The sequence below is a fragment of the Perca fluviatilis genome, chromosome 14, assembly GCF_010015445.1.
Source record: "Perca fluviatilis chromosome 14, GENO_Pfluv_1.0, whole genome shotgun sequence".
Taxonomy (NCBI): Eukaryota; Metazoa; Chordata; class Actinopteri; order Perciformes; family Percidae; genus Perca; species Perca fluviatilis.
The window spans coordinates 15228654-15289601 of NC_053125.1; the positions used below are offsets into that span (position 1 = coordinate 15228654).

A 60948-nucleotide genomic window follows, 5' to 3' on the forward strand; every position below is an offset into this window, starting at 1 on the left:
AGACTCTAGCCTATGCTAACCATTAAATAGAATTACCTAATTGGGAGTTTACCAGTTCAACCTTATAATATTTACTACATTATATAGCTCTTTCCAAAAACTTCTAGGAAGTCATTAGGTAATTAGGGACATCTCAAATAAATTGAGACACACACACACACACACACAGCAGTGGGTGTAAAAAAAAACAAGACAGTGGCGCTAAGGTGAACAATCTAAGTTTTAATCTTCAATGCACATCCAGTTAATCATCACAGAGATAAAAAACAAAAAACAAACATGCAATTAAGAAATCCACCATACCAACAAGTCTGGAAGTCACAGCTCATTCCCTCAACGAGTCTATACTGCGTTAGGCATTGAACACTACAGTGAAGTTGTTGTGGTGCAGTGTTTGATACTTTTGGCTACAGACAGTACAATCCTACCGTAAACTATTAGTCTAAAACAGTAGTTCTCAAACATGTTTTTACCTTCTAAATAAGGGCATGACAGAAAAGATTTGAGAACCACTAGTCATATATATATATATATATATATATATATATATATATATATATATATATATATATATATATATATATATATTTATAGTGTAGCAGCATATTCAAGTATAACATCAGGAGAGAACTTGGTGGCCAGAGCAGCAAAGATGACAATTGATCATCACCATAAACCATAAACAATACAAGCATTCGGTCTACAGTATACACGACGACATGACATTTAATATGGAAATATCTTGATAAGATATGTTAGTAAGGTGAGATATTAAAAGCTAAGTGACCTATTAAAAAAGCAAATGTCTACAGATTCAGCTGTACATCAGTCACAGTTTATCAGTCATGTATTTTTGGCTACATTCTAGCAGTGAGTAGAGTGTTATTAACAACAGAAAAAAGTAGTCATCAAAAGCTAAATCCACTTAAATAAATTAAATTACACAATTTATAAAAAGAAATACATTTTCAAACAGTCCAAGTCTGCCACTTCACTAAACAAACCAATCGTTATACAGTCAAAAGTCTGCACTCAATTATTTGTCAAAGGAAATAGCAACTGTAGCAAACTAGAGGTCATTTAGCACTTGCTGTAGAAATACCAACGTCTGGGAAAAGCTGTCTACAGGGCTTTGTTAAAGGAGCTTAGGTGTGATTTTAGTTAAGCAGCACATTTTTAACCTCTAGCATTCACAGAGTATATTCCACACAGCTTAATATTCTATTTGAAATACATAAAATGGAAAGCTGGCTGTTAGTGTTGAGTGAGTTCATTCATAGATATTGTTGGATTGAAAAAAAAAAAAAAAAAATCAGATCTCTTCTGTTTCTTCCCTCTCTGTGTGTAAGACATGGAGGGTCTGCGCAGCATGGTCAGCCCAATGGACTAGCTCCAACAGCACTCGATAGGTCCACATCTTGAGCCCGAAAACTCCCCCAGCGCCATCGGTTTCCTACACAGAAGAGAGCAAGTTAACATCCACTGCCTTTCATTATACCTAGATACAGTACAATAGAACAAGACAAGCTGCTGTTTAGTAGATGGGTAGGCTGAAGTAATACACTGTTTATGTTGTGGTCACGCTTAAATTTTCACAGTAAATGTCAGGTTTCATTGTTAAAAGTCTGAGCGGTGGAGGAAGGAAATATGAAATCAAGAGACTATTTGGCCATTTCTAGATAAATATGTTCACAAAAGCAAATAACTGACTTTTGAGCAACATTATTATTAATTTGTAGTTGTATTTATGTTAACCTGTTCATGAAACACAATATTATTAACGTTCCTTTTAGCTCCAATTTGGTCTCCTCCAACTCCTGAGTGAAATATATCTCTTTAGCTGCTAAATTCTCCACAATGTAAACCAGGTAGTTGCTAACTTTGTCTGCTGTTTGTTGCTCAGCAGGTAGTGTACAATGGCTTTTTCACTAAAAGCAGCTGGCTGCTGTGGCTAAAAACAACACTATGAGAGAGAACAGAATAGTAAAGTTGCTGGTCTAAAAACCAAAACAATGCTGAGGGGAACTGCAGAGTTGGATGATAATTAATTGTATGTCCATGTAAATATAAAAATATTGATTGGTGCAGCTTTAAACTCAATCAAAATATTATCATGGATATGTAAGCAATTAAGTTAATGATTGAAATCTTTGTTCCCAGCATTAGTCATATTCACATAAAGGTATTATTCATATAATACAGGGTTTACTCACACCCTTGATAAAGCTTTAAAAGGTCCCATGACATGGTGCTCTTTGGATGCTTTTATATAGGCCTTAGTGGTCCCCTAATACTGTATCTGAAGTCTTTTTCCCGAAATTCAGCCTTGGTGCAGGATTACAGCCACTAGAGCCAGTCCCACAATGAGCTTTCCTTAGTATGTGCCATTTCTGTGTCTGTAGCTATTGAGGAGAAAAGAGGGTGGGGGCAAAGTGGAGGGTGGGGGTGTGGCCTTGACCAACTGCCACTTTGCTCGTTTGAAAGCCATGATGTCTCTCTCATGGGTGGGCCAAATTCTCTGGGCGGGCAAAGCAGAGAAAGGTGAGGTAACCTTGCTCCTTATGACCCCATAATGAGCAAGATTCCAGATCGGTCCATCTGAGCCTTCTTTTTCTCAAAGGCAGAGCAGGATCACCATTTCTAGCCATTGGAGGACCATAGGCAGGCTGGGGGAATGCATATTAATGTTAAAAAAACTCATAAAGTGAAATTTTCATGCCATGGGACCTTTAAGTTTTCCATTTAATTGTTGTGTTATTAAGACATAATAGAGGGCATAAAAGAGGGTTGGAAATACCCTACTTTGTGGATCCCTTTTGTGCTGAATGTCTCTAACAGATTCGATGTAGATGAGCTAATTCTACAGGATATTATAATAAATGCATATACGTAACTCATGTGGGAGACAAAACTGAATTTCATGGAGGGGCATTTTTGCTAATAAAATAAAAGAATATAAAAAAATGTAAACATGTATAATGCACAAAGTCTGAGTTGGCTGTTCAAATACGAAACGTTTACATCAGATTTAGATCCTTGGAGAAAGCCTAGGAGTTGAAGAAAAATGCCCTTTGTCAGATAAACTTTGGATTTGTAGCAATGTTTTTCCTTTCTGTAACAAATACTGCACCTCATTACACTGGTGGTCTGGGGTAACTTCTAGAGTCGTGTTCTCAGTCTCCACCAGACCTTTGGTACTATGGAGCAAGTGCTCCAGCCGGAGTTGGACGTTCTTCCTCATGGTCTCATAGTCGCCCTCCAGCTCACCCCATTCCTCCTCTTCCTTCAGGATGACACAGTGGATCAGCCCCAGGCACTGCCGCAGAGCTGAATGCAGCAACTGCACCTGCCGCTCCGTGCTAGGCTCCTCCGAGTCTGGGGACAGGGACACGATACGTCCTCCGTCAGGGGTGTGGTCCGCCAAGAATGTCTCCTTCTCTTTCTAAAAAGGGCAAGGAAAAGAGATTTGTATCCACTTGATGCCGAGTGCAAAGCAGATACAAGGTGCTTCTTGGCCTTGCACTTGTGCCTTTCATTTTATTTTAGCTCAATTACAAATTTAACACTAAGTGACAGCCACATTGATCAATTAAAAGGTGTCTCAAAGGAAGATGAGGCACAGAAGCATGACAGCAGGGAAAACAATCCAATACACTCTATCCATTAGGCACCCCAGGGAAAATGGAGGTGGGTGAGGGGGGGTGGGGTCTTTTAGTATGATTACACTGCAACACAATCTCTTTCAAAAACACACAAGTGCATACTGGCGAATGTTAACGTGTATACTGTACAGTAAAAGTAAAACATACAACTCAAATGCGACAGGTAGCTAGCTGCCTGCGTACAATAACAAAACATGCTCACATTAAAGCAAGCCACAAGTAACGGTAAGGGGAGTGTTTCACACCGACTGACACATATGAGGTAAGTATAACGACTGTGTAAAGTGATAACTCACGTATAGCTGGAGCAGACGAGTACATTCGTAGTGCAGTAGGCGGGCAAGAGCCACCGCTCTCTCCGTCTGCGACGGGTCGGGCACCGGCGTGTCCAGCGCCGTTATCTGCTGCTGCTGCTCCTCCTGCTCTGCCATTTGCACTCCAGCCCTGTTTAACGTTTGGTGGGTTAGCAGCGAGCTGGATGAGGACCGAGCAGAGAACCAAGCCCCCCACCAACGTCGTCAATGTTGGCACCGAAACAACGTTTAACACGCGGAATGCTTTTTGGATACTTTAGCGGTTTGTACAGGGACCGGAGATCGTCAACGCGAGTGCCAATGAAGAAGTGTGTTTATGTCGGTGTTCATGTTGGCATGCACGCAACTAGAGGGGATTTAATTGGTTCCGCAAGACACGGGCGTTTTTAGGGGGACGCACAGGAGCGCCTTTTTTTCCATTGACATATGCTTTTTTCCTTTTTCTTCCAAAAAAACCGTCACCATGTGGCCCACCCATCCTTCCACAAATAATGTAAACTCTCTTTCAGTCACTGTAAGCTAATGTGGAAAATCACCATACACAATATTTTCTGAATAATAAAATACTGAGTTTCATAAAAAAAAAAAAAAATGTACACGCATCTGTATAGAGATCAGAAACTCTTATACACGTTTGCATTGTCCTTATACTTTTTCCTTTTTACTAGATTCATATAACTGATAGTCTCTGACTCTAAAACTTGTTTAGAAAATGTGTCACTTGGTTTATAACATTACAAGGCATTGTTTATTTTTTATCATGTTGATAAAAATGACCAAACATGTACTTAATCAATGTAATAGCAAAATACAATTTCCACAAAACTAAATATACTGTAACTGTGGATGTTTTGTTTTGTAATGGCACTGGATTTACCATGCAGAGATCTGAGGAGCAGTTATCCATAGTCCTCATAAATCGACCAGAGTTTGAAATTCCAACACAAAGAAAGCGGAAGGTACTGGACATCCGGCCGAAAAGACTGAAATCCAGCGAAATTTCATGCAGCAACGGAGCAATCCCAGAAGCGAAACCATTTTCTCTTAGACTTCAGCGTAGATATACTGTACTGACATACTGTATATCTATGAGACTTCTGTACTATCTGACTTCTTTCTGCAACCAGTGGAGTCGCCCCCTGCTGGCCATCGCTGTTTGTCTTGTTCGTGTTGTTGACATCAACTTGTCCACGGATTGCTGATAAAATGTTGTCCTATGGCTAAATCTGGAAAATTGACATCATATTGATGTTAAGTGTGTTACGTCCCTGATACATAAATCAACTAGAATTGTATCACCTTGTTTAAAGGATGTGTCGAGAACAGTAAACAAAAACCTTAAAACACAATCTGTTTATTCTAGTTATTCTGAACACATTTTCTGATAAATTAGGATCATAAGATTCGGAGTGCTCAGTAATAGTGGCAGTGTATAATATCCAATATTGATTCAAAAGAAAATTGCTGACAAAAACTATTTCCATCATATTACTGCTGCCTGCATAGTCCTGTCTGTAACAAATTAAATCAGATGGTTCAGTACAATTCGGAGGGGAAGTGACACTACTCAGGTCCTGGAAAGTGAATACAATCAAACACGGAAGGCAATTTAAATCTTTTCTTTAGAAAATTAATGAGGTAATGTGCTTTTTTTCACAATACATTTTAACATGTTGCATAGCATGCAGGCTTACTGTCACACTTTCATGACCTACCGGGACACTTGAATAGAACAGAGCCATTGTTAATATAGTAACTTATATGCTTTTCCTACTATGACAATTCAAAATGTCTACTGTGAAACACAAGATCTCGCATTTCTCAAAGGATTTCAAAAACGTCCTAATATAGATTTAGTCTTCTTTTTATTCTTCAAAATAGAATAGTCTAAAAGGTCCAGACTAAAAATGAAATTACATTTTTTAATATGTATTTTATTGTAATCTCACAACAAATATTTTACACCAATAACCTCATTTGGTTGTAGTTGTTGCTCACAGTTAATTTGTTTTGTAACTTTAAAGTAACTGAAACTACTAGAGTTGACCCAATTATGTCAATGTCACCATACATTCACGTGTGGAAATGAGGGATATAATTGTGACTTTCTTGTACAATATGTGCAATCTTCTTGCAGTCTTTTAACATACACACATACATTCAAACACAAGGGTGACAAAACCAAAAGGTTACAAAATATTCAATAATTGGAAAAAGAAGTGTATGTGATCTATAATATTATAAATCATACTCCCTGATATAAGTTGCTCTCTGTAGCTATGTACTTGATATGACTACTGTGTTACACCCCATGGAGATAAAGTCTTTAATTTTTGAAATGTCAGCTTTTAAAATTTTGACAGGTCCTTCAAGTCTTTTGTTCCTTTCTTAAATAAAAAAACATTACTGTGCATAACGTTTCTGTTCAGATCATTTTATGGCCTTCTAGCTAGATTAAACTATCTTCATGAACTTCGGCACACTGTAAAATAATCTGTCTTCCTCCTTCTCTTTCCCATACAATTCCCTCATCTTCCTTCCTCCTCTCCTCGTTTCCCTCCCACATCATTTCCTCTACATCCTGATGATCGCCACCCACCACCACCCTGTCCCACAGCTCCCCCTCCCCAGGTAGCTGTGTATCCTCATGAGTCTCCCTGCCCCACTGTAGAGCCTGCTGGGAAGACAGGGAGGCTGTGGAGGCCAGTGTGCTGACGGAGCTTAGGGTGAGGAGGGTGCTCTGTGGGTCCGCAAGGGTCATGGATGCAACAGTGCTGGTAGGAACGGTGGAGAGGTGGATGAGCTGAGGATGGCTGATGCTGGAGAGGTGAGCAGGAGAAGCAGTGGTGAGGTGCAGCAAGGTGGGGACTTGCTGCTGAGGTGCCACCTGCACCACATGTTGCGTGGGCAGCTGGAGGAACTGGCCCTGAGATACATCTAACGGAGTCTGTGGAGCGAGCGGAAGCACCACCTGCTGCAGTGGAGTGAGTGTACTATTCACCACTTCATGGTTCCCCTGGCTGACAGAGGGTCGGTCGGACTGGGTGAGCAGTGGGACAGTCTCCGGGGTCGGGGTGAGCATTGGGACAGTCTCTGGGGTCGGGGTGAGTACTGGGACAGTTTCTGGGATTGGGATGGGACTGCTTATTACTGAGCCCCCATTAGCTGCTAGGGCTTCAGCTATGAGCACCTCAGGGTGGCTCTTGGCCTTGTGGGCAACGACGGAGTCCTTTTTCTCAAACTTTTTGCTACAAATGGAGCAAGAGAACTGGTAGGATGCTTCTGCATCGTGCTTCTTCATGTGCCAGTTTAAGGAGGCCTTCTGACGGCAGGTAAAGCCACAGATCTCACACCTGCCACAGGGCGGAGACAAAGACCAGGTTATACTCTAGTATGAACTGACTTGACGTTTGAGTTTCATCTGTGACGCTTTACTTTCACTTTTACTACAATTTACTCAGGAGCAGTGGTAGAAGTTAAGAAGTTAAAAAAATAGGTTAAAAGTATAACAAACACTCAAGGGAAGTACAAGTACTTCAACAATATTGCATCACATACTGAAATGACAAAAACTGCTATCAAAATAGTAGTGTAATAAAAAAATAAAATAATGAACATACTAATCATTTCACTCAGAATGATGCAGACTCAAAGGGTACAATTAAGATGGTTGTTTATAAACATGGTTTATAATCCATTTCTTAATTCAAACCCAGATTTATTTAGTCTTTTACAAAAAACAAAGATAAAAACTGAATTTCGTCATGTAAGCAACACTAAGAATGTTTGTAGTTAACATTAAAGGAAGAATTAAAGAGAATATGTCTTATGGGGTTATTTTAAATGGATACTTTCTACATAAATAAGACTGAACCTTGTAATAATGGACACAAGTCAGCCCTATTACATAATAAGTTCTTCCTTGTCTATAATATTCCAAGAAAACATTTCTTTAAATATTTACAGATAAGGAGCTTTGACGTTATTTGACGTTAAGTCATTAAACTTGCCAGAACTTTCTGCTTTGGAGGAATTAATTACCAAGAAATGCAATAATAAATGATTAATATCAGTTTTTTACAACTGGCTTGCATCAGGGTCTACTGAATCAACAACCTTGAAACTTGAATTATGGAAGGTGGGATTGAGTGAGGATATATCCGAGGATGAATGGAGACAAGTCTGTAAAAACGCTCAGAAACAGCTAGGTAACGTTAGCTTAAAACTACTTCAATATAACTGGTTGATGCAGACTTATATAACTCCTGTCAAACTAAATAGGTTTAACGAAAATATCCCTGATACATACTTTAAATGCAGAGAGGCTCAAGGATCATTTGTGCATTGTGTTTGGGAATGCTCAAGGATCATTTGTGCATTGTGTTTGGGAATGCAACATCATTAGAGACTTCTGGGTGGAAGTGATTAATATTACAAAGATAATTTTATCGTTGAATATTCCTCTAGATGCAAAAATGATTTTGCTGCATTTATATCCAAAGAATCTTAGACTAAACTCTCAGCAACGTAAATTTATAGATTTTGCTATATTACAAGCTAAAAGAATGATAGCTCTTAGCTGGAAAAGGTCTGATCCACCAGTTATTGGAGCTTAGATTAATGCCATGGCACAGTGTATGGCACTGGAAAAAAGAACATATTTTATTAAAAACAAATTGGATGTATATGAAGAAATATGGAAGCCGTTTAATTACTACATTAACAACAATAATATTGGTCATTTATTACAGGAGGTATAACTATGTATTAGTGCTTGTTTGTTTTCTCTTTGTTTTTTTGTTTGTTGAGTGTCTTGCTGGAAAATGTAACTTTTATGTGTAAAGTATAGTAATGTATATTTGGTTTTTGGGCACCTTGCAATATCTGTTTTGTATTAAGATTGATTTTCTTCTGAGACTTTTGAGTATTTCTATATGGAGAAGAGAATGATGTGTTCTCTTGTTGGGGTGGGAAATAACTGACGAAATGGAAAAGTATTTTACTGTTACTTGTCTTATATAATCAAAACAATAAACACATTGTTAAAAAAAAAAAAAAGTTCTTCCTTGTCCACAGCACACATTGTGACATGATACGGCAAAGTGTTGTGGCTACTCACTGTATTGGCTTCTCTCCTGTGTGAATCATCCTGTGCACAGCCAGGTTATGAGAGCTCTTGAAGGCACGAGCACAAAACTCACAGATGTAGTCTCTTTGATCTGAAAGACAAATGACAAGCCGAGTAAACAAACACAGGATAGGCAAAGAAAATGAAAGGTTTTGATTTTTTTTGTCTTGGCCTTTCAAGCATCTCAGAAATGATAGAATTAGCTTCATAATCAAACATTAGGTATGGTGCCAGTCTTAACACGGTGTCACCTGTATGATGTTTAGCATGGCGCAACAGCTGCTTCTGCAGACGAAACAAGCGCCCACAGGAGGGGTGATCACACACATACTTCTTTTTAAGCAAGTGCTGGTATTTGATATGGTGCTGAAATAAAGAGAGGAGAGAACATAAGTAAATATTACAGTAAACACACCCAACCTCTGATGTTTTGCACCTTAAGGTAACTTCACAGATCTAAAACAGTATGTAAAAATGCAGTGTACCAATTTATTTTCTAAGGCGAAGCTAATATTGTTGCTATTGTACAGTGCCAAATTTAAGACAGTGCCTTTTAAAATATTTGGGGCTGTCATGGTTACAGCTGACAGGATGGCAAACCTGTAGGTAGCGTGGGTGGGCCAATACAGTACCACAGCCCTCGATTTCACAGCGGACGTACTGCACTGGGGGCTTTTTCCTATGAAGACAGAAAAAGGGAAACTGTATAATAATCATACTTTATGCAAAAAGTACTAGTCATCTACAGTGCATAATACAACTAAGACTGTTACCTTTGTTTTGGCAGCCGAGGGACTTTGTCATCTTTTTGTTGTCTACCTCTCCTAAAATGAAAACAGATTGCAAAACTAGATTTGAAATGTCGACAAATACTTTAATCCTTCTTCCCAAACTTTTAATTGGCTGTTACAGGCGGGAATCTTCATGCCTTGGTACGCACAATTGGATTTTAATTGAATTAGGATTGCTATGGTTCACAAAAAAAAAATAAAAAATATCACAAAAACAGAAAAAGTTATGCAAGATGCAGATGAGTCAGTCTGGGGTTACGTCCATGAGCAGTCAGACGTGTATAAAGTACTAGAGACCCATACTTGAGTAAAAGTACAAGTGCTCTATCAAAAAAGTGACTTGAGTAGAAGTAGAAGTGCTCTTTAAGCACCACACTTAAGTAGAAGTACTAAAGTATTCAACATTTTTTGTACTTAAGTATTGCAAGTAGTTTATTTTAAAATGTACTACTCAAGTACTGAAAGTAAAAGTACAAGTATTGTGTTATTTAGTTATTAAAGAAAGCAGTCAAAAGTTTGAATATCATATTGTTTATATTATGTCAAATGTTTAGCCTAAGGCTGTAGCCAAAGGAATTAACAAATAAATATATTATATTAAAAATAACAAATATTAACAAATACTGAATTAAAATGTACAGTTATCACACTGTGCAAGTAAAATGAACATCCTCTCCAGCACAGTAACGATTAAATCCCCCAAAAAATGTATCACACACTAGCTAGTAACATGTGATGAACAGGAAAGTTAGCAAGCTAGCAACATACAGATAAACTAGGAGCTTCACATCACAGGGTGGATATAGAGTGGGTAATGAAAAGAAAGACGACGTGATCTCGGGGATTTCTTACGTAAATTACGTTATTAGTAAAAGTAAAAGTATTGTAAAAGTATTTCATTCATCGAAAATATGTACTCAAGTAAAAGTGGAAGTAGGAGAAAAGAAATAATACTCCAGTAGAGTACAGATACAGCCTTTTAGTACTTAAGTAGAGTAGTGAAGTAGTTATACTTCGTTACTATACAGCTCTGTGAGAAGTACAGCATATTTTTAACATTGTGAATGATCTGTACTGTGTGCTGGTATAAGGACAACTTGACGACAACTACAAAAGGTTGTTTTTACTCCTTATCTAGGCGGGGTTGTAATTTTGTGCGTCAATTGTAGGGCTGGGCAATATATCATCTTAGATTTTTGATATGTATCACATTAAAGTGATACATTTGTCCATGTTACTGATGATAATTTATAAAAAATTTAGTGAAAGCACCAATTGTCAACTCTACAATATCGCCGCAATATAGATATTGAGGTATTTGGTAAGAAATTTGGTGAGATTACTTGACTTCATGTGTTCATTTTCCAAATCCAAGAAGTCAATTTAGTCAGAAGAAATGTGTTCTGGGCTTTAATGTTGGCCCCGGATAAGTTTGGTCTGACTATACAATAATAAAAAAAGATTACCAATGTTAAATTATTATTATCGGTATTATTATTATTTTATATTGTAGGAAAAATATGACCATATTTATATTGTTCACTTCCTTTATGGTGCACTAAGCAAACCTTTTGTCAGTAAGCAGTAGCCTGGATGCCAGCCGAACTTAGCCCCGCCCACAACATTCGAGGTCGGGAAGTTCGGTCTGGACTTGCTCCATTGAGTAGCAATTATTGCCCGAACAGGATCTGTTCGGACCAATCAAATTGTCGGACAGATGATCAACAGTAACAGAATCAACCACCTCACCAAAGAACGCTTGGGTTGAATTTGTTTACAACAGGTGGCTGCCGCTGGAGAATTGAGATGTGTAGATTCCACCATTGCGTCTGTTACAGACAATACGACAGCGCATTAATATTAAAATCCTCAGCGGAGGAGCCTCAACAACTGCCCGAAAGCACGGTAGCGTTATATGGTGGAGCGAGATAAAGAGAGAGTGAAGAGAGTGAGCGCCCAGCGGCGTTAGAAGAAAGCACGGTAGCGTTATATGGTGGAGAGATAGAGAGAGACTGAAGAGAGGGAGCGCCCAGCGATGCTAGAACAAAGCTGTGAATCAGAGAAATAAAACGTGTTTTCGCTGATTCATCTCTAGAAATGCAACTGTAGCAAGCATGTCACTATCACTGACGTTATCCACATTCATATTTACACGCAACAAATGATATATCTAGCTTCAAAAAAAGTCTAAAAGTCGGAAGTTAGAACAAATGCATTGTGCAAAGAGTGGTTGCTATGGAGACGATATACAGTGTTGAGTTCTGTCAAAGCCGGTCTACGGAAAGCCGTTCCACTCCCTATTCAGCCCCATTGTACCGTATTTGTTTGCAGTTCCACCAGAGTTCCACTGGGGGTGATCGCGGTCCAGTGCAAAATGAATGGGACTCTATGGGGCTAGATGGCTAAATTTGTCTCTTTCACCTGATTGCCGTTGAGAAACCTCAGATTTGATTGTAGTTTTTGCAAGTTCAACATGGATTATAGGTCGAAAGTTGAATGAACGAGTACTTATGTCCTTTTGATTTCTTACAGGGTGAGTCGTTGTTGCCCATAACACGCTAGCATTCTGCTAATGAATGCTGATTGGTCAGTGAAGGTCTGATTACGATCGGAGATCCAGCTTGACGGCATCCGAAGCAGAGCCTGAATGTCAGAGTGAATATTTCGGTGTGGTCTTTAAAACATCAGCAAACCTCTTTCTAGCATGTTTATTGACAGGGAGAGCCTAACCTGTCAGCTGTGTTGTCGATGCCTCGAGAGAAAAAAGGAAGCGACTCAGAGCTTGCCGTAAAGCAGTATCTCTGGCCGTATATGTGTATGACGTCATTGACATTTTAAAAGGCTTTTTAGAACAAAAAAGCGACTTTCAAAAAATCTAACACCCAGCAGTGTGTATTTTCTTTGCCTCCCCTTTCGAATGCAACATTCAAATTACTAGACAAAAAATGATATCCTGAGAAAAGTGGATTTTTAGGGGTATAGCTCCATAGAGTCCCATTCATTCTGCACTGGCCTGTGAGCGCCCCCTATATGGATCTCTGGTGGAACTGCAACCAGTCCAGAAGCCGGAAGTAAGGAGAGAGTGGAACTTCTTCCTATATTAGAAATTCTTTGGTTCTGTTGACAGTTGAGTTGAGTTCTGTTGCTCTGATTGGTTGTAGGTCTATCCAATGAATGCAGAGGCATTTTTTTTCCTGGTTCGGTTGGAACATGCCCCATAATCACAGCCCAATGGAGCAGTTTCAGACTCACATTCTGACTAGAATCTGAGTATGACCACGTCAGGCTAAGTAAGCAGGCTGTCAGACTGAACACAATTGGTGAGGGTGTGTGGCTTCAGGTACCACTGACACATGAAATTCACTATTGTCTATATCTATTGTCAGTGTGATCAGCCATCAGTCCTGTGCAATCCTTTAACTAATCATCAACCCATGTTTTGCTTACTTCCTGGGTGGCTCTGTGTTACTGCCCACTCCAACTTCACTCTGCACAACAATCTCGGTTGATTCTTCCTTTTTAATGTCATCTTCTTCCTCCTCATTTTCTGACTCCTCCTTCTTGACTTCCTTTTGTTTTAACGTTGTATGGCGCCTTGATCTTTCCCTAAGGAGTTAAGAGATAAAGTTTAATTTACTATTGAAACTAACATTTTAACATTCATCATGTTGGAAGTCTTCATTAATAATACTCATTATGGAAAGGCAGAGCTCAGCATACGTCTTAGTCTCAGGGTTATAGATGAGGTCACTTGGGTCATCTCTGAATAAGGGATCCTCGTCAACAGCTGCATCTGGATCTGCAACGCTAATATGTACATCAACACCACACTGGCCACAATTAAATTTACATCAGCAATTTATACATGAATTTAAAAATTTTCTCTGAGGCTCATTCAATAAGTTGTACACCACTCACCTGTCATCGCTTCCTTTGAAAGAACCAGTTTCCTCTTCTGAAAAACAGAGATAATGAATAATGTAATTTCAGTTTTAGATGACTGCCGTTGTTTGTAGTGTTGTAGTAAAAATATTGCAAGTGCTCTTTGTCTTACCACACAACGAAGCCTCCATCTCTGCTTCAGGCTTGCATGTTGTTGCTGGTGGGATGTGAGAGGCTTGGGTTGGAGGTCTCCCTTTGCCTTTTTTAGATTTGGACAGCTTTGGTCCAAGAGTGTGTTTGGATGCTGAAGAAGTCAGAGTGCCCAGGTATTAGTGACAGATGTAATAAATTACAAGAAAAAAAATCCTACTAATAGTGAAAATGATTTGTAGTAGTATATGCCTTTTTACCTTTTTTGGCAGTGGATTTCTTTATCTGTGGTCTGTGTGAAAGAAAGTCTACAGTAAATAACAGCCAGGCGCAAATCAAAATTAATCTGTAGTAGGCTATACCTTGGAAAATGCACAGTATGCTTTAACTTTACTGCCTCTTTGACAATGAACAGGAATAGGGTAACAAAAGCACAGACAGGACAACACAAGCAACTTGCATTCAAACATTCAACTCATTTGTTTTGGTTTCAATATCTAGTAAACCTAGCTATAGCTTTAAGAAACCCCAATGATATAGCACACATCTTACAATTATAGCCCCAAGCCTCCTTGCAGTACAATCTCACTAGTAAACTTAGACTCACTCTGTGAGTGATGCAGTTAGTTAACGTTTGTAAGCTTGTTGCAATAGTAGTGTAACGTTACAGCAAAGTAGTTGACGAGCGTTTGTGCAAGCACTTACTGCATGGCCGGTGTGTTTTTGGAACGTGATCCCGCAGGTCTCCCACGTCCACGGAGCATAATCGTAGGCTTGCGCTTGCAAGTGGCATTCTTTGACTCATTAACGTTAGTCCTGCCAGCTTCAGCTCCCCTGGCTCGCAAAACACGAACACCGGACTGAGAGTCACCGGAGTCCGAGGTGGTCACTGCGGCTTTCACTAGCCTTTTACTTCCCCTTCTCCCGCTTGACGGTTCAGTCGAGTCCGGTGATGGTTTGGTGGCCTCCGTTGAGTCTCCGGTTATCTCAATCCCAGGACGAGTACCTGAAACCTCGTCTACTTCAGAGTCCATGCTGCTCTTATTTAACTGTTATGACCCTTACAGACCTTTGTAATTAGTTAACGTCAGTTGTGAACAGAAATGTAGTCTAAGACAAACGTAACGTTGACGTTAAAGGCCCTGTTGGGACCAAGTTTTGTTAGCTCGCTCAAGAGTAAATGTTTAGTCACTACGCAAGCATTTCATTCAACTAGCTTATTAATAAATAAAAAAAAGTTACGTTGTATGATGAATATAATTTTACTAACATTCAGCATTATTTACTTCTTAAAGCTATAGCAAACCTCTTATTTCTTTAACCGAGAATAGGCCCGTTTAGGATGCGTCTCCTTTAAGAGCAGTAGCGCGGATATGCGACAATGATATGTTTGGACTCACGGGCTTCCATACTGATTGAAAAGGGTCGTTATGGAAATGTAGTTATAACTTGAAACACTCGGTAAGCCCATAAAATAAATCTATCTCAGTTATTTTGGTCTTATGAATAAATACTACTATTAAGTATTACTTTAAAAAAATATATTTTAGACTTATTATAGCCTTCCATATGGCATTCATTTAAATTAATTAGATATTACTATATCAATCAGGAGAGACCTAATTTAGAGTGAACAATCACATTTTATTCAAGTGCATGGTGAAAAGAATTGAAGTGTCTTTGGCTATTAAAACCCATCGCAACGTGGCATATTTAGGGGTTAGTGAGTGATGCCATGATAAGTTCAGGATATATCCCCCTGTGGTCTAGACACTGGTGGTGGTGGTGGTGGTGAAGAGAGTTGCCAAAGACATGGATGGTGGAATATAGAGCAGGACTGGTGAAGACGTGAGGTGAAGGGGTGGAGGAGGGTCGCATCTGTTCGTTCTGAAATGACAGCGGCAGAGACGAAAATGGGTTTTAAAGTTTGACAGCAGAAATCCTGCAACATCTGGTTGACTAGAGTGAACGCTCACCGAGTAGAAGTCAGAGAGAGAGCGAGAGGTAGAGAGAGATGAGAATGAATGAGTAAGTGAGTGAGTAAAGGGACTTTGGCTAAGCTTTATTACTTGTAGAAACAGTCTTTTAGCCTTATTGCCTCCTACATTGCACAGATAAACAATCTAAATTAATTAAGTAGCCTACTACAAATAATTGTGCTTTTTTTTTTCTTCTTTTATTGGCATATGGCACCTATACAAACAAACTAATAACTTTCCCATATTGTGTAATGTAGCATGTGGTCACTGGTAGACAGTCTTATCCCAGGTGTGGCTGCGTCACAACTGTTATATATGCAACGTGACATGTCCCTCTCATGTTAGGTGTGGCACAGACTGCGACGCTGAGATTTGAATATTATGAAGAGGCAGAAAGTAACTTGTTCTGTGCCAGTATTCTGATTTAAACATTTCAATTCACGTTTGTCGAAAATGTGTGACCACTGTTGTTTTTTTTTAAGTTTGAACACTCCCTCTTATAAACGGTTGGCTATTGTCATGATACGGAGGTACATAATTTAATCACAAGGCTATGACTTGGTTAATTAATTCAGAGCACCAATGAACATGCATACCTGTTTTCATTGTCCATTCATTCCCCTATGGGTTTAAAATCAATTTGCAGAACCCTGAATCTTGCTTGAGTTAGTTGCACGATTCATCAAAGTGATCACAATGTCTGCCATTTATTTTTCTCAAAGTTACATTATATTTACATCACAATGCAGCTGTACAGTTAGACACATTTGAAAGGTTTTCACTGCAGGTTATAAAGTTTTGACTGTGGGCCTTTGAGCCAGGCTGTTATGAACAAATCAGTGATTGGATGTGCCAAACTTCCAATTAAAGATACAACATAAAATACTTTTTGGTTTCAAAAAAAGAATGATTAAAAGTCAGTGTTCAATGTTAAATACCTCAAACCTAGCCAGACATCATTCTAATATCCACATCAAAACTACTGCAAGATTGGCCCATTTTCACCTGGAAAGCAACCATTTAAGAATGTATGTCTTAGAAAGATTTATTGAAAAGTGTAAAACTTCACTCCTGTTCTCAGATCCCTGCACTGGCTCCTTGTGTGTCACATATTTGATTTATTGATTCATTAAATGGCTTAAGAACAAATTACATTCATGATCTGTTGCTATAATATGAACTATTCATACAGGTTTGCTCAGTGTTACCAAGGTAAAAAAAATAAAAAAATCTGTCAGTTTTATTTTTGCCTAAAGCTTCTGTTTGCCAATGCCTTTTACTAAATAAACTAATTTGTGGCTATTTATTCATGTCCCTAACTGCACTGTAGCAACCCTGGATTTACTGTTCTGTTCATTGTTTATTATTTTTAATCCTATTTATGTGTCATTTTATATTATCATATATTTTCATCTTATATTAACAACAATCTGCTCCAGTAGAGCTGCTCAGTTGCCAACAGATCAGACTGTGCTTGCAATAGGCATCTTACAGGAGTGAATGCTACCCATGTGAGTGTATGCAGGGTATTGGAAAAGGGAGCATTTCTTTCTCAACAAAAACTCCCCTTGTTAAATAAAGTAGAAAAAAATGCATCTCTTTCTGCTCACTACTATCAGCTACCATCAGAACATGTGTCCAGCAAACTGAACTATTTTCAGCAGTGAGGAATGGTTACAGCTTCCTCAGAACAATACCTACTTGTTGTTTTGTCATTTTTTACAAATGGAAATCAAGTCATACTCATCCAAACAGGCTTATTTGTCAGATCATCTTACATTGTGATCACTTTGATAAATCTGACTTATCACATGCATACAGCAGCTATTGCTTTACAGATTCCTTCCCATTGTTCGTCACTGCTATAAGGTGTGCCTATAGCAGGTAGAACTGGTTTGTGAGACTGCTTTTATTTTGAGTTTTGTTTACGCTTATCAGTGTACTGAAGATTCACGCAACATATCAGGTCAATGGAGATGAAAGGTTAGTGTGGTTTTTAGATTTTAGGACTCCCAAACTTGTGGAGGTGTTGCTTTTGTTGAAGTAGAACACTACTTCTGTTGTAAGAGAGAGAGAGGAGAGAGAGAGAGAGAGAAAGAAAGAAAGAAAGAAAGAAAGAAAGAAAGAAAGAAAGAAAGAAAAGAATGGACAGATGGGGGGGCTGTCCCAAATCAGATTCCAGCCTATGTACATATGTACAATCCTGTCTGGCTGTTTTTGAATAGGAATAACATTAAATGTATTGATTGATTGTCTAAATATAGAATGTTTTGATCAGCCTAAATGACTCAGCACTTGCGTTAACACTTTATTGAAGGGGTGAACCTGTGGCTCTGCGATAAACTACCAGGGCATCCCAAATTCTGACTCTTTTAACGCAAAGTTAGCATTGTTTGATATGTTTGTGTTATGACAACGTGACATTAAGCAAAACAATACAACCTGTCATAAATATGTCATAGCAGGCCTAATTATCAAACTTAAATAAACTATTTATTTAGCTTTATGTGTTAACATCATATTAATATATTATATATATATATATATATATATATATATATATATATATATATATATATATATATATATATATAACCCATTAAATATAATCTCATAGCTACCATAGCACAAAATTGTCAGTGAGATAACTGAACATAATTCTATTATTCATGCATATTAAGCTACAATAATTAATAAATAATATAATCACATAGAATACTTATCCTCATTCTTGCAGAGTCTGCTTTACACATTTCAACAGTAATTTTGCCATGCATGCCATATTAATTTGCTTTTTAAATACAAACTTTGTGCTTTTGAATCTTGCTGTAAATTAACCTTTTCCCCATCTGACAAACTCTAAAGTAGTAGGTAGTTTTTTTTGTTTAAGAGAGAAATTAGCCCATGTTGCTATCTGTATGCTATCTAGAGACAGTATTAGGAATAATGTAAAAACAAAAACAAAACAAAAACCTAAATAGCATAAACAGAAAAACAGTATAGGGATTTATTAAGAAATTGTGGAAAAAAAAATAGTGATTCATTTCAACAGTACCAGTGTGTGGAGGAATGCAATCCAACACATCATCTCATGCCTTGTATTTTGTATGTACCCTGAATCAGAATCTGAATCAGAATCAGAAATACTTTAATAATCCCAGGGGGAAATTATTTTCGTTACCACTCCAGGTATACAAACAACAAATAAAAACAACATATATTATCAATACTTTAAACATATATAATAAAAACAAATATACAGTAATAATATATAAAATATGAAAATGTACAGCGTTAATGTGCAAATAGTGCAATAAAAAAGAGAAATGATTGTCTATATTGAGATGATTTTAGTGCGATAAAAAAGGAGAAGTGATTGTCTATGTTTGAGATGAGATGATTACAGAGAGGGGGTGTGTGACTCTCTGAGGGAGGTGTTGTAAAGTTTAATGACCACAGGCAGGAACGATTTCCTGTGGCGCTCTGTGGTGCATCTGGGAGAGAGGAGTCTTCTGCTGAAGGTGCTCCTCTGCTGGGCAAGTGTGTCGTAGAGAGGGCGGGAGACATTATCCAAGATGGACTGAAGCCTGGACAGCATCCTCCTCTCAGCTACGGTCATCAGTGTGTCTAGCTCCTCCCCCACGACATCACCAGCCCTCCTGATCAGTTTGTTCAGTCTGTTGGTGTCTGCGACCTTCATCCCACTGCCCCAGCACGTGACAGTGAAGAAGATAACACTGGCCACAACAGACTGATAGAACATCCTCAGCATCGTCCGGCAGATGTTAAAGGACCTCAGCCTCCTCAGGAAAAAGAGTCGACTTTGGCCCTTTTTGTAGACAGCCTCGGCGTGTCTAGTCCAGTCCAGTTTATTGTTTAAGTACACCCCCAGGTACTTGTACTCCTCAACAGTGTCCACAGGGACCCCCTGGATGGAAACAGGGGTCCCAGATGATTTTGCCCTCCTCAGATCCACTACAAGCTCCTTCGTTTTTGTCACATTGAGCTGCAGATGGTTCAGCTCACTCCAAGTGACAAAGTTGCCCACAACAGTCCTGTATTCATTCTCATCACCCTTTTCTATGCAGCCAACTATTGCTGAGTCATCAGAAAACTTCTGAAGGTGGCAGGACTCAGTGCAATAGTTGAAGTCCGCGGTGAAGAGGGTGAAGAGGAAGGGAGAGAGGACAGTCCCCTGTGGAGCCCCAGTATTGCTGACCACCCTGTCAGACACACAGTTCTTTAGGCGTACGTACTGTGGTCTGCCCATCAGGTAATCAACAATCCAGGACACGATGGTGGCCTCCACCTGCATTGCAGTCATCTTCTCACCCAGTAGAGCCGGACGGATGGTGTTGAAAGCACTGGAGAAGTCAAAGAACATGACTCTCACAGTGCTCGCAGGCTTGTCCAGATGAGTGTAGACTCTGTTCAGCAGATAGATGATGCTGTCCTCAACTCCCAGGCAGGGCTGGTAGGCGAACTGTAGTGGATCAGTGAAGGGCCTGACCATGGGCCTTAGCTGCTCCAGGACGAGTCTCTCGAAGGTCTTCATGATGTGGAACGTCAGAGCCACCGGTCTGTAGTCCTGAGGGCTGCTTGGACACGGCGTCTTTGGCACAGGAACGAGGCAGGACGTCTTCCACAGCACGGGGACCCTCTGTAGGTGCAGGCTCAGGCTGAAGACTAGACTTAGTACTCCACACAGCTGGAGGGCACAGGATTTAAGCACCCTAGGAAATACACCGTCTGGGCCAGCAGCTTTGCCGGAGTGGAGTCTAGTCAGCTGTCTTCTGACCAGGTCAGGCGTGAAGGACACCGTAGAGGTGACTGTGGGGGGAGGGGTGAGGTCCTCAGGTTGTAGAGGACATGGTGTAGAGCAGGGGGGAGGGGTGGAGTAGGAGGGTGTGAGTTGAGGTGGAGAGGTGCAGACAAAGGGCCTGTAAGGAGGAGGAGTAGGAGGAGGTAAAGTGGCAGTTTTTGTTGGGCAGCCGGCAGCAGGGGGGATGGGCCACATTATCAAACCTATTGAAAAATAGGTTCAGATCATTGGCCCGGTCCACACGGCCCTCCAACCCCAAGCCACCAGTCTTCTGGAACCCAGTGATGGTTCTCATTCCGCTCCACACATCCCTCATGTTGTTATGCTGGAGTTTACTCTCCAGCTTTCTCCTATAACTGTCTTTAGCCTCCCTGATTTTGAGTTTAAGTACCCCCTGCACTCTCCTCACCTCATTACGGTTGCCATCTCTGAACGCCCTCTTCTTTTCATTCAGGATGGCCTTCATGCCCTTGGTGATCCAGGGTTTATTATTAACGTAGCAGGTTACAGTCCGAGCAGGGACATTGCAGTCCACACAGAAATTAATGTAGTCCGTGATGCACTCTGTGAGCCCATCAATGTCATCCCTGTGGGGCTCACAGAGTGCAGGCCAGTCTGTCACTTCAAAGTAGCCCTGCAGTGCCTCATAAGCCTCTTCCGACCACTTCCTCACTGTTCTTGTGGTTGTAGGCTTCCTCTTCACAAGAGGCACATAACTGCTTACGTAGTTTGATTTTTCAAACTACGTATGCTGTTATAGGTATGTTGTGTTTGACTACAAATAATAGGAGGCAAATGCCTGAAATGTGTTGCTTTTTGTTTTGTTTTTTGTTATCAGATATGCTTGCTGCTTATGGATAGCCATCACTCGCAACATGAACTGTGGATTTTTTCTAAGCCTACTGGCAGGTGAGTCAATGTACATTGCAGTGGCGATTTTAGACCCTTTTTAGGGAGGCTCAACCCCTAGATTTCATCTCAGCCCGCCTAAAAATTATACTAATAAAAAACAAATACATTTTTATCTTTTTAATCAATTTTAGTGCTTCAACTTAGAGTTTGCGAACTTGTCTGTTAGTGACAGAGGGCAAACAATTACAGGTTCAAAGAAACAGGTTTAATATCCGGTGTCGCTGTCGACAATGCTATGCACCTGTAACCCAGTCAAGGAAAGTTTTATTTTGTATTTATTTATTGTTTACACCTCATTATCTTTTCATTTGATTCTGGTAGTCAATAATGGGACTTTCGTAGTTTTTTCATATGTTCAATATTTTGCATTCATCCTCTGTTATAATAATAAATACATATATTCATTCCCAACATAAATAGCCATGTAACTTAGCAAACTAGACAAACTGAAATTTGAATTCTCCTCACTTTTTGTGGAAGGAAATGGATGATACTGCAGCTATTGTGAACATTTTTCAGTTCTCAAAAAAGGATCAAAACCTTCTTCTACAGTATTTTGACATATTAGGTCCTACCATTTCACAAGATTTAACTTCAGCCATCCAGAAGGGTACTTTCCACCAACAAACCAACAGTAATTTCCATTATGCCACAGAAGGGTAATATCCTATGGATTGCTCAAATTACAGGCCCATCAGCCTCATTGGGACTGATATTAAGCTTTATTCCAAAGTCCTGGCTCTCCGCTTAGAGCGCTTTATCGAGAAACTAGTCCACCCCGACCAATCAGGTTTTATACCCAAGCGTCATGCTGCAGTCAATGTACGCAGACTATTTCATGTAATAGAAGAAGCCAAAAACCTTCCAACAACGGCAGCAGTTTTATCAGTAGATGCGGAAAAGGCTTTTGACCGCAATGGAACGGCTTGGTTTGGGGGCCAAATTCATTGACATGGTGCGTACTTTATATGCAAATTAAATTAAGCGGGGCTCAAGACAGGGATGTCCGCTCTAACCTATGCTATTTGCAATCTCTCTTGAACCGTTAGCCCAAGCCATAAGGCAAAATAAAATCTGTAATATCCAGATTAAATCCAGTAGCAGCTCAATATCATTATTTGCAGACGATATTTTGTTGTACGTTGCTGATCTTGAGGACTGCCCTTCTACTGCCGGCCAACAGGACCTATCTTTTGAAAAAATATGAACGAGAGCCAATGGAGAGATAATAATAATATTTTTTATCCTGTTTGAATTGAGCCATGGATTACAAATATGATTTTCGTCAATTTAGAAGATAATTTTTCAACCAACGAAAGTCTCGGTTTGTTGTTAAACTGTTGAAGTATAAGACTGTGAAAATACGTAATTATAAAGACTACTCACTTAAATGTCGCATGGATGACGTCTCACTGAAGCTACAATGTCTGTGTGTATCGTACCGTATGCTATTTGCACCCCTGTGCATTTGCAGTACCTTGGCATATATTTACACACAGTTATCTCATCACTGATTGGCTCGCCCTGACATTCTTAGCCTAACCATAACCAATCCCACTCCTCTTGCCTAAACCTATCCAACCCAACCATAGCAGGCAACGAGTACTAGCCATTCAGGGATGAGTCCCCTAATGAATATTCATGACTCTTCCCCTACCACCCTGCAAAAATAATTTCGCATTCGCGGGCCCTGACTTGCGCAATGGGATGCAAATTATCCAATCCAAAATGTAAAAAACAAGATCACCTCACCAGGGAACTGAACTCTAGACACCCAGGTCAAAGTTCAGTGTTCTAACCACTCACCTAGCAGTTCTCATGGAATGCTGAACAACTGTTTACCACTAGGTAACCATACTGTATACAAAAAAATAGGTACTAACTAACAAACTAACGGTTGTATGCTTTCATTGAAGACAGAAAGCGCAACTGTTGTATCCATTTTCCGCTAGAAATTCAATTGTTATAAACTTTAGAGACAAAACTTTCTTAATATGCCAGTTTCTGCTGTCAAGGAAGATGAACGTCCGCAATGATTTCGGTGCACGTGAGCAACGTGTTTTTGTTGTTACGTCACAGGGTGTGAATAGCTCAGCTGTGTGACCGAGGCTATTCGTACCGGGAGTGCAAATAGACACTCCAAAATAATTATTATCTCTCCATTGACTCTCGTTCATATTTTTTCCGGATTTAAGGTCCGTTGAGTTTGACTCAATCTCCGGCTATAAAATTAACTGGTATAAATCTAATATTTTATTGAACAACAGGCATGTGGCATCAACCACAATACCCAACAATACCAAGCCAAAGCAAAATTACATATTTGGGCATTACCATACACGCATCCTTACAGCAAGTTGTCCAGGACAACTATGAAACTATATTAAGTAGGCTAGGGTTCAAAGGGATCTGGCCAAGTGGTCTGCCGGCATCACTACGCTCCAGGATTACTGTTGTTAAAATGAACATAGTTCCTTGTGTGAATTTCTTAAGTACAATGATCCCCTTACCCCACCGATGAATTTCTGGAAGAAACTTGATACCTTAATTTGACAATATATTTGGAATAATAAACAATCTCTAAAATACTCTACCCTGCAACGTACCTCAAACGCGGGAGTTCTGGGAGTGTGAACAGGTGCATGAGTTCTGGAATAAAAAAACATCAATATCTGATGTGATAGGATGTCGACTTCCTACTGATTGTTTTGTTACTTAATGACGACTCTAAATTACACCTGCTTGGGAGAGAGAGGAAAGTTTGGCTAGCTGGCTCAACTGCAACCAAGAAAATGATAGCTCAGCGCTGGCTGTACAAGATGAACTAATATGAAACTTTTGGCCTTCTCCTCTCACACAGCTCTCTGCCCACCTCACTTCTGGGCCACAGCCGCTGAGGTTCCTGCAATTAACTCAACAAATGCTTTGACCACTACAGTACCAGAGGTCAGTAAACTTTCAACACCTCAGCCATTCAACAGGGCACAATCGCCTACACCAACAACATGGACGTCAACAACTCCACCCATGGAGTTAAATACTGTTTCTCACAATACGCCTGTGTCTGCTCTCCATGGACCTGTCCAAACCAGTTTGTCACCTGATATTACCACAAGCCAACCGGAATCAGTGGTAAACCATGGCCCATCTCCTATGGATGGAGATGAAAATTCATCTTTTGTTGGGTCTGGCGCTTCCACATTGGTGCATAATGTGTCAGGACTGATGAATTCCTCAACAGGATCAGTGACTGTAACACAGATTCACACTGACCCCACACAAACTCTTTCACCCTTGATTACAGCTCAGTCCAGCAGAGCTCTGACAATGCCAGAGTTTAGCTCACCTTTACCAACTTCAACTGGGATGGATACAGTGGTATCCAGAGATAACGCTTCAGCATCACTGCAAGAAACCCACAAATCTGTAACCCTGAAAATTGTTAACACATCTACAAATACATTTGTGACTGGCATGGCAGCCACACCTAAGGACTTAGATGTCACAGATTACAGCACACCAACCAGCATTCCACAGTTATCACAAACGGATTCTATGTTAACATCTACACACAAATCCCAAAAAAATACAGACACAGAGAGGCCAAATTTAACTTCAGACAAATCTAACAATATATCTGAGACACTGAATTCAACAGCTTTATTTAACTTCAAAGCCATGAATACAAGTTTGAGCCCATCTGCGTCAGCAGTATCTTCATCATCAGTGACTTCACAAACACTAACCTCGGCATCATTAACAACAGAATTACCCACAGCTACAAAACAAACTGCTGAATCAACAGCAATTCACATCACACCAACACATAGTGAATCAGTGACCACAACAACACAAACGACACCAACTATGCAAACAGCATCCACAACACAAACTGTTTCCGCAACCTTACCGACACAATCTATTCCACCCACAATAGAATCAGCAACAACACCAACACAAGTTACAGCATCAGAGATTTCAGAAGCACAAAGACCGACACAAAATACACTTGTAACCACACAATCAGCAACTTCAGCAGAAGCTGCACCATCTGTAACAACCATTTCAGTGACTTCACAACCATCAACATCATTAACAACAGACCAAACTGCTGAATCAACAGCAATTCACAGCTCAACACACATTGGATCAGTGACTACAACAGAACAAACTACACCACCTATGACAACAGCATCCACAACACAAACTGTTCTCGCAACTTTACCAACACAATCAATTCCGCCAACAATAGAATCAGCAACAACACCAACACAGGTTACAGCATCAGAGCTTTCACAACCACAAAGACCGACACAAATTACAGTTGGAACCACACAATCAGCAACTTCAGCAGAAGCTGCACCATCTGTAACAACCATTTCAGTGACTTCACAACCATCGACCTCATTAACAACAGAGCAAACTGCTGAATCAATAGCAATTCACAGCACATCAACACATAGTGAATCAGTGACCAGAACAACACAAACTACACCACCTATCACAACAGCATCCACAACACAAACTGTATCCGCAACCTTACCAACACAATCTATTCCGCCCACAATAGAATCAACAACAACACCAACACAAGTTACAGCATCAGAGATTTCACCACCACAAAGACTGACACAAATTACAGTTGTAACCACACAATCAGCAACTTCAGCAGAAGCTGCACCATCTGTATCAACCAAATCTGTGACTTCACAAAGATCAACATCAGCATCATTAACAACAGAGCAAACTACTGAATCAACAGCAATTCATAGCACAACACACATTGGATCAGTGACTACAACAGAACAAACTGCACAACCTATGACAACAGCATCCACAACACAAACTGTTTCCACAACCGTACCAACACAGTCTATTCCGCCCACAATAGAAACAGCAACACCAACACAGATTACAGTTGTAACCACTCAATCAGCAACTTCAACAGCAGCTGAACCATCTGTAACAACCAAATCAGTGACTTCACAACCAGCAACATCAACAACAGTAACAGAGCAACCTACAGCTGCAAAACAAAATGCTGAATCAACAGCAAATCAACTCACAACACCAACACACAGTGAATCAGTGACCACAACAACACAAACTACACCACCTATGACAACAGCATCCACAACACAAACTGTTTCCGCAACCTTACCGACACAATCTATTCCACCCACAATAGAATCAGCAACAACACCAACACAAGTTACAGCATCAGAGATTTCAGAAGCACAAAGACCGATACAAAATACACTTGTAACCACACAATCAGCAACTTCAGCAGAAGCTGCACCATCTGTAACAACCATTTCAGTGACTTCACAACCATCGACATCATTAACAACAGACCAAACTGCTGAATCAACAGCAATTCACAGCACATCAACACACCTTGGATCAGTGACTACAACAGAACAAACTACACCACCTATGACAACAGGATCCACAACACAAACTGTTCTCGCAACCTTACCAACACAATCAATTCCGCCAACAATAGAATCAGCAACAACACCAACACAGGTTACAGCATCAGAGCTTTCACAACCACAAAGACCGACACAAATTACAGTTGGAACCACACAATCAGCAACTTCAGCAGAAGCTGCACCATCTGTAACAACCATTTCAGTGACTTCACAACCATCGACCTCATTAACAACAGAGCAAACTGCTGAATCAACAGCAATTCACAGCACATCCACACATAGTGAATCAGTGACCACAACAACACAAACTACACCACCTATGGCAACAGCATTCACAACACAAACTGTTTCCACAACAGTACCAACACAATCTATTCCGCTCACTATAGAATCAGCAACAACACCAACACAAGTTACAGCATCAGAGATTTCACCACTACAAACACAAATTACAGTTGTAACCACAAAATCAGCAACTTTATTTGAAGCTGCACCATCTGTAACAACCAAATCTGTGACTTCACAACCATCAACATCAGCATCATTAACAACAGAGCAAACTGCGGAATCAACCGCAATTCACAGCACAACACACTTTGGATCAGTGACTACAACAGAACAAACTACACCACCTATGACAACAGCATTCACAACGCAAACTGTTTCCACAAGAGTACCAACACAATCTATTCCGCCCACAATAGAATCAGTAACAACACAAACACAAGTTACAGCATCAGAGATTTCACCACCACAAAGACAGACACAAATTACAGTTGTAACCACACAATCAGCAACTTCAGCAGAAGCTGCACCATCTGTAACAACCAAATCTGTGACTTCACAACCATCATCATTATTAACAACAGAGCAAACTGCTGAATCAACAGCAATTCACACCACATTAACACATATTGAATCAATGACCACAACAGAACAAACTGCACAACCTATGACAACAGCATTCACAACGCAAATTGTTTCCACAATCGTACCAACACAATCTATTCCGCCCACAATAGAAACAGCAACACCAACACAGATTACAGTTGTAACCACTCAATCAGCAACTTCAACAGCAGCTGAACCATCTGTAACAACCAAATCAGTGACTTCACAACCAGCAACATCAACAACAGTAACAGAGCAACCTACAGCTGCAAAACAAACTGCTGAATCAACAGCAATTCAACTCACAACACCAACACACAGTGAATCAGTGACCACAACAACACAAACTACACCACCTATGACAACAGCATCCACAACACAAACTGTTTCCGCAACCTTACCGACACAATCTATTCCACCCACAATAGAATCAGCAACAACACCAACACAAGTTACAGCATCAGAGATTTCAGAAGCACAAAGACTGATACAAAATACACTTGTAACCACACAATCAGCAACTTCAGCAGAAGCTGCACCATCTGTAACAACCATTTCAGTGACTTCACAACCATCGACATCATTAACAACAGACCAAACTGCTGAATCAACAGCAATTCACAGCACATCAACACACCTTGGATCAGTGACTACAACAGAACAAACTACACCACCTATGACAACAGCATCCACAACACAAACTGTTCTCGCAACTTTACCAACACAATCAATTCCGCCAACAATAGAATCAGCAACAACACCAACACAGGTTACAGCATCAGAGCTTTCACAACCACAAAGACCGACACAAATTACAGTTGGAACCACACAATCAGCAACTTCAGCAGAAGCTGCACCATCTGTAACAACCATTTCAGTGACTTCACAACCATCGACCTCATTAACAACAGAGCAAACTGCTGAATCAATAGCAATTCACAGCACATCAACACATAGTGAATCAGTGACCAGAACAACACAAACTACACCACCTATCACAACAGCATCCACAACACAAACTGTATCCGCAACCTTACCAACACAATCTATTCCGCCCACAATAGAATCAACAACAACACCAACACAAGTTACAGCATCAGAGATTTCACCACCACAAAGACTGACACAAATTACAGTTGTAACCACACAATCAGCAACTTCAGCAGAAGCTGCACCATCTGTATCAACCAAATCTGTGACTTCACAAAGATCAACATCAGCATCATTAACAACAGAGCAAACTACTGAATCAACAGCAATTCATAGCACAACACACATTGGATCAGTGACTACAACAGAACAAACTGCACAACCTATGACAACAGCATCCACAACACAAACTGTTTCCACAACCGTACCAACACAGTCTATTCCGCCCACAATAGAAACAGCAACACCAACACAGATTACAGTTGTAACCACTCAATCAGCAACTTCAACAGCAGCTGAACCATCTGTAACAACCAAATCAGTGACTTCACAACCAGCAACATCAACAACAGTAACAGAGCAACCTACAGCTGCAAAACAAAATGCTGAATCAACAGCAAATCAACTCACAACACCAACACACAGTGAATCAGTGACCACAACAACACAAACTACACCACCTATGACAACAGCATCCACAACACAAACTGTTTCCGCAACCTTACCGACACAATCTATTCCACCCACAATAGAATCAGCAACAACACCAACACAAGTTACAGCATCAGAGATTTCAGAAGCACAAAGACCGATACAAAATACACTTGTAACACACAATCAGCAACTTCAGCAGAAGCTGCACCATCTGTAACAACCATTTCAGTGACTTCACAACCATCGACATCATTAACAACAGACCAAACTGCTGAATCAACAGCAATTCACAGCACATCAACACACCTTGGATCAGTGACTACAACAGAACAAACTACACCACCTATGACAACAGGATCCACAACACAAACTGTTCTCGCAACCTTACCAACACAATCAATTCCGCCAACAATAGAATCAGCAACAACACCAACACAGGTTACAGCATCAGAGCTTTCACAACCACAAAGACCGACACAAATTACAGTTGGAACCACACAATCAGCAACTTCAGCAGAAGCTGCACCATCTGTAACAACCATTTCAGTGACTTCACAACCATCGACCTCATTAACAACAGAGCAAACTGCTGAATCAACAGCAATTCACAGCACATCCACACATAGTGAATCAGTGACCACAACAACACAAACTACACCACCTATGGCAACAGCATTCACAACACAAACTGTTTCCACAACAGTACCAACACAATCTATTCCGCTCACTATAGAATCAGCAACAACACCAACACAAGTTACAGCATCAGAGATTTCACCACTACAAACACAAATTACAGTTGTAACCACAAAATCAGCAACTTTATTTGAAGCTGCACCATCTGTAACAACCAAATCTGTGACTTCACAACCATCAACATCAGCATCATTAACAACAGAGCAAACTGCGGAATCAACCGCAATTCACAGCACAACACACTTTGGATCAGTGACTACAACAGAACAAACTACACCACCTATGACAACAGCATTCACAACGCAAACTGTTTCCACAAGAGTACCAACACAATCTATTCCGCCCACAATAGAATCAGTAACAACACAAACACAAGTTACAGCATCAGAGATTTCACCACCACAAAGACAGACACAAATTACAGTTGTAACCACACAATCAGCAACTTCAGCAGAAGCTGCACCATCTGTAACAACCAAATCTGTGACTTCACAACCATCATCATTATTAACAACAGAGCAAACTGCTGAATCAACAGCAATTCACACCACATTAACACATATTGAATCAATGACCACAACAGAACAAACTGCACAACCTATGACAACAGCATTCACAACGCAAATTGTTTCCACCATAAGTGCCAACACAATCTATTCCGCCCACAATAGAAACAGCAACACCAACACAGATTACAGTTGTAACCACTCAATCAGCAACTTCAACAGCAGCTGAACCATCTGTAACAACCAAATCAGTGACTTCACAACCAGCAACATCAACAACAGTAACAGAGCAACCTACAGCTGCAAAACAAACTGCTGAATCAACAGCAATTCAACTCACAACACCAACACACAGTGAATCAGTGACCACAACAACACAAACTACACCACCTATGACAACAGCATCCACAACACAAACTGTTTCCGCAACCTTACCGACACAATCTATTCCACCCACAATAGAATCAGCAACAACACCAACACAAGTTACAGCATCAGAGATTTCAGAAGCACAAAGACTGATACAAAATACACTTGTAACCACACAATCAGCAACTTCAGCAGAAGCTGCACCATCTGTAACAACCATTTCAGTGACTTCACAACCATCGACATCATTAACAACAGACCAAACTGCTGAATCAACAGCAATTCACAGCACATCAACACACCTTGGATCAGTGACTACAACAGAACAAACTACACCACCTATGACAACAGGATCCACAACACAAACTGTTCTCGCAACCTTACCAACACAATCAATTCCGCCAACAATAGAATCAGCAACAACACCAACACAGGTTACAGCATCAGAGCTTTCACAACCACAAAGACCGACACAAATTACAGTTGGAACCACACAATCAGCAACTTCAGCAGAAGCTGCACCATCTGTAACAACCATTTCAGTGACTTCACAACCATCGACCTCATTAACAACAAAGCAAACTGCTGAATCAACAGCAATTCACAGCACATCCACACATAGTGAATCAGTGACCACAACAACACAAACTACACCACCTATGGCAACAGCATTCACAACACATACTGTTTCCACAACAGTACCAACACAATCTATTCCGCTCACTATAGAATCAGCAACAACACCAACACAAGTTACAGCATCAGAGATTTCACCACTACAAACACAAATTACAGTTGTAACCACAAAATCAGCAACTTTATTTGAAGCTGCACCATCTGTAACAACCAAATCTGTGACTTCACAACCATCAACATCAGCATCATTAACAACAGAGCAAACTGCGGAATCAACCGCAATTCACAGCACAACACACTTTGGATCAGTGACTACAACAGAACAAACTACACCACCTATGACAACAGCATTCACAACGCAAACTGTTTCACACGAGTACCAACACAATCTATTCCGCCCACAATAGAATCAGTAACAACACAAACACAAGTTACAGCATCAGAGATTTCACCACCACAAAGACAGACACAAATTACAGTTGTAACCACACAATCAGCAACTTCAGCAGAAGCTGCACCATCTGTAACAACCAAATCTGTGACTTCACAACCATCATCATTATTAACAACAGAGCAAACTGCTGAATCAACAGCAATTCACACCACATTAACACATATTGAATCAATGACCACAACAGAACAAACTGCACAACCTATGACAACAGCATTCACAACGCAAATTGTTTCCACAATCGTACCAACACAATCTATTCCGCCCACAATAGAAACAGCAACACCAACACAGATTACAGTTGTAACCACTCAATCAGCAACTTCAACAGCAGCTGAACCATCTGTAACAACCAAATCAGTGACTTCACAACCAGCAACATCAACAACAGTAACAGAGCAACCTACAGCTGCAAAACAAACTGCTGAATCAACAGCAATTCAACTCACAACACCAACACACAGTGAATCAGTGACCACAACAACACAAACTACACCACCTATGACAACAGCATCCACAACACAAACTGTTTCCGCAACCTTACCGACACAATCTATTCCACCCACAATAGAATCAGCAACAACACCAACACAAGTTACAGCATCAGAGATTTCAGAAGCACAAAGACTGATACAAAATACACTTGTAACCACACAATCAGCAACTTCAGCAGAAGCTGCACCATCTGTAACAACCATTTCAGTGACTTCACAACCATCGACATCATTAACAACAGACCAAACTGCTGAATCAACAGCAATTCACAGCACATCAACACACATTGGATCAGTGACTACAACAGAACAAACTACACCACCTATGACAACAGCATCCACAACACAAACTGTTCTCGCAACCTTACCAACACAATCAATTCCGCCAACAATAGAATCAGCAACAACACCAACACAGGTTACAGCATCAGAGCTTTCACAACCACAAAGACCGACACAAATTACAGTTGGAACCACACAATCAGCAACTTCAGCAGAAGCTGCACCATCTGTAACAACCATTTCAGTGACTTCACAACCATCGACCTCATTAACAACAAAGCAAACTGCTGAATCAACAGCAATTCACAGCACATCAACACATAGTGAATCAGTGACCACAACAACACAAACTACACCACCTATGGCAACAGCATTCACAACACAAACTGTTTCCACAACAGTACCAACACAATCTATTCCGCTCACTATAGAATCAGCAACAACACCAACACAAGTTACAGCATCAGAGATTTCACCACTACAAACACAAATTACAGTTGTAACCACAAAATCAGCAACTTTATTTGAAGTTGCACCATCTGTAACAACCAAATCCGTGACTTCACAACCATCAACATCAGCATCATTAACAACAGAGCAAACTTCGGAATCAACAGCAATTCACAGCACAACACACTTTGGATCAGTGACTCCAACAGAACAAACTGCACCACCCATGACAACAGCATCCATAACACAAACTGTTTCCACAACTTTACCAACACAATCTATTCCATCCACAACAGAATCAGCAACAACCCCAACACAAGTTACAGTATCAGAGATTTCACCACCACAAAGACCGACACAAATTACAGTTGTAACCACAAAATCAGCAAGTTTAGCAGAAGTTGCACCATCTGTGACAACCAAATTAGTGACTTCACAAACATCACCATCGTCAACAACAGAGCAAACTACTGAATCAACAGCAATTCACAGCACATCAACACACAGTGAATCAGTGACCACAATAACAAAAACTCCACCACCTACGGCAACAGCATTCACAACACAAAGTTTTTCCGCATCCTTACCAACACAGTCTATTCCGCCCTCAATAGAATCAGCAACAACACCAACACCAAATACAACCTCTGTGACTTCACCAACACAAAGATTAACACAAGTTACACTTGTAACTACACAATCAGCAACTTCAGCAGAAGCTGCACCATCTGTAACAGCCATTTCAGTGACGTCACAACCATCAATATCATTAACAACAGAGCAAACTGCTGAATCAATAGCAATTCACAGCACATCAACACATAGTGAATCAGTGACCACAACAACACAAACTACACCACCTATCACAACAGCATCCACAACACAAACTGTATCCGCAACCTTACCAACACAATCTATTCCGCCCACAATAGAATCAACAACAACACCAACACAAGTTACAGCATCAGAGATTTCACCACCACAAAGACCGACACAAATTACAGTTGTAACCACACAATCAGCAACTTCAGCAGAAGCTGCACCATCTGTAACAACCAAATCTGTGACTTCACAAAGATCAACATCAGCATCATTAACAACAGAGCAAACTACTGAATCAACAGCAATTCATAGCACAACACACATTGGATCAGTGACTACAACAGAACAAACTGCACAACCTATGACAACAGCATCCACAACACAAATTGTTTCCACAACCGTACCAACACAATCTATTCCGCCCACAATAGAAACAGCAACACCAACACAGATTACAGTTGTAACCACTCAATCAGCAACTTCAACAGCAGCTGAACCATCTGTAACAACTAAATCAGTGACTTCACAACCATCAACATCAACAACAGTAACAGAGCAACCTACAGCTGCAAAACAAACTGCTGAATCAACAGCAATTCAACTCACAACACCAACACACAATGAATCAGTGACCACAACAACACAAACTACACCACTTATGACAACAGCATCCACAACACAAACTGTTTCCGCAACCTTACCGACACAATCTATTCCACCCACAATAGAATCAGCAACAACACCAACACAGGTTACAGCATCAGTGCTTTCACAACCACAAAGACCGACACAAATTACAGTTGGAACCACACAATCAGCAACTTCAGCAGAAGCTGCACCATCTGTAACAACCATTTCAGTGACTTCACAACCATCGACCTCATTAACAACAGAGCAAACTGCTGAATCAACAGCAATTCACAGCACATCAACACATAGTGAATCAGTGACCACAACAACACAAACTACACCATCTATGGCAACAGCATTCACAACACAAACTGTTTCCACAACAGTACCAACACAACCTATTCCGCTCACAATAGAATCAGCAACAACACCAACACAAGTTACAGCATCAGAGATTTCACCACTACAAACACAAATTACAGTTGTAACCACACAATCAGCAACTTCAGCAGAAGCTGCACCATCTGTAACAACCATTTCAGTGACTTCACAACCATCGACATCATTAACAACAGACCAAACTGCTGAATCAACAGCAATTCACAGCTCAACACACATTGGATCAGTGACTACAACAGAACAAACTACACCACCTATGACAACAGCATCCACAACACAAACTGTTCTCGCAACCTTTCCAACACAATCAATTCCGCCAACAATAGAATCAGCAACAACACCAACACAGGTTACAGCATCAGAGCTTTCACAACCACAAAGACCGACACAAATTACAGTTGGAACCACACAATCAGCAACTTCAGCAGAAGCTGCACCATCTGTAACAACCATTTCAGTGACTTCACAACCATCGACCTCATTAACAACAGAGCAAACTGCTGAATCAACAGCAATTCACAGCACATCCACACATAGTGAATCAGTGACCACAACAACACAAACTACACCATCTATGGCAACAGCATTCACAACACAAACTGTTTCCACAACAGTACCAACACAACCTATTCCGCTCACAATAGAATCAGCAACAACACCAACACAAGTTACAGCATCAGAGATTTCACCACTACAAACACAAATTACAGTTGTAACCACAAAATCTGCAACTTTATTTGAAGCTGCACCATCTGTAACAGCCAAATCCATGACTTCACAACCATCAACATCAGCAACAGTAACAGAGCAACCCACAGCTGCAAAACAGACTACTGAATCAACAGCAATTCAAGTCACAACACCAACACACAGTGAATCAGTGACCACAACAACACAAACTACACCATCTATGACAACAGCATTCACAACACAAACTGTATCCGCAACCTTACCAACACAATCTATTCCGCCCACAATAGAATCACCAACAACACCAACGCAAGTTACAGCATCAGAGATTTCAGAAGCACAAACACCGACACAAATTACAGTCATTTCCACAAAATCAGCAACTTTAGCAGAAGCTGCACCATCTGTAACAACCAAATCTGCATCATTAACAACAGAGCAAACTACTGAATCAACAGCAATTCATAGCACAACACACATTGGATCAGTGACTACAACAGAACAAACTGCACAACCTATGACAACAGCTTCCACAACACAAACTGTTTCCACAACCGTACCAACACAATCTATTCCGCCCACAATAGAAACAGCAACACCAACACAGGTTACAGTTGTAACCACTCAATCAGCAACTTCAACAGAAGCTGAACCATCTGTAACAACTAAACCAGTGACTTCACAACCATCAACATCAGCAACAGTAACAGAAGCACAAAGACCGACACAAAATACACTTGTAACCACACGATCAGCAACTTCAGCAGAAGCTGACCCATCTGTAACAACCAAATCTGGGATTTCACAACCACCAGCATCATCATTAACAACAGAGCAAACTGCTGAATCAACAGCAATTCACAGCACATTAACACATAGTGAATCAGTGACCACAACAACACAAACTACACCACTTATGGCAACAGAATTCACAACACAAACGGTTTCCACAACCAGACCAACACAATCAATTCCGCTCAAAATAGAATCAGCAACAACACCAACACAAGTTACAGCATCAGAGATTTCACAACCACAAAGTCTGACACAAATTACAGTTGTGACCACACAATCAGCAACTCCAGCAGATGCTGCACCATCCGTATCAACCAAGTCAGTGACATCAGAGCAAACTGCTGTATCAACAGCAATTCATAGCACATCAACACATAGTGAATCAGTGATCACAACAACACTGCAGCCTTTGTCATTTTCCTCTGACGCATCAACCATAAATTCTGCCAAAGCCAACACAACGCAGCTGCAAGTTTATCCTAATTCTGTTCCCTTATCCCCGAAAAATATAGTGTTCTTCCATCATAGCCCCAAAGTTGCTGCTGTGAGGTCCCTTACCTTTGAATATCCAACTGTGATCTGGACCACTTTCCCAGTTTTGAATGCCTTCAATGCAGACTCTGAGAGCAACACAGTTGAGGTAATTACTTAAATAGTTTGATATTTTGGGAAAAACCCTTTTTTTCTTTACAAGAGTTAGATGAGAAGATTGATACCACTCTCATCTGTACGGTAAATATGAAGCTTCTCCCTGCAGGTGATGAGCTTAACATAAAGGCTACATGTAATTAAAATGTTATATCTTGTTTTTATTTAAGAAAATGTGACGTAATCTTGGAAGTAATAGGTAGTGATAAGTGCTTCAGCGCTGATGACCTAAATAATAGATTTTTTTTGGGTCACAAACTTGAAACACAATATTGACATATTATCACCATATCAAGTTGATATGGGTTTCAAAATGTGTTAGCAAACAGATGCCACACCAATCAAACATGGAACAACATTAGCATTACCATTGAACAGAACAAGGCTAGCCTTATTACCCTATTTCCAATCGTTATGCTACTTAAGCTAACTAGTTGCTGGCTGTAGCTTCATATTTAATGTATAGAGATGAGAATTGTCCCAATCTTCTCATTTAACTCTTGCAAGAATGTAAATAAACACATTTCCCAAAAATTGAATTTTTTTCCCATACAGACAGTGATGATATGCTATTCATAGGCTATATTTAGGGCCCGAGCACCGACAGCGGCAAAGGCCCTATTGGAACTGAAGGAATTATTATTATTTTCCCAGCAAATTAATTGCCTTTTTGAGGGGCTTAACATTTTCAAAAACTCACCAAAATTGGCGCACATGTTGTACTTGAATGAACTCCTCCTAGAGATTTCATCCGATCAAGTTCAAATTTGGTCTGTGCCATCTAAAGACATTAAAGATGAAAAGTTATTAAAAGAAAAACTTTTCGTCATAGGGCATGGCCGTGGCGTGGCGGCCATTTTGAGTGTTTAGCGATGAACAAAGAAGTTCTTGTAACTTGTGTGTACGTTGTCATATCTGCCCGAAATTTCTCACGATTGACAAGGGTCTACATGTGATACTGAGCCGCCCCCTATACTTTAACCACGCCCACTCACGCAGGCCACGCCCCCTTTCATAAGATTCGAACCGTTTAAGGTAGAGTTTTGTGTGAGGTATCATTGAACTCAGCAAAGACTTCCTTTTTAATTGGTGACGGTTTGCCCCGTCCCATATGCTTAAGCCATGCCCCCTTTCATAATTGGTGACCCATTTAAGGTAGAGTCCAGCAGTAACCCCGACGAGCGCAGAGGCATGAGGGCCTCTCCAATGCTGCTTGCAGCTTTAATTTACTGTATATCTGTTAGAATACACGTGTTCCAGCAATTTGCTAAGTGTTTACACCTATTACATCCAGTTACAGCCCATTAAAAATCCTGGACTGACAGGTTGATTTATTTTGATTTTTATTTGTGTTTAGGTTTTTCTCTGTAGTAAATTATCTTTCTCTTTCAATTTCACAGATTCCCACATTGCCACCAGAAGTGTGAAGTAGACACTGAAGGCTTGAAATCCTTATTTTGAACAAACAATACAAAATAATGCTTGTGAAACTTACAAGTCACATGTTACAACCCCTGCTAAATACATCCCGAGATAAGAAGATGTAATGTAGGTGATGTCACTGATACACTTGAGGTTTCTCACACTGAATATTAGTTTTCCTAGTACAGCTGTCTATTGATTATGTTCAGCCAACTGTTAAATAGTTTAAACATTAGCTGCAACCACAAATAGCCTAGATATATCACTCAGCTACCAATGCTTGGATTGTTATAACAAGCCAGGCACTGAATGATGTCCATAGAGTTTATTCCTATGTTTGTGGTGGCAGGGCCGGTTCTAGCCCCTTGGTTGCCCTAGGCGAGATTGAGTTTTGCATCCCCCATTTTGAGCATTAAATACTTCATTTCCTGCATTCTGGTGAATATGTATTGCTGAATATGCACTTATTTTTCATTACCTTTTTCTGAATCAATTTATGCTGGAAATATCTTTATCTAAAGGGAAACAGATTACAATCCAAATATAAAAACATAATGGAATATATTGCAGTAATGCTCTCAGGCATTCTGTATTGCTTTCATCTATTTATTCTCCTTTGGATCTATGTTTCTAATTATATCTGAGTCTGCACACATGTAGCCTAGGCAACATTTACTCTTCCCACTTTTGCTTCTTTTGTTGAGGAAGTAACCTCCTTAAATGTGGATATGACAATTATTCACCTGAATGATTCATGAATTCATTTTAATGAGTTAATAAACCCCTGGACTGTAATATTTTAGATGTGTTGAGCAAGATTTCTGCTCATGTTCAAAACTTTGTGCACATTCAAAATATATCTCATCTGTTTTCTCTGAGGTTTGGAGGAGTCTCGATATTTTGAGAAAAATTAAGTGATAATACAATAGGCTATTACTAGAATAAAGTCACTATATTTCAGAACATAATCCACTTACACCATAGTCTGCTGTGCATTACGTGATTGCTCTGTTGATACGGTAGATCTCAGACCTCCTGACAGACACAGAGCCCTGTTTGGGACGGTGGTCTCTGAATGAGAGACAGTTTAGGGAAGTGGCTGTAGGCTACGCTGCTCTACATCGGAGATGGAAACACAAAACTACGCAGAAATAGGGACACATCTGCCACAGCATGCCCACAGCAGAGCGCGTCCATTATAAACCTGAAGCTGCACAGACCAGGGAAGGCGCGCTGCAGCAGCTCTGTGTCTGTGCCGCTGCTCGTCTCTATTTTTACAGATTGAGTGGACACTAAGCGATGCACAGGTCTGCTTCAGAGCTCCGTGTGTTTGAGTCCGACCCATAGACTGGAAACGTCGCGTAATGAAGGTTGACAAGTAAACGTGTGGCTGAGGGGGCGCCTTAGGATGATCATGTTTAATAAACACGTTTTATTTCGCTCGTCATTCTAATTCTATTATTAATGGGAAGTAGACCTAAGGGCGACACGGCGCCCCCAACACATTTGACGCCCTAGGCAATCGCCTAGGTCGCCTATAGCAATCGCCGGCCCTGGGTGGTGGTTACAGTTACACCCTAATTTCTCTTTGTCTGTATGTCCTTTTATAATACACTTAAGTCCTTTATTTAAAAACAATATTCAAAAAGCACAATTGAAATCGAAAGGTTTTTAGTTTTTTAAGATTTGCTTCTTCTTTTTTGTTTCTGGGTTCCATTGCTATTTGATTTCCAGCTCATTTAAGGTTGTAAATCGTATTATGTTATTTAGACGTGAGGTGTGATGTTTAAGGCCCATTGCGATTTCTGACTCAGAAAATGTAAGATTTTTTGTTTGTTTGTTGTCTGTATCTGAAATTATATCAATAGTTCTTATCTAACCTAGAAAATATGCCTTTATCCATGTTATTTTCACAACAGATTTGATGTGACTTAAGTTTTATTTATTGACTTTGACATTCTAATGTTTGGTGTTCTATGCAATTTTATCCACCTGCACAAATTGTTCTTATTTTTCTTTCTCTGCTTGTCATATTGTTTAATATATTTTAAGACTCCTGAAACCAGTATACATTATTTGTTGTTTAGGACACTGTAATTAAATAATAGTTATCATGCCTATAAATGCTGTGTCATTTGTTACTATTTATTCTTTTTCTCTTCTTTCTGTTCTCGTTGTGTGGAGTTTGTATTCAGGAGGATTCTAGTTATAAGGGTAAGGTCAATGTCTTATAACTGACTTATGAATATGTCATACTGTTAAATATGTCAGTATGATCTTATTGTCCTGGGCAAGATCAGATATTGGCTTGAAGGGATCCTTTATGTAGTTATGTTGAAGTCACAGTAAGTGTGTGCATGTTGCAATAATCCCCACCCACCATGAACCAGATGTCATTATCTTATGAGTGGAATGCATGAACAGCACTCAGGATTGTCTGTCATTTTCATCGTTTAGTCACAAGACAATCTGTAGGTGTGGGCTGTGTTTATTTTCCTGGTTCCTTTTAGCCCTTGTGTCACAACACTTCCTTTTACTTTGCAGCAATATATATAGGACCTGAACAACCAGGTGGGATCACAAGAGAATTGCACCAGGGTTGGAGCTTCTAAATAAGTTTTAAAATAATAACTCTAAAATAAAACATTATTTATTTATTTTTGACAATTGCTTGGGGTAAGTACATTTTTGTGTCTATACCCTATATAGAGGTATTCTTTATGAAATTGTAAAATATACTTCACTGTGTATTTTTACTGCATTATATGTATTGTTTTTGCATTTTTTTGTGTGAAATCTTGCTTTGTAAAGCATCTTACAATCTTATTTTTTTCATCATATTTTGATACCATCCATCCAAAAGAAATCAATGCAAGAATTGGTTCATGGAGGAACCTCTTTTTGTATGTTTGTAAGTACAAAGATACTAAGTATCTACAGTAGGTACAAATACATAAGTATAACCTGCTTTATCTTACAATGTAAAATACTCCATGCTGAGATTGCTTTCAAGCTTCTAAAGTAATAAGACCAAATGGTTGTTCCATATTTATATAACCATACCACGATATTTTTCCATAAATATATTTTTACTTTAATGTTTGAAATTATTTTAATCATTTATTTTTGCTACATTTCCATTGTACTCTTTGGATGCCACCTAACATAATTATCTTAAAGGGCAACTATTATATAGCATGTTCAGGATAATACTTGCATACTTTAATGTTAAAAAAAAAACTTTATTTTTCTCATACTGCCCATGGCTGCTGCAACTGTATTCACCCTCTGTGTGAGACGCTCTGTAGGAGCGCCTGTCCCTTTAATCTCTCCTCCCGACAAAGCCCAGTCGGCAAAGAGATTATTTCAAAATTCAGTCTGTCAAAGTAAGAAATAATAGAGGTAAATGTAGGAAAGAAGATACATTTTTTGCTAGATTAACCTTAAATTTTTGTTTTATATGATAAAATATGGGACGTAGAAATAAGCGCTGAAAATGTGTAGTAGAAAATCTTTACAATTTAAAACGTTTGAAAAAGCAAAAACAGGCGTCAAAAACGTTGGAAAAAAAAGTTTTTTTCAAGGTTGATGAGAAGACAACACAAGGGTTAAGATTAGGACATACAGGACTTAATGCTACTTTATATTTAATGAAGAAAAGACAATGACAGCCTCGCTGTTGTTACACTAGTAGCAGCTGGAGCTACTGCAACGGAGTTGCTTTATAGCAGGACTTTTTACCAAAAATCACCAATAAAAGCTTCTAAACCAAAAACTACACAACCGGATATGTGCAAGCAGTAATTTGATCCCGAAATTTGGGAGAAATGGCCAGCATTGGCAGCCAACATTACAGCTATTTCGCGTTAGCGTGCAGCTACTTAATAATAATAATAAATTGAATTTATATAGCGCTTTTCATGGACTCAAAGTCATAGTTAGCACTAGGCTAACTAAATTGGGGAGAATTTAACAACACTAGCAGCCAAGATGACATTTTACAGCCTTTAGCATGTAGATACATGTGACAATGTTAACGCCACAGCAGTAGCATAGTAAAAAAAAACTCCAGTCCTGCCTACCTGGAGCAAATGAACACTAATAGCAGGCCGGCTTAGAGTTGCGTTACACTTAGCCGAGAGTCGAAAAAAACTTTTGAAACCACAGCCTTCAGAACAGTTGGAAATCTTAATGTTTTAGCTCACAGGGGGTTTCTCTAAAATATGTTTACCTCATTATTTGAAGTTTTGGCCATGGTTAGGTCAGGCACTGAGCTGTCAATCAAGTTTGCTCAAAAAACTCCTTAGCCAATGGGGACGCACCCCTGAAAGACCCGCCCCCGCGAGAGTTTTTTGCCAAACAAATACAGAGCCAAAGTCACGCCCCTTCCGGTGGACCTCATGGGACTTTAATTTGGAAAAAATATGAACGGTAGTGAACAGGGAGAGGCTTATTCTTTTTTGATCCCGTTTGAATTGAGCCACGGATTACAAATATGATGTTTGTCAATTTAAAAGATAATTTTTCAACCGAAGAAAGTCTCAGTTATCCCTATGTTTGTCATATGACCACTTAGTTTTGTGTGAAACCGCTCAGTGAACTACATCTTTCGTCTCACACAATTTATGTCACCTAGCTTGATGCTCAACTTGCTCACTAGCTAGCTGGCTTAGCTGCTCATTTGAGTAACGTTACATCCCCGGTACGATACACAGAGACATCGTAGCTTCAGCAAGACGTCATCCATGCAACATTGAAGTGTGTAGTCTTTCTAATTACGCATTTTCACAGTCTTATACTTCAACAGTTTAACAATAAACTGAGACTTTCTTTGGTTGAAAAAATATCTTTTAAATTGAAGAACATCATATTTGTAATCCATGGCTCAATTCAAACGGGATAAAAAAATAATTTACCTCTCCCCGTTTACTCACGTTCATATTTTTTCAAAAGATAGGTCCCATGGACCGGAAGTAGAAGGCCGTGAAGCTGCACCAATCACATTGGTGTAGCTAACGCTGCAACGTCAAATCGGTTGTTTGAAACGGCTTTGGCCACTACAATGAAAAGTTGAATGAATGAGTTAGACTTGGCTTTTTATCGAAAAGAGGAACAGAAGACGGCGCTTGAATCGTTCCTTTGCAAGAAGGACGTTTTTGCTGTTTTGCCGACCGGATATGGCAAGAGTTTAATCTACCAGTTAGCTCTGCTGGTAGGTAAGCGTATGGGTACGCTCTGGATACGTCAACCCGTGTATTGTTGTGATTGGTCGTAGTGTTATCCAATCGCGTGCAGTGAGATTTTCAAATGATTGCTTGGTGCTGCCCCTCGAGTTGGGCCATTTTCATTACTCATTGCCAGACCCTTAATCTTTCGGCACAAATGAGAAAGCTGGGAGCACAACTGCAAATGTGATAAATAGAGCAAAAGACTGATCATTGAGAAAGAAACAGAGGGAACTTTAAATAAAGGACATATTATTAAACAAATAATAGACCAATAGTTTATCACTACACAAATATTTTGTTTGCAAGTTTTAAGTTTTACCTTCGAGATGACATTTTTTTGGCTTTAGTTAGTGATTTTTGTTTGATACTTAAGAAGTTTTGTTTGGGAGAAGCACGTGACCGGCACCTGCAATGGTTGCAATAGACTGAGCTCCAACACTCCAACACGAAAAAGCGTGTCTCGTCGCCTGGGCTGTCTACTCGTTCTCTAACATGGAGGAATTAATCCACCAGGTCTTGGAAAAGCAGCTACGTGCGCTGAAATCAGTGATATATAGCACAGTGAAGGAAGTGCTGGCCGAATTTAACGCCTTGCAGCAACACATCGGGGCAGAACTTGAGATGCAGGAAATCATGGTATGTGAGTCGGACCAATCTGACTGTGTCACATTCAAGACCCAGCGGCTTCGGACGCGACTCGGACTTGTTCATCTGCCACGCTGCCCTGGGAACGACCCGCAGGGAACGCATATTAATGTTAAAAAAATGAAATTTTCATTCCATGGGACCTTTAACATTTAAGCTAGACTGAAAGAACATGAGGGATATGGTCTGTTCAGCTCATAGTCTGCTTATTTTTCCAACTAGATTGGTCTGTTTTTCACACAGCTTAGTCCAGAAATTGTTCGAAGGTGTTTGTAATAATGTTCATGTTTGACATAAGAATTCACTAGACCTGTTTCAACTGACCTGTGACTTAAGACAGGAGGTGTAGTTTTGAGCTGGAGTTTTGCACAAACTGCGTTTGATGTGGTCACGCATCTTACAAATAGGGGAGGGGGTCTGCAGTCTCAGAGGGTTAGGGGATTTATTTTATTTTTTATGTTTTTGTCACACCTTGCTCAGAGCTAACCCTTTATCCTTTACAAAAAATGTTTCAGCAAATTACGGTAGGGTACTCAAGACACGTATGCGTGTAAGTTTTGAATATGGCTGAGTTGTCAATCCTTTCAGTTAACATCAGGGGGTTAAATGGGCCGATCAAACGAGCTAAATTCCTGGACTATTTAAGAAGGAAGAACATAGATGTGGCGCTCATACAAGAGTCACATTTACGTAAAAGAGATGTAAATCGTCTACAAAATAAATACTTTAAGGTTGCTGCCTTATCTAGTGACGACACCAAAACCAAGGGCTCCATTGTGTTGCTTTCTCGGAAATGCGTCCTCACCGTAGACAAAAGCATTAAGGATTTATCAGGCAGAATATCTTATATATGTACCACGATAAGGAGTAGGAAAATAGCCTTTGTTTCGGTATGTGCACCATCTACATATGATGAAAGCTTTTTCCCGCGCCTGACCAATGAATTGCTCTCTCTCAACGAATATTCTCCAATTATAGGAGGAGACATGAATGTAGTACTAAATTTAAATCAGGATAGATCAGGGGTCAATCACACCAAAGCCCAGAAACATATATCAGTACTACTAGGAAGGACTACACCTTCTTTTCCACACGTCACCTCACCCACTCCCGTATTGATTATATTTTGTGCTTCAGTGAACTTAAGGCAATGTTCCACACGATAGCAATAGAACCAGCAATTCTGTCTGACCACAATGCGCTGATAACCAATTTCTGTTGTGATATGTTAGGAGAAAGATCTAGGAGATGGCAATTTAATGATTCCCTTCTCCAGAACACAGCTTTTGATGCAGAATTTAGAACCAAACTGGCTGAATTTATATCAGTTATTTATTAGGGATTTCACATCCTCCTTCACGGTCAACTTGAAGAGGAAAAGAGAGGCAAGGATTGCGGAGTTGGAAGAACGCTGTAAATCGTTAGAGCAATCTCTTAAGACTTGTTTTTCTAAATCTACACATACTCAAATCAAGCAGAGCTAAATGATTTGCCAAGCAGGAGAGCTGAAATAGTAATGCACTGAGTGAGGCAAATTACTATTTTAACGGCTGTAAAGCAAATTGCTAGCTCTGAAATTAAAACAAAGCGAATCCAGAGCTACTATCAACAGCATCCGCACAGAGCGAGGTATCTCAACAAATCCTAAGGATATCAGCGTCACTTTTCAATTCTTTTACTCAAATTTTTATGAGTCCTCCTACAACTCAGATCCAACACAGTGCCAGGAGATCCTAAAAGAGATAAATCTGCCTCTTCTTAACCCAGAGGACGCAGAAGAACTGGGTCGACTTATAACGTTAGAGGAACTTAAATCTGCATTAAAAACAGTTAAAAAAGGGAAAACACCAGGGTTGGATGGAATTCCATCAGAGCTTCTTCTACAGTATTTTGACATATTAGGACCTACCATTTTACAAGATTTAACTTCAGCTATAGAGAAGGGTTCTTTCCACCAACAAACCCACACTGTGCTGATCTCAGTTATGCCAAAGAAGGGCAAAGATCCTACGGATTGTTCAAATTACAGGCCCCGCAGCCTCATCGGGACTGTTGTCTTCCCGTCAACCTCGAAAAAACACATTTTTTTTCCTAAATTTTTACGCTACAGCTTTTACGTTTGTTTTTGCTTTTTCCAATGTTTTAAATTGTTAAATTTTTCTTCGACACATTTTCAGCGCTTATTTCTACGTCCCATATTTTCTGATATAAAACAAAAATTGAAAAGCTTTATTCCAAAGTCTCTCCGCTCAGAGCGCTTTATCGAGAAGTTAGTCCACCCCGACCAATCAGGTTTTATACCCAAGCGTCATGCTGCAGACAATGTACGCAGATTAATTCATGTAATAGAAGAAGCCAAAAACCTACCAACAACGGCAGCAGTTTTATCAGTGGACGTGGAAAAGGCTTTCGACCACTTAGAGTGGAAATACTTGTGGCATGTAATGGAGAGGCTTGGTTTGGGAGCCAAATTCATTGACATGGTACGCACTTTATATGTGAATCCCATGGCCTAGTCTAAATTACATCTGCTTGGGAGACAGAAGAAAATATGGCTAGCTTGAGCAACTGCGACCAAGAAACCCCCACTCGCTTTGTATAAAACAGTGGTTGGCGTATTTTCTGGACATATTTATGCTTGAGCTCTCTACAGCAAGGATTAACAACGCCAAGTCATCGACTATCGACTTATGGAAAATTTGTATGTTATGTTTTCCTCGAGACCGCAGAGGGTGGGGGGTGGGAGGATTTTTTGGTTCCTGTTCGATTTTATTTCTTTGTTCTGTATGTTGTGTATTCAAAAATATGTGTGTAAGTTTCATTTTGTCACAGTTGTTTCAAAGTATAATATCTATACAGTTGAGGATATAGATATTTAGAAGGAGAAATACTGTATTATAATTGTTATTTGCATCACACTATTTCCCTTTGGATGTTTTCTGTGCCTTGAGTTATAAATGCTAAAAGTACCGATATAATGACTACTGTCATTTGGAGATTGACTACTGTGTGCAGTATTAAAAAGTAAATATAGTAAGTACTTACTGTAGGACAAGGGCTTTCCATTTACTACTAATGTGAAAAAGTCTTTGTATTTTTTCATTTCATAGATTTAAAGCAAGACAAGATGGCTGTCGGAAGGATCATATCAATGTTCCTGATTCTTATAGGTAAGCTGAGTAATGTTAAACAGATTGCCTTTAAAAGGTCTTGATAGAAAATAACGGAAAAGGCGTAGCTTACTGCATAAAATATTTGTTATAGAAATATATAATTAAATAGTAAATAGTTAATACAGGCAAAAGGTAAGCTCATTTGCTAATTCTTTTTTTTGGGTACTTTTTAGCTACAACAAGACCAGCTGCACCTATGACAGCTGCACCAACAACAGCAGCACCAACAACTCCTGCACCTACAACTGCAGCCCCTACAACTGCTGCACCTACAACTCCTGCCCCTACGACAGCTGCCCCAACAACTCCTGCACCTACAACTGCAGCCCCTACAACTGCAGCACCTACAACTGCTGCACCTACAACTGCTGCACCAACAACAGCAGCACCTACAACTGCTGCACCTATGACAGCTGCACCTACGACTGCTGCACCTACGACTGCTGCCCCTACAACAGCTGCACCAACAACAGCTGTACCTACGACTGCTGCACCTTCAACTGCAGCACCAACTACTGCAGCACCTACAACTCCTGCCCCTACGACAGCTGCACCAACAACAGCCGCACCTACAACAGCAGCACCTACAACTGCAGCACCAACTACCGCAGCACCTACAACAGCAGCACCAACAACAGCCGCTCCAACGACGGCCGCACCAACTACAGCAGCACCTACAACTCCTGCCCCTACAACTGAAGCACCTACAACTCCTGCACCTACAACAGCAGCACCTACAACTCCTGCCCCTACAACAGCTGCACCAACAACAGCCGCACCTACAACAGCAGCACCAACTACTGCAGCACCAACAACAGCCGCTCCTACGACTGCCGCACCAACTACTGCAGCACCTACAACAGCAGCACCTACAACTCCTGCCCCTACGACAGCTGCACCAACAACTGCTGCCCCTACAACTCCTGCCCCTACGACAGCAGCACCAACAACAGCTGCACCTACGACTGCTGCACCTACAACTGCAGCACCAACTACTGCAGCACCTACAACTCCTGCACCTACAACGGCAGCAACAACTACTGCAGGACCTACAACAGCAGCACCTACAACTGCAGGACCTACAACAGCATCACCTACAACCGCAGCACCTACAACAGCAGCACCAACAACAGCTGTTCCTACGACTGCCGCACCAACTACAGCAGCACCTACAACTCCTGCCCCTACGACAGCTGCACCAACAACAGCTGCACCTACGACTGCTGCACCTACAACTGCAGCACCAACTACTGCAGCACCTACAACGGCAGCAACAACTACTGCAGGACCTACAACAGCAGCACCTACAACTGCAGGACCTACAACAGCATCACCTACAACCGCAGCACCTACAACAGCAGCACCAACAACAGCTGTTCCTACGACTGCCGCACCAACTACAGCAGCACCTACAACTCCTGCCCCTACGACAGCTGCACCAACAACAGCTGCACCTACGACTGCTGCACCTACAACTGCAGCACCAACTACTGCAGCACCTACAACTCCTGCACCTACAACAGCAGCACCTACAACTCCTGCCCCTACGACAGCTGCAACAATAACAGCCGCACCTACAACAGCAGCACCGACTACTGCAGCACCAACAACAGCCGCTCCTACGACTGCCGCACCAACTACTGCAGCACCTACAACAGCAGCACCTACAACTCCTGCCCCTACGACAGCTGCACCAACAACTCCTGCACCTACAACTGCAGCCCCTACAACTGCAGCACCTACAACTCCTGCCCCTACGACAGCTGCACCAACAACAGCCGCACCTACAACAGAAGCACCTACAACTGCAGCACCAACTACCGCAGCACCTACAACAGCTGCACCAACAACAGCTGCACCTACGACTGCTGCACCTACAACTGCAGTACCTACAACTCTTGCACCTACAACAGCAGCACCTACAACTCCTGCCCCTACAACAGCTGCACCAACAACAGCCGCACCTACAACAGCAGCACCAACTACTGCAGCACCAACAACAGCCGCTCCTACGACTGCCGCACCAACTACTGCGCAGCCTACAACAGCAGCACCTACAACTCCTGCCCCTACGACAGATGCACCAACAACTGCTGCCCCTACAACTCCGCCCTTACGACAGCAGCACCAACAACAGCTGCACCTACGACTGCTGCACCTACAACTGCAGCACCAACTACTGCAGCACCTACAACTCCTGCACCTACAACGGCAGCACCAACTACTGCAGGACCTACAACAGCAGCACCTACAACTGAAGGACCTACAACAGCATCACCTACAACCGCAGCACCTACAACAGCAGCACCAACAACAGCTGTTCCTACGACTGCCGCACCAACTACAGCAGCACCTACAACTCCTGCCCCTACGACAGCTGCACCAACAACAGCTGCACCTACGACTGCTGCACCTACAACTGAAGCACCAACTACTGCAGCACCTACAACTCCTGCACCTACAACAGCAGCACCTACAACTCCTGCCCCTACGACAGCTGCACCAACAACAGCCGCACCTACAACAGCAGCACCAACTACTGCAGCACCAACAACAGCCGCTCCTACGACTGCCGCACCAACTACTGCAGCACCTACAACAGCAGCACCTACAACTCCTGCCCCTACGACAGCTGCACCAACAACTCCTGCACCTACAACTGCAGCCCCTACAACTGCAGCACCTACAACTCCTGCCCCTACGACAGCTGCACCAACAACAGCCGCACCTACAACAGAAGCACCTACAACTGCAGCACCAACTACCGCAGCACCTACAACTCCTGCCCCTACGACAGCTGCACCAACAACAGCTGCACCTACGACTGCTGCACCTACAACTGCAGCACCTACAACTCCTGCACCTACAACAGCAGCACCTACAACTCCTGCCCCTACAACAGCTGCACCAACAACAGCCGCACCTACAACAGCAGCACCAACTACTGCAGCACCAACAACAGCCGCTCCTACGACTGCCGCACCAACTACTGCAGCACCTACAACAGCAGCACCTACAACTCCTGCCCCTACGACAGATGCACCAACAACTGCTGCCCCTACAACTCCTGCCCCTACGACAGCAGCACCAACAACAGCTGCACCTACGACTGCTGCACCTACAACTGCAGCACCAACTACTGCAGCACCTACAACTCCTGCACCTACAACGGCAGCACCAACTACTGCAGGACCTACAACAGCAGCACCTACAACTGCAGCACCTACAACAGCAGCACCAACTACCGCAGCACCTACAACAGCAGCACCAACAACAGCTGCTCCTACGACTGCCGCACCAACTACAGCAGCACCTACAACTCCTGCCCCTACGACAGCTGCTCCTACGACTGCCGCACCAACTACAGCAGCACCTACAACTCCTGCCCCTACGACAGCTGCACCAACAACAGCCGCACCTACAACAGCAGCACCAACTACTGCAGCACCAACAACAGCTGCTCCTACGACTGCCGCACCAACTACTGCAGCACCTACAACAGCAGCACCTACAACTCCTGCCCCTACGACAGATGCACCAACAACTGCTGCCCCTACAACTCCTGCCCCTACGACAGCAGCACCAACAACAGCTGCACCTACGACTGCTGCACCTACAACTGCAGCACCAACTACTGCAGCACCTACAACTCCTGCACCTACAACAGCAGCACCTACAACTCCTGCCCCTACGACAGCTGCACCAACAACAGCTGCACCTACGACTGCTGCACCTACAACTGCAGCACCAACTACTGCAGCACCTACAACTCCTGCACCTACAACAGCAGCACCTACAACTCCTGCCCCTACGACAGCTGCACCAACAACAGCCGCACCTACAACAGCAGCACCAACTACTGCAGCACCAACAACAGCCGCTCCTACGACTGCCGCACCAACTACTGCGGCTCCTACAACAGCAGCACCTACAACTCCTGCCCCTACGACAGCTGCACCAACAACTCCTGCACCTACAACTGCAGCCCCTACAACTGCAGCACCTACAACTCCTGCCCCTACGACAGCTGCACCAACAACAGCCGCACCTACAACAGAAGCACCTACAACTGCAGCACCAACTACCGCAGCACCTACAACAGCAGCACCAACAACAGCCGCTCCTACAATGGCCGCACCAACTACAGCAGCACCTACAACTCCTGCCCCTACGACAGCTGCACCAACAACAGCAGCACCAACTACTGCAGCACCAACAACAGCCGCTGCTACGACTGCAGCACCAACTACTGCAGCACCTACAACAGCAGCACCTACAACTCCTGCCCCTACGACAGATGCACCAATAACTGCTGCCCCTACAACTCCTGCCCCTACGACAGCAGCACCAACAACAGCTGCACCTACGACTGCTGCACCTACAACTGCAGCACCAACTACTGCAGCACCTACAACTCCTGCACCTACAACGGCAGCACCAACTACTGCAGGACCTACAACAGCAGCACCTACAACTGCAGCACCTACAACAGCAGCACCAACTACCGCAGCACCTACAACAGCAGCACCAACAACAGCTGCTCCTACGACTGCCGCACCAACTACAGCAGCACCTACAACTCCTGCCCCTACGACAGCTGCACCAACAACAGCTGCACCTACGACTGCTGCACCTACAACTGCAGCACCAACTACTGCAGCACCAACAACAGCCGCTCCTACGACTGCCGCACCAACTACTGCAGCACCTACAACAGCAGCACCTACAACTCCTGCCCCTACGACAGCTGCACCAACAACTCCTGCACCTACAACTGCAGCCCCTACAACTGCAGCACCTACAACCCTGCCCCTACTACAGCTGCACCAACAACAGCCGCACCTACAACAGCAGCACCTACAACAGCAGCACCAACTACCGCAGCACCTACAACAGCAGCACCTACAACTCCTGCCCCTACAACAGATGCACCAACAACTGCTGCCCCTACAACTCCTGCCCCTACGACAGCAGCACCAACAACAGCTGCACCTACGACTGCTGCACCTACAACTGCAGCACCAACTACTGCAGCACCTACAACTCCTGCACCTACAACAGCAGCACCTACAACTCCTGTCCCTACGACAGCTGCACCAACAACAGCTGCACCTACGACTGCTGCACCTACAACTGCAGCACCAACTACTGCAGCACCTACAACTCCTGCACCTACAACAGCAGCACCTACAACTCCTGCCCCTACGACAGCTGCACCAACAACAGCCGCACCTACAACAGCAGCACCAACTACTTTAGCACCAACAACAGCCGCTCCTACAACTGCCGCACCAACTACTGCAGCACCTACAACAGCAGCACCTACAACTCCTGCCCCTACGACAGCTGCACCAACAACAGCCGCACCTACAACAGAAGCACCTACAACTGCAGCACCAACTACCGCAGCACCTACAACGCGCACCAACAACAGCCGCCCTACAACGGCCGCACAACATATACAACAACACCCAACAACCCTGCCTACGACAGCTGCAACAACTCAACAACAGCGGTACTCCTACGACTGCTGCACCTATAACTGCAGCACCTACAACTCCTGCCCCTACAACAGCTGCACCAACAACAGCCGCACCTACAACAGCAGGCACCAACTACTGCAGCACCAACAACAGCCGCCTCCACCGACTGCCGCACCAACTACTGCAGCACCTACAACAGCAGCACCTACAACTCCTGCCCCTACGACAGATGCACCAACAACTGCTTCCCCATACACTCCTGCCCCCTACGACAGCAGCGCACCAACAACAGCTGCACCTACTCGCTGCACCTACAACTGCAGCACCCAACTACTGCAGCACCTACAACTCCTGCACCTACAACGGTAGCACCAACTACTGCAGGACCTACAACAGTAGCACCTACAACTGCAGCACCTACAACAGCAGCACCAACTACCGCACCCACAACAGCAGCACCAACAACAGCTGCCTGCTACACGCCAACAACAGCAGCACCTACAACTCCTGCCCCTACGACAGCTGCACCAACAACAGCTGCACTCTACGACTGCTGCACCTACAACTGCAGCACCAACTACTGCAGCACCTACAACTCCTTCACCTACAACAGCAGCACCTACAACTCCTGCCCCTACGACAGCTGCACCAACAACAGCCGCACCTACAACAGCAGCACCAACTACTGCAGCACCAACAACAGCCGCTCCTACGACTGCCGCACCAACTACTGCAGCACCTACAACAGCAGCACCTACAACTCCTGCCCCTACGACAGCTGCACCAACAACTCCTGCACCTACAACTGCAGCCCCTACAACTGCAGCTCCTACAACTCCTGCCCCTACTACAGCTGCACCAACAACAGCCGCACCTACAACAGCAGCACCTACAACAGCAGCACCAACTACCGCAGCACCTACAACAGCAGCACCAACAACAGCTGCTCCTACGACGCCGCACCAACTACAGCAGCACCTACAACTCCTGCCCCTACGACAGCTGCACCAACAACAGCTGCACCTACGACTGCTGCACCTACAACTGCAGCACCTACAACTCCTGCACCTACAACAGCAGCACCTACAACTCCTGCCCCTACAACAGCTGCACCAACAACAGCCGCACCTACAACAGCAGCACCAACTACTGCAGCACGTACAACAGCAGCACCTACAACTCCTGCCCCTACGACAGCTGCACCAACAACTGCTGCCCCTACGACAGCAGCACCAACAACAGCTGCACCTACGACTGCTGCACCTACAACTGCAGCACCAACTACTGCAGCACCTACAACTCCTGCACCTACAACGGCAGCACCAACTACTGCAGGACCTACAACAGCAGCACCTACAACTGCAGCACCTACAGCAGCAGCACCAACTACCGCAGCACCTACAACAGCAGCACCAACAACAGCTGCTCCTACGACTGCCGCACCAACTACAGCAGCACCTACAACTCCTGCCCCTACGACAGCTGCACCTACAACTGCAGCACCAACTACTGCAGCACCTACAACTCCTGCACCAACAACAGCCGCACCTACAACAGCAGCACCAACTACTGCAGCACCAACAACAGCCGCTCCTACGACTGCCGCACCAACTACTGCAGCACCAACAACAGCTGCACCTACAACTGCAGCACCAACAACTGCAGCACCTACAACTCCTGCACCTACAACAGCAGCACCTACAACTCCTGCCCCTACGACAGCTGCACCAACAACAGCCGCACCTACAACAGCAGCACCACCTACTGCAGCACCAACAACAACCGCTCCTACGACTGCCGCACCAACTACTGCTCCACCTACAACAGCAGCACCAACTACTGCAGGACCTACAACAGCAGCACCTACAACTCCTGCCCCTACGACAGCTGCACCAACAACTCCTGCACCTACAACTGCAGCCCCTACAACAGCTTCACCAACAACAGCAGCACCTACAACTGCTGCACCTACAACAGCTGTACCTACGACAGCTGCACCTACAACTGCTGCACCTACGACTGCCGCACCAACAACTGCTGCCCCTACAACTCCTGCCCCTACGACAGCAGCACCAACAACAGCTGCACCTACGACTGCTGCACCTACAACTGCAGCACCAACTACTGCAGCACCTACAACTCCTGCACCTACAACGGCAGCACCAACTACTGCAGGACCTACAACAGCACCGCCAACTACTGCAGCACCAACGACAGCCGCTCCTACGACTGCCGCACCAACTACTGCAGCACCTACAACTGCAGCCCCTACAACTGCAGCACCTACAACAGCTGCACCTACAACTGCTCCACCTACAACAGCAGCACCAACTACTGCAGGACCTACAACAGCAGCACCTACAACTCCTGCCCCTACGACAGCTGCACCAACAACTCCTGCACCTACAACTGCAGCCCCTACTACTGCAGCACCTACAATTGCTGCACCTACAACTCCTGCCCCTACAACTGCTGCACCAACAACAGCAGCACCTACAACTGCTGCACCTACAACAGCTGTACCTACGACAGCTGCACCTACGACTGCTGCACCTACGACTGCCGCACCAACAACTGCTGCCCCTACAACTCCTGCCCCTACAGCTGCTGCACCAACAACAGCAAGCACCTACAACTGCTGCACCTACAGCAGCTGTACCTACGACGGCTGCCACCTGCTGCTGGGCTGCCGCACCAACAACTGCTGCCCCTACAACTCCTGCCCCTACGACAGCAGCACCAACAACAGTTGCACCTACGACTGCTGCACCTACAACTGCAGCACCAACTACTGCAGCACCTACAACTCCTGCACCTACAATGGCAGCACCAACTACTGCAGGACCTACAACAGCAGCACCAACTACTGCAAGACCTACAACAGCAGTACCTACAACTCCTGCCCCTACGACAGCTGCACCAACAACTCCTGCCCCTACAACTGCAGCCCCAACAACTGCTGCACCTACGACTGCTGCACCTACAACAGCAGCACCTACAACTCCTGTCCCTACGACAGCTGCACCAACAACAGCTGCACCTACGACTGCTGCACCTACAACTGCAGCACCAACTACTGCAGCACCTACAACTCCTGCACCTACAACAGCAGCACCTACAACTCCTGCCCCTACGACAGCTGCACCAACAACAGCCGCACCTACAACAGCAGCACCAACTACTTTAGCACCAACAACAGCCGCTCCTACAACTGCCGCACCAACTACTGCAGCACCTACAACAGCAGCACCTACAACTCCTGCCCCTACGACAGCTGCACCAACAACTCCTGCACCTACAACTGCAGCCCCTACAACTGCAGCACCTACAACTCCTGCCCCTACGACAGCTGCACCAACAACAGCCGCACCTACAACAGAAGCACCTACAACTGCAGCACCAACTACCGCAGCACCTACAACAGCAGCACCAACAACAGCCGCTCCTACAACGGCCGCACCAACTACAGCAGCACCTACAACTCCTGCCCCTACGACAGCTGCACCAACAACAGCTGCACCTACGACTGCTGCACCTATAACTGCAGCACCTACAACTCCTGCCCCTACAACAGCTGCACCAACAACAGCCGCACCTACAACAGCAGCACCAACTACTGCAGCACCAACAACAGCCGCTCCTACGACTGCCGCACCAACTACTGCAGCACCTACAACAAACAGCACACTTATAAATCTCCCCCCCCAAAAAATATACAACTCCGACAGCTGCACACAACAACACTCCTGCCCCTACGACAGCAGCGCAACAACAGCTGCACCTACGACTGCTGCACCTGGCACCAACTGCAGCACAACTACTACACCTACAACTCCTGCACCTCACATCGGCAGCACCAACTACTGCAGGGACTACAACAGCAGCACCTGCACAACTCACGCACCTACAACAGCAGCACCTACAACCGCAGCACCTACAACAGCAGCACCAACAACAGCTGCTCCTACGACTGCCGCGACCAACTACAGCAGCACCTACAACTTTGCTGCTTATCGACAGCTGCACCAACAACAGCTGCACCTACGACTGCTGCGCCTACAACTGCAGCACCAACTACTGCAGCACCTACAACTCCTTCACCTACAACAGCAGCACCTACAACTCCTGCCCCTACAACTGCAGCACCAACTACCGCAGCACCTACAACAGCAGCACCAACAACAGCTGCTCCTGACGACGCGCATAAACTACAGCAGCACCTACAACTCCTGCCCCTACGACAGCGCACCAACAACAGCTGCACCTACGACTCTGCACCTACAACTGCACGCACCTACACGCCCCTGCACCTAAACAACAGCAGCACCACCTCCTGCCCCTACAACAGCTGCACCAACAACAGCCGCGCCTACAACAGCAGCGCACCAACTACTGCAGCACGCTTACAGCAGCAGCACACTCGGCTCTGCCTCACGACAGCTGCACAACAACTGCTGCCCCTAAGGGCAGCACCAACAACAGCAGCACCTACGACTGCTGCACCTACAACTGCAGCACCAACTACTGCAGACAGCAAATAAAAACTACACACCCGCAGGTTACGCACTGAACATACAGCAGCAGCACCAACTACCGCAGCACCTACAACAGCAGCACCAACAACAGCTGCTCCTACGACTGCCGCACCAACAACAGCCGCACCAACAGCCACACCTACGACTTCCGCACCTACGACAGCAGCACCTACAACTCCTCCCCCTACGACAGCTGCACCAACAATTCCTGCACCTACAACTGCAGCCCCTACAACTGCAGAACCTACAACTGCTGCACCTACCACTACTGCACCAACAACAGCTGCATCTACAACAGCTGCATCAACAACAGCCGCACCTACAACAGCAGCACCTACAACTGCTGCACCCACTACAGCTGCACCTACAACTGCCGCACCAACAACAGCCACACCTACGACTGCCACACCTACGACAGCAGCACCTACAACTCCTGCCCCTACGACAGCTGCATCAACAACTCCTGCACCTACAACTGCAGCCCCTACAACTGCTGCACCTATCACTACTGCACCAACAACAGCAGCACCTACAACAGCTGCATCTACAACAGCTGCACCTACGACAGCTGCACCTACGACTTCTGCACCTACGACTGCCACACCAACAACTGCTGCGCCTACAACTCCTGCCCCTACGACAGTTGCATCAACAACAATCGCATCTACAACTGCCGCATCTACGACAGCTGCACCTACAACTGCTGCACCTACAACTGCAGCACCTACAACTGTTGCACCTATAACTGCAGCACCAACTACTGTAGCAGGTACAACAGCACCACCTACAACAGCTGCACCAACAACAACTGCACCTACAACAGCCACACCTACAACAGCCACACCAGCAACAGCAGCACCTTCAACAGCAGCACCTACAACCTCTGCCCCTACGACAGCTGCACCTACAACAGCAGAACCAGCAATAGCCACACCTACAATGGCAGCACCATCTACAGCCACACCTACGATTGCCGCACCAATAACATCTACACCTACAACTCCTGTACCTACAACTCCTGCACAAACAACTGCAGCACCTACAACATCACCAACAGGTGGATCACCTGCAACAACTGTAGGTTCCACAACAAATGTTGGACCAACGACAACCGGTGAGTTAACAACTGGTGCGTCAACAACAACTGGAGGTACAACAACAACAACAACAACAACCACAACCGGTGGTTCAACAACAGGTGGATCAACAACAACTGCAAGTACCACCACTACTACTATTACCACTACTACTACTACTACTACTACTACTGCAGCTCCTCCACCAGTTGTGTTTCTTGCAACAGTCTTGGTGGTACAATTTGTAGAAGAACTCACCAATAAAAACAGCATACAATTTAAGAATCTTGAGGCAGAAGTTGTAGCAGAGGTAAGTACTTATTCTTATTATTTGTCTGTGTATTACATTTGCAATTTTTCTTTTAATTAAGAGAATACTGTATTTTTAGTTTGTTTATACTTTTTATTTCCCCAGTATAATTCCATCTACAGAAAGAGATTTGACCGTCTTTTCATCCGCAGCTTTGTCATACGGTTTAGGTAATATTTTATACATTTTGAGAGCCAAATGAATTTGCTTTACTTTCTGGGTTGTGATGATCAATATTATATTTTTTTATATTTACAAAAAATGTAATAATTACAAACATGCATACGTGTCAATATCATTTAATTAACATGTGTGTTTTTTGATGCAGCCAAGCCATAACACGAATAGACAATACTGTAGCAGAGGTCGGGATTGAGTTCAATCAAACTGCTTCACCTTCAGAAATCCCAAAGGCTGATGTTGTAGCACAAACCTTAGTAGAGGCTGTCTCTAACCCCAACAATACCTTCAACCTCACTGTTGATGCCACATCCATCACAGTAATTCGTAAGTAAACACTAGCCCTACATTTCACTCCAGTAGTTGTTAGAGCAAGGACATATACCCATTGTTATTTGTCATTTATTTACAACTGTCTGTGTGTATATATGTATTTTTATGATCTGACATACTCCACAATTTCATTGAAAAGAACCACCGTAGTTTCATATTCTAGTACTATTAAATATCATTTTTTTCACTGCCAATACCATTACTGACCTTTTTATCAAAGTTATTTTTTCCTTTCCTGATCGCTTTTTAAATTTGTTTTGCCAAAGAGCATACACAATCATAATAACCATGAAGTCCACTTTGACAAACATTAACTAGACTACAGTGATGTGTATTTTTTTTTTAAATAAGGCCATCTGGCTACCATAATTTTTTTTTTTTTTTTTTACAGAAATAAATTCAACAACTGCAGCCCCCACTTTAAATACTACAGCTGCAATCCCAGCTGCTGCAAATCCAACTACAAATACAATGATCTCAACTACAACAGCCTCAACTACAACTTCAACTGCTGCAACTACAACTACAACTACTGAGGCAGTCACATTAAGGCTATTGACTTTCAGATCTGCTGGAGAAACATTTACGATTGACTTGCAGAATCCATCAACTACAGCATTTACAAATCGAGCCTCAATAATAAAGTCAACAGTAAGTCACTCTTTTAGTAAAGCTGAGAAAAATCTATGCATCTTAATTAATTTGAAACATCTGACTAAATATCTATAATTTTACAGAATCTGCAATATGCCATCTTTTTTAATATGTATCCTACTTCTTTAAAAAATATCTATTTGATTTTCACTTACAATTGTCACAAAGTATATTTCCCATCAGTGTGCTGAAGCAAGACTGTATAAATAAAATCCATCCAATTTCACACTGTCCCTTATGGTCTCCTAATGGGGTATGTAACATTGGTTGGGCTGAAAATGGCCTGGCTGATATTTCATTGGCCCTTATGCATCCCTGTGTTTTGGCCCTATTTGTAACAAGAGCTTTTCTTCCAAATATGGTATGCTCTTGAATATTTAGATGAGCTGCGCGCTGATTGGTTGAGCGAATTGCCAAACGCACACATTAGAGACGCACGCTGATTGGTTGAGCGAATCGCCATACACACACATTAGAGACGCGCGCTGATT

At 42.6% G+C, this 60948-nt stretch overlaps 2 protein-coding genes and 1 long non-coding RNA gene across 11 annotated transcripts; 2 read left to right on the plus strand and 1 right to left on the minus strand.

Moving 5' to 3' along the window:
* Nucleotides 1–5580: 5580 nt before the first annotated feature.
* On the minus strand, nucleotides 5581–15295 carry LOC120572736 (E3 ubiquitin-protein ligase ZFP91-like). Its single transcript, XM_039822130.1, has 11 exons — nucleotides 14633–15295; nucleotides 14188–14219; nucleotides 13950–14081; nucleotides 13814–13850; nucleotides 13616–13702; nucleotides 13343–13501; nucleotides 9878–9928; nucleotides 9705–9783; nucleotides 9356–9470; nucleotides 9096–9195; nucleotides 5581–7329 (listed from the first exon to the last, which is right to left on the minus strand). The coding sequence occupies exons 1-11, from the start codon at nucleotides 14959–14961 to the stop codon at nucleotides 6426–6428; spliced, it is 2025 nt and encodes a 674-aa protein (XP_039678064.1). The 5' UTR covers nucleotides 14962–15295; the 3' UTR covers nucleotides 5581–6425.
* Nucleotides 15296–17811: 2516 nt separating this feature from the next.
* Nucleotides 17812–39357, plus strand: LOC120572737 (mucin-2-like). 9 transcript variants are annotated; one of them, XM_039822139.1, is made up of 5 exons: nucleotides 17812–17889; nucleotides 21567–21637; nucleotides 24501–24585; nucleotides 37272–37410; nucleotides 38819–39357. In XM_039822139.1, the coding sequence occupies exons 2-5, from the start codon at nucleotides 21604–21606 to the stop codon at nucleotides 38843–38845; spliced, it is 285 nt and encodes a 94-aa protein (XP_039678073.1). In that variant the 5' UTR covers nucleotides 17812–17889; nucleotides 21567–21603; the 3' UTR covers nucleotides 38846–39357. The 9 variants fall into 9 exon arrangements, with proteins under 9 accessions (XP_039678073.1, XP_039678066.1, XP_039678069.1 ...); XM_039822132.1 differs by lacking the exons at nucleotides 17812–17889; nucleotides 21567–21637; nucleotides 24501–24585 and adding exons at nucleotides 24594–26866; nucleotides 27503–28466 and having other exon boundaries at nucleotides 35369–37410; XM_039822135.1 differs by lacking the exons at nucleotides 17812–17889; nucleotides 21567–21637; nucleotides 24501–24585 and adding an exon at nucleotides 24594–26900 and having other exon boundaries at nucleotides 35369–37410.
* Nucleotides 39358–41431: 2074 nt separating this feature from the next.
* Nucleotides 41432–48165, plus strand: LOC120572739. Its single transcript, XR_005641482.1, has 3 exons — nucleotides 41432–41516; nucleotides 47824–47883; nucleotides 48060–48165. It is a non-coding gene; the product is annotated as an uncharacterized LOC120572739 (long non-coding RNA).
* Nucleotides 48166–60948: the final 12783 nt, after the last annotated feature.

Bases quoted from the DNA above. Each gene is read 5' to 3' on its own strand.
- LOC120572736 (XM_039822130.1), bottom strand. From the start codon at position 14,961: ATGGACTCTGAAGTAGACGAGGTTTCAGGTACTCGTCCTGGGATTGAG. The intron at 14,220-14,632 runs GTAAGTGCTTGC...TCTTTCACACAG, and splicing joins AAAAACACACCGGCCATGCA to ACCACAGATAAAGAAATCCA. The intron at 13,502-13,615 runs GTATGCTGAGCT...TTAACTCCTTAG, and splicing joins TATAACCCTGAGACTAAGAC to GGAAAGATCAAGGCGCCATA.
- LOC120572737 (XM_039822131.1), top strand. From the start codon at position 24,668: ATGGAGTTAAATACTGTTTCTCACAATACGCCTGTGTCTGCTCTCCAT. The intron at 28,467-35,368 runs TTGTAACCACAC...CACAAATTACAG, and splicing joins AAGACTGATACAAAATACAC to TTGTAACCACACAATCAGCA. The intron at 37,411-38,818 runs GTAATTACTTAA...TCAATTTCACAG, and splicing joins CTGAGAGCAACACAGTTGAG to ATTCCCACATTGCCACCAGA.